The sequence below is a fragment of the Tasmannia lanceolata genome, unplaced genomic scaffold (genome assembly GCF_043159265.1).
Source record: "Tasmannia lanceolata isolate RefF3 unplaced genomic scaffold, GAP_Taslan_0.1 ptg000013l, whole genome shotgun sequence".
Classification (NCBI taxonomy): domain Eukaryota; kingdom Viridiplantae; phylum Streptophyta; class Magnoliopsida; order Canellales; family Winteraceae; genus Tasmannia; species Tasmannia lanceolata.
Window position 1 is genome coordinate 15,583,226 of NW_027518690.1, and position 60,948 is coordinate 15,644,173.

The 60,948-nt window shown below is 37.6% G+C and overlaps 2 protein-coding genes across 5 annotated transcripts; both read left to right on the forward strand.

Moving 5' to 3' along the window:
* The first annotated feature begins 31,199 nt into the window (after window positions 1-31,199).
* LOC143890839 (U11/U12 small nuclear ribonucleoprotein 25 kDa protein-like) lies at window positions 31,200-38,232 on the forward strand. 4 transcript variants are annotated; one of them, XM_077395517.1, is made up of 6 exons: window positions 31,200-31,370; window positions 31,572-31,709; window positions 33,124-33,433; window positions 33,734-33,839; window positions 34,920-35,019; window positions 37,770-38,232. In XM_077395517.1, exons 3-6 carry the CDS (start codon window positions 33,199-33,201, stop codon window positions 37,863-37,865), a joined length of 537 nt encoding a protein of 178 aa, XP_077251632.1. In that variant the 5' UTR covers window positions 31,200-31,370; window positions 31,572-31,709; window positions 33,124-33,198; the 3' UTR covers window positions 37,866-38,232. The 4 variants fall into 4 exon arrangements, with proteins under 4 accessions (XP_077251632.1, XP_077251633.1, XP_077251631.1 ...); XM_077395518.1 differs by lacking the exon at window positions 31,572-31,709; XM_077395516.1 differs by lacking the exon at window positions 31,200-31,370 and having other exon boundaries at window positions 31,384-31,709.
* A 9,626-nt stretch (window positions 38,233-47,858) lies between these two features.
* LOC143890841 (protein transport protein Sec61 subunit gamma) lies at window positions 47,859-59,752 on the forward strand. Its single transcript, XM_077395520.1, has 3 exons — window positions 47,859-48,051; window positions 48,203-48,318; window positions 59,502-59,752. Exons 1-2 carry the CDS (start codon window positions 47,958-47,960, stop codon window positions 48,316-48,318), a joined length of 210 nt encoding a protein of 69 aa, XP_077251635.1. The 5' UTR covers window positions 47,859-47,957; the 3' UTR covers window positions 59,502-59,752.
* The last annotated feature ends 1,196 nt before the right edge of the window (window positions 59,753-60,948 follow it).

The following is a 60,948-nucleotide window of genomic DNA, read 5'->3' on the forward strand; positions in this document are numbered from 1 at the left end:
CGAGATTTGAAACCAGGGGATCTTGTCTTGAAGTCCTATAGGGCACCAGTATTTGATCCAAGAGGGAAGTTTCGTCCAAATTGGTCTGGTCCTTATATTATCGATGAAGTCCTGCCGGGAAAAGCCGTAAGACTCCTCAATGAAAATGGAGAAAAATTAACAGAACCTACAAACCTGGATCAGTTAAAGAAATATTACGCCTAAAACACTGGAAGGCCATCTTTGGACGACTTGAGCCTTTTAAGCCAATAGCCCCAGATTTCAAAAATGAAAACCCTTTTTGCTAAACTCCTTTGAGCCAAAAGTAAAACCTCTTTATCAAACTTAAACCAGGGCCATTTTTTATGACTTTCGTCATAAAAGATATTAAACTCGAACTACGCGGGACCTGATTCCCATTTTCTTTGGGGATACGTAGGCAGTCTGGAGGACCCAGATTCGGTCTAATTGCTCAAAACTTACCAAATGTCAACCTGTTTGAACCAAGCCTACCTAAAAGTCCTTCTGGTGTTATTGGCCCAGGTTTGTAGAGAAATAAAAAAAAAAAGAGAAAAGAAAAATGATGGAGTCTTGGACCCGCTAGACCGAAAACCCGCAAGGGCGGTCTAGGCAAAAGTTAGGGTCATTCACCCGCTAAGTTGAAAACCCGAAAGAGCGGCTTAGGCAAAAATCAGGGTGCTGAGCCTGCTGGATGGAAAAGCTGCAAGGGCAGACAGTCCAGGCAAAAATTAAGGCGTACGGTCCGCTGAATCGAAACCCTAAAAGGGGCAATTCAGTATGACAGTGATTTCACAAAGGACAAAGCTTTTGAAAGCCGATTGTGCTTCTGTTTTTGGCATTACTTCATAGTCTGAATAAGCGCCAGCATAATCTCTTTCGATACTTCTTCAAGTTAAAGTGGTTAAAACTAAGTAATCCAAAGGAGGTAATAACCATGACTGAAATACCGAAAAGAGGAATGAAACACTTTTAGATACGGTATTCAAAAGATCCTAAGAGCGGTAGACTGTTACCACCTTAAACATTTATCAAATTAAGAAGCAGATTCAGTCTCTTTTATAGTCTATGTTGTGCATTTGTCAAAGTTTTCGTCTGTCATTTGTCAAAGTCCCGTTTATCGTATGTCAAAATCTTTCATTGTCAGGTCAAAGTCAGGTCTTTAAGGTCAAGTTTAGTCTTTACTTCTCTTGAGGCTGGGGCGATAAACTTTAAAAGCAAGAAGTTGCATCTCCTGCGGACAGAGCCGAACAGAGCAGAGTTCAGAAGGGGCAGCTTTTCAAGTTTATTTAGAATGTTATCGCGAAGTGCAGAAGGAAGAATGCTTTGAGCAGAACCCATTTTCTTGTATTTGCAAAAGCTTTGTAACCTCAAGCATTCCTTTGAAATGAAAGCCTTTAGTTGAGCCCTTGCGTTTGGCTCTCTTTTGAATCTTGTAATGGAAATAAAATCATACTAGGGGCATCTTTTATGACTTGGTTTCCCAAGTCATAAAAGACGTCGAACAAAACTTTAAGGTTGAGATGATTATTCTTGTCAAATAAAGATAAGAGAAGCTCGAACATCCCCTTTTGAGCTAGGCTCCTTGATCAGTTTTTTTTAGAAAAATCCAATCCTCGTGGAATTTAAAATTGAGTTTTGCATTTTTCAAAATATAGTCAGAGTTTTGGTTTATTTGTTTAAGGGGGCCAATGCCCGCAAGATTTCATCAAGTACCTTTGAGTTATACCTGTGGTAAAGGTTATGATTTCCAGATCTATTCCGGTTGTGCTATGTTTTAACTATCTTTCCTCCTCTCTGACCTCTAGGAGGTTGTGTTAGGAGCGACCTGGCCGTCATTTTCAGAATAAAAAGCTTGAGATATCATCATCCTCTCCGGTATTGAAAGTTTGAGTCTTCTCAAACATTCTTTACCCGTTTTGAAATCCGGTATTGAAAATTTGGGTCTTCTCAAATATTCTCTACCCGTCTTGTATTCCGGTATTGAAAGTTTGAGTCTTCTCAAACATTCTTTACCCGTTTTGAAATCCGGTATTGAAAATTTGGGTCTTCTCAAATATTCTCTACCCGTCTTATATTCCGATATTGAAAGTTTGAGTCTTCTCAAACATTCTTTACCCGTTTTGAAATCCGGTATTGAAAATTTGGGTCTTCTCAAATATTCTCTACCCGTCTTGTATTCCGGTATTGAAAGTTTGAGTCTTCTCAAACATTCCTTACCCGTTTTGAAATCCGGTATTGAAAATTTGAGTCTTCTCAAATAATCTTTACCCGTTTTGAATGATCTGGCTCTCGATTCCAGGATAAAAACTCGATGTATCATCATCCTTTCCGGTATTGAAAGTTTGAGTCTTCTCAAACATTCTTTACCCGTTTTGAAATCCGGTATTGAAAATTTGGGTCTTCTCAAATATTCTCTACCCGTCTTGTATTCCGGTATTGAAAGTTTGAGTCTTCTCAAATATTCCTTACTCGTTTTGAAATCCGGTATTGAAAATTTGAGTCTTCTCAAATAATCTTTACCCGTTTTGAATGATCTGGCTCTCGATTCCAGGATAAAAACTCGATGTATCATCATCCTGTCCAGTATTGAAAGTTTGAGTCTTCTCAAATATTTCCTACCCGTCTTGTATTCCGGTATTGAAAGTTTGAGTCTTCTCAAATATTCCTTACCCGTTTTGAAATCCGGTATTGAAATTTTGAGTCTTCTCAAATAATCTTTACCCGTTTTGAATGATCTGGCTCTCGATTCCAGGATAAAAACTCGATGTATCATCATCCTCTCCGGTATTGAAAGTTTGAGTCTTCTCAAACATTCCTTACCTGTCTTGTATTCCGGTATTGAAAGTTTGAATCTTCTCAAACATTCCTTACCCGTCTTGTATTCCGGTATTGAAAGTTTGAGTCTTCTCAAACGTTCTCTACCCGTCTTGTAGTCCGGTATTGATAGTTTGAGTTTTCACAAATATTTCTTTACCCGTTTTGCTAATTTCATAATCCAGTTTTGAGTCTTCTCAAGTATTCTTTACTCGTTTTAGCCCCCGATAATTAGCCAAGTGATTCTTGGTTTAAATTGTCAATCCAAATCTTCGTTCTTCAATGCAAGCACCGAGTTAAGAGTCGGTGAGGGACTATCTCACAAGTACATTTGCAGAGTTAGAGTCCGGTGAGAAGCTGTTTCGCCAATTTGCTTTTGTGTAAACTTTTTTCAAAACCAAAAATCCAAAATTTAATCTTTTAAAGCCAGGTCGGCCAAAATGCGTTGTCTTATCGGCATTGCCATTCGTGTGACAAGCACACTCTGACAAAGAGGGGCATCTGTAGACACCCCATTTTGACCGAACCCTTTCATGTTTTGTTTTAAATAATTGTCCTAATAAACAAGTGTTCTAAGGTCCCAAATTGTGCCCTAGGTTAGCTTAGGGTCCCACCAAAGTCCCTGTAAAATTTCGTCGCGATCCGAGCCCGTTTGCCTAGCAAACGAGCTAAGACAGTGTCGTGGGGCAAGTTCAGAAGGGTGGTGATTTAGCCAGAGCAGAGTTGTGCTGGAATCTAAAAAAGCAGTTCAAATTAGCCTTTGCGGGCTGTCCAGGAGGATATGTGGGTGCGCAGATTAGTGTACAACTTAATTGAGGGGTGCATTATCCAGAAGCTAGGCATTTCTATAAATAAGAAAGATTCTTTTCTTCTTTTTCAAGTAATCATTAGACCCTAATCTAGCTTAAGGTTTTTAATGGTTAGGATTAGTTATGAGAGCATCTTAGGAAGCTTCCTTGAAAGCTTCCTAGGTGGTTACAAACCCTTAGATCCTCACCATTGAATGAAAAGGTGATTTTAACGGTTGAGATCATTTTTTCAAAGAAGATATTTTGCAAAGATTTATCCCCCCCTGTTTCCTACCTAGACCACTAGCCCTGTATAGAAGAAAACCAAAATACATAGATGGGGGCTGCCCATGAAACAGCAAGGCTCTGAGTAATATCATTTCTATTTTTCTCACCCAAGCCACCCCCTGCTGGTTGAAAGGTATGAAAAATACATTAGAGGGGCTGTCTCGGAGGAAAAGGGGGGTTCGAATATATCTTTTCCCTTGTATTTAAAAGCAAAACCCATTTTCGTAAAAAAAGAAAAAAAAATTTGGCAGAGAAGAACCTCGGCCGTTTTTTTTGTGTTTTTCCTTCTTCCCATCTTCTCCGGCAACTCCCTCTTCTCCGGCGAACCCCATACCCCACCACCTCCTTCTTCTTCTTCCTCATTTGCTTTTTCCATCCCCAAAACCCATTTTGCCCAACCCCCTTCTTACCACCATCAACCGACCAAACCCACACCCACCACCATCTTCTCCGGTGAAAAATCCCCAAATCCGACCAGATCTACCATCTTCAACCCCACCCAGATTTAACCCCATTCTCCTCCCCATAGCAGCAACCTCATTTTCACATCAAAACCCTTCTTCTCCACCAACCCATCTCGCCGGAATCCGGTACCCCCCATTAAATCTGATCAAAACCCATCTCATTTCTTCAACCTCTCCCAACTCCGGCCAGCCACCTCCACCATTAACCCATTCCTTAAACCATCTGCAACCTACCTCCACCTTGAAACCCATTTTCTGAAAAAGCAGAGAGGGAGGGAGAGAAAAACAGAGAGGGAGAGGAGAGGAGCCACCACCATTATCTTTTTCTTCTTCTTCTTCCATCCACAACGAGCCACCTCCTTCACCGGCACCACCATCTTCTCAGGCCGGATTGCCGGAATCCGGCTAAGGTACCTCACAGCCACCCCATCCTCGCCATTTTCTCCTTCTTCTACCACCATCTTCCACCCATCCTCTGTTTTATCCAAAACCCATTCCCATCTGAAACCCATTTCCACCGTCCTCTTCTTCTTCACAACCCACTAAAATCCATACCACCGGAATCCGGCAATAACCCACCGGAATCTGGTAACCCCATTAAAACCGATCAAACCCCATCACCTAAACCCATATTCTTCAAACCTTCTTCAACCCCACTTCATTTTCTCCACTACCTCCTCCACCATTTTCTTCTCCTACTGCCATTTCTCTTCCCAACAGCCATCAAAACCCACATATACCAAACCCATTTCCAAATCCCATTACCCCAACCCATATCCCATCTTCTCCGAGGAATTTTAGCGGAAAACTTGCTATAACAGATTCTGAATCTGTTCATTGTCTTATCTTTGGCAATTTCACCAACTTCAATTATTTCAGAGTCTAATTTTCATTTTTCTCGGCTGACATTTCAGGTAACATCTTAGATCTTGCTATCTCTTTTGGCTAAAATTGATTAGCTAGTGAATTTCTTTCATTCTGGTAAGAATTTTTATATTTCGGTCAAAATAATTATGCTATGAAATGTTGTTTCCCTTCATAAAAAGCATAATGAATTGTAATTATCACTTGAATTGTTTTCTGGAAATTGCATGCTTAGAGTAACAAATTATTTATCCTGATTGTTGTATGTGCTCATAATTTCTTTTCAAAGATCTTCAGGCCTGTTCAACAAAATAGCAAGATAGTTAAAATGATAGATATTTTGATCTCATCCGTAATACAAATCTTGTTAACCCATGGTCTGTAGGTTATTTGATTTTCTATGTTTAAAGAATGCCAACACAATCGTAACATAGACGTGTTTTATTGAGTGCACTGTGTTAGCTTGTTTCGTGTGGCTTGCCCCTTTCACAAAGGTGGATAGCCCGGAGGATGTTCGAATCATAGAGCTCGATGTTTGAGCCTATTATTCCCGGCACATTCTATTTATGCTAAGAAAGAGGATGTGCGGGCGATGAAGGCGATAGCCCAACCCATCTTTAGGGGACTCGCTCAATCCAAGTAGCGCTCCCCTCTTTTGTTTAGTAGGCCTACCCAACCTTTTGGATTTCTTTAACCATTTTTTTTTTTAAAATAGAACCCTTCTCTGGGCAATGATAAGGTTACTTGGAGCCCGTCTTTGTGTTTTGTGGCTCACCGCTTCGCACTTGGATCTGCACAAGTTGATGTCCCCTGTATGTACTGAAATTTTTACTAATTGGAATTATCATAATCTTTTGATATTTCTAATACTCTTCTTATCTTAAGCATTGAGTTAGGTTCTGAAGACAATAATGAATGGATTGTTCAGGTGAGATTATTTTGAAGCTTATCATATTTGTTTAAATTTTATTTAAATAAATTGTTTTAGGAAAGAAGGAGATCAGATGACTACTCTATTCGATATTATCGACATGAGTACTGTCTGATTTCAAGGCGGGATTAGAAATATTATCATGTGTATTATGATATCAGATGATTACTTTAGCATCATCTGATTTCATCCCCATATTGGGGTGGTGTTTGTGGTTGGGCATAGAAGTGTTTGATATTGTTTTCTTTTACTTTATTAGGCTATCCAGCGGCTGGTCTGGACTAATTAATGTTGTTTATCATTTTATGATTGTTATAGATTGTGTATTTTTTTATTGAAAATTCTTCTTTGCTTAGCACTTGTTTTATTTTTATAAGAATAGAATGGGTTTGCGATTATCTGGTAGCCTTTTCTTCTCTCTTTGATAGACTAACACAGTCTTATAGATTTCTGTTAAATTTATTTAGATACTAAAATCCCCTCTCATTGCGAGGGCGATGAAGGCGCTAGCCCAAGCCCATCCTTAGGGGACTTGCTCAGTCCGAGTAGCATACCCCTCCTTTGTATATAGGAGGCTTGCCCAGTCTCATTCTCTTGCTAAACCTCCTCTTTGTGCGTCGTTTGGTTTTGGGAGAACATCCTACTCGGCTTGGCAGCATACCCCTACCCTTATGGGTATTGGGTTGCACATTTGTTGCACCCTAGGGCTAGGCAGCTGTCCGGCCCGGCTGGGTGTTTTACCTTTGCCAAATATGCACAGGGTCTCTTATTCCTTTTTACGTCATTTGTGTCTCGGAGACAAGCCTTGTCTCATGTAGAGAGTTTCCCCTTTAGGAGGCTTACCTAGCCTCATGTTAGAGTGGCCTCCTCTTTTAGAGTGAGTCTTTGACTCGGTAGTGTTATTAGAGAGTCTCTGACTCATTTGTTCCCCCCTTTAGTGTTGTTAGTTCGGAGTTTCTCCTTTAGAGTTGTTGATTACTTCGCTTTGATTAGAGGCTAACTCAGTCTTATTAGAGCTTCGCTTGCTTGGGATCTTGGATCGTTTTCTCTCTTCTTGGGACGCTATCTTTCTTGTTGTGGTTCGTCTCTTTAAGGCGTTAGTTGCTTGTTCGGGGTTTCCCCTTTTGGATTTAGGGCTTTGCCCTAGTTTGTGGTTGTTCTTGCGTGTTCCCTTTAAGATTGAAAACATTTAAAGGTCCTGAGCATTGGAAAAGCTTTAAAACAGCAAAAACATTAGAAATTTAAAACTCAAAAATATTTGAAAACTTTAAAAATATCAAAAACATTTGAAAATATAAAAAACCTTAAAAAATCTGAAGTGTGAGTGTTTCTTTTAGAAGCGTAGTTTGAGAGTTCGTTTCGAACTACGTTGGCTTGATCCTCTTCCACGAGGTACGTAGTGCAGCTTGAGATTCTTATCTCAAGTCCAGCCAAACTTTGTAAATAAACCATTCAAACTCTTTAAAAAGGTACAAAAATATTTCATAAACCTGTTTTTCGAAAAATCTTCCTCTAGAGTTAGGACTTTGTCCTAGATAGAGAGTTTTAGAGTTAGGTTTTTGTATTTGATTTGTTGTGTGCTTGTTTGTGATTGCTTTAGAGTTAGGGGTTTATCCTAGAGTTATAGGAGTGCCTCCGTCCGGTCAGTTGGCGATTCACATCACCGATTGATGACTAGGTCTAAGATGCATTAGTGATCCCATTGTTTTCCTTATGACGCACAGCCTAGTTACACATAGGTTGTAGGAACCACCCGCATTAGCTTTAGGGCTAACCTGCATTTAGTTAGGGCATATAGGGTGTCCTAAAATCCACAATTCAATGGAATTTAAATAATCGTACAAGAAGCTTTAATAACTAGTCCGGTCTTTTAGATCGAGTCGAGGATAGAGGATCTAGGTGTCTTAGGCATCATAGTTTAGAATAGGTGCGAAGAACTACGTTGCCTTGATTCTCGTGGAGGCGGGGATACGTAGGCTTCTTTGGATGAATACCAGGCCATCCGAGGACTCGGGCTAAATCGTTTAGAGTCTTAGGATTTGTTGTTTTGTTATTGTGTGTTTTGTTATGTTTTCTTACTTTCTTGTGCAGATCTATACCTTTAGTTGTAGCATGCATGTGTTCGTCCACCAGAACTTAGACACCTATTAGGCATGTCACTCATAACCTAGTTATCATTATGTGGCATTTATTTTGGTTCTTTTGTGTGTGTTTATTTTCATCTCCGAGACATGCATGATTAGATAGACGTTTTCTCGGAGATGCGTGTTCCCATTGGGGGCGCTCTTCGGACCTTCTCCATTCGTCATCAGGCACGGACCTTTTGTATCTCTGGTTATCCATTGCAAACAGAGCATTTGTTTTGGTTCCATGGCGTGTCCATGGATGGCAACTCTGAGTTATTTTTAGATATATCTTGGTTTCGAGCCCTGGCTCCGGATCAGGATGTATCTTTCTTTTTATATCGCCACTCATGCTATGCTGTGAGGGTGGCATCCGTTTCGAGAGTTCCTTGGCAGAGCTCTCCTTCACGTTGTGGAGATCTAGAGGAGGATGTTAGGGACACGCTCCCTCGCCATCCTCGGATCGGGGTCCACAAGACCATTCCTGATACAAACAGCCAGAGATTTAAAAATCTAATCACAGGACTCATAAAGCACCAAACAATCCCAAAAAACAAATCTAGGGAAGAAATTACGAGATTACCATTCAAAAAAAAAAAACTACGAAATTAAGAGAGAAATAATTCTATAAACAACAATTAATAAGCATTAATCAAGATAAGAGCGAATAAGAATAAGAAATTACTACTTGAAATCCAGCGTTAAGAGAGACCCAAGTCTACATCTTAATGGTTGAAGCCAAAGGAGAGACGATTCTCTCTTCAAAAGCCAGAATAAACCTAATAACCTCAACTTCAAAAGGTTTGAGACTACCCTCTTAAAACTTTCATAATGAAAAATGAAAAGACCAATTCACCCAACTTGAATCCCTACTCTAACAACAAACTCACATCCTTTAATGTAAACCACAATATAATTACTTTATAAACAAAACAAGAGTACAAACTAAAGGTTTAAATCAAAGACCTGCACAAGTTCTCTAGGGGTCAAGTGGACGCTTTGGTGAGCCACGATCACTACAAAAATGAATCGTTGGTGGCCATGGGTCACGCATACATCAATATCCCAATAAATAAATATTATTTAATCAAATAATGATCCACGAACAAAAATAATAATGAAATTAAAATCAGAAGAATTTCAATATCATGAAAGATACCAACACACATAGCCAAAAGCAGATAACCTGAATTAAACTCAATAATAATGGACAAGACTAATTGTAGGGTGTAGACATCTACCACCAAAATGGAAGATGTCACCAAATACAGTCGCAATCCTTATTTTGCATCACTTCAATCACTACACTGTAAACACTTTTTCAAGAATTCCATGCATATAAATAAGTGCTATTCTGTTTCGGTGCAAACAGTAGCAAGGCATGTAATTTGCAAGGCTTAAAAGCATAAACCATTTTCCATAATCTTGAAATTTCCCTTAGAAAACTAATTAGACATAATTCACAATGGCAGAATTACAGATTTGTTTTGTGGCAATAGAAAAATACTTGCATCAGATGTGTGACCTCCTCCAAAATGATCTAGGATTCTTGAAAGAACAAAAGCGAAAAGTTGTTATGCCCATTAGTGCCATGTCTTTTAATCTGAAACTGCATAATTGACCACTTCTCTAGAGAATGACTTCTCCATGGCAAACTCAATTTCTGTACCGAGGTAAGGAGAATCCTGAACTAATCGTGGCCCCCAATTTGATTACATAGCTTCTTTAAATAACAAAGAGTAGGAATTAAAAGGAGTCCACCAAAAGCTTGTTTACATCACCAACAATAGGAATGCAAAGCCATACATCAATAGGTTTTGCAGCAGTTGTTGTCGCTTGGACATAATATAATGATCGACTATGCTAACCATATCACCTCAAACGTTGTCCCAAATGGCTTCTTCTTCGAAAATCACCTACAAGATCACATCTTACCACCACTCTAAGATCGCGCTCAACATGAATAATTAGAGACAATCCCCATGAGCAACTACAACTGCCATATCACTCCTAGATTGCTGCCTCACCAAACACCACCTTGGTCCATCTCAATAATGCTGATTTCAGGTTTCAAAAAACACCTCGACGCAATGGTACCCAAAAACTTGTAGCTATACTACCTTCGGTAAACAAAATTTGCAAGTGAAGCAGAATGTGACAAGTAAATGTTTCCAAAAATATAGCAAGTGTCCTAATTGATGCAACCTAAAACCTTACTCAAGATAACAAGGATATATAGGGGACCATTAAAAAAAACAAGGATATATAGGGGACTATTTTATCTGAATTTTTAGGGTTTGATTATTTTTCTTTACAGGGAATTTATGATAAATTTTAATTTATCTTTAGGAATAGTGTAGATAGGTTCTAAGTTAGGGCGCATTTGAAAACCGTGAATAGTTTTATAGAGGTATATCTTTCAACTTTTTATTCGAGAATCCCAATAGATTTAGGAAAGTTAATTAAGGGATTGCTAGCGGACAATCTTTGAATAAGATGAAGATATAAGAGAAGATCTTACTTGCATTCATGAATGAGTTAGCAAATTGAATAAAAGATTAAGAAGTATATAACTGGACGAAAGATACAATCAGTACCTCGATGATGAGTGTGAAATTCGGTGAATGGCGCAAGAAGAAAAGTTCTCTAGACAAGTTCTTGTGATCATGCTGAAAGATCATTCTCAAGAAAATGACCGAGGATATACCTGTTACGGGAAAAGAACTTGTAATGTTCCTGATATCCGGGATGTAAGATTTTCACACACAAAAAAAAGAACCTGTAATGTTCCGGAACTACAGGATGTAAATTTTTTTGGAGTCCGTCATCGATGAAGGTGAACTTTCAACATAGGTTTTCTCATTTTCTACAAGTTCACATAAAGTAGGTGACATAGTTGAAAGATTTCAGGACAGAAGAATTTTAAAGAGGAAGACCAAACCTTGAATGTTTTGTGCATCCCTATATTTGAAGTATCTAATTCCTTGAAGAGTTTTCCTAATGTCTTTGGAAAAGTTGAAATTCCTATATCGGTATTGCTTGATGCACATATTTAAAAGAACTCGAGGAAGAGTCTCTCCCATAGTTGCCGGAAACTCCTCGGTGGGTGGGAAACCCGTTTCCCATAAAACGCATTTCTTGCGGTTGGGAAACTTGTTTCCCCTAAAATGAGGGAAACATGTTTCGGAAACGTTTCCAAAATATGATACAAAATTGGAGATATGTTTCAAAAACAGATGGGAACACATGGAAAAACTTATGTAAATAATGTATAAACGCGTGATAAACGTATGCAACACTCGTAGAAAGTGCATATGAAATGTGTAGGAAAAATGTGTGGAACTTATGAAAATCATTTTGGAAAAAACACATCATTTCCTAAGACATTTCTCGTACGATTGTCTATTATTTCTCGTTTCTCGTTTCCCCTGTATTTTTTTTTCATGCATTTCCCATTTCCGTTTCACGTTTCGTTTCCTGAATTCGTTTCCCACCCTGGTAACTATGACTCTCTCCTATTGGGGGATTACTAATGCAGGTAGAAAAAGTCTCTTCAAACAGACATAAAACTTCCAAGAGACATAACTTCTCGCCACCCAAGTATCTGTTTTAACTTTTAAGTGGTCTATGGCTCATTTGGAAGATCTCTTCAAGATCTTCAATGGGTATTTCAACATATTTTTAATGATTTCATTGTTTCAAGCCTCGAAAGATTTTTTTTTTTTAAATAGGCAAGCTGGGATCGAACCTCCGACCTCAAGGCTAAAGCATTTACCGTTAGCCTCGAAAGATATTTCATTGGTAAAAGCTATGACAATTTGATTTCATTTTTATCAACTTTTCGTGTTATTCTCTTTTATTTGGCGCTCGTAGATTTAGTCCCCAAATTTCACTGAATCAAATGCAAGTTCTTAGAGGCGGGGTAAAAGCCTACTTTAAAGCATCAAAACAAAACAACTTTTGTGTCAGAAACAACATAAAATTCAAAATGCAAAGACAACACCTTTTTTATTTGAATGACAATCAAATATCATTAAAAAGCAAAAGAAACAAGACCAAGGTCTCAAGAATAAAAAAAAAGCAAAATACACCACACACCAAAGGCATCACCTTATTTAGAAGAATACCAGCTGCTTTGCAAAGAACCTCATATTTCCTATCAAGTTTTCTACAACTGACACCAGAGAAACTACACACTCACTACAAGAAACACATAATGCAGGCACAGAGTTAACAACGCAGCAATCATAGAAGAATTTAGTAAAAAGCGCAAGTCGGAAACTAGAATCATGAGGGAAGCTGGATATATGGATATAAAATCATATGCATATTCGTATAAAATGAAAACACAGAGCAATAACAAAACTAATTACATTTTCAAAAGAAAATAAAAGCTACATAAGGAAAATGGGGGGAGATTTAGACATCAATGATTCAAAATGAAAAACTAGTTAAAGCATGCATTTTATACACCACAATGACAAAAATTAACCAAAAGATACACATTTATATTTGTAAATAGTATTTCAGAGAACGAAAGCAAATGTTTCTTGCTTGTATTTGTCCGCGAGACAGATTCAAAGGGAAAAAGGGTATCGCTGACTTGTCCTTACAAAAACAATTAAAAAGAAAAATAAACGCATAACTAAGAAGAAATTAAAATATGCAAAAAAAATTCCAAACTGATGGATTGAATTATTTTTCAAAACCAACATTTTGTTTATGAAGATTTCCTTTTTGTAATCAGTTGAAAAAGATAAGAGGTGAGGAATCTTGTTATTAATTAATGATATACATTTATAAAGATTTTCACTTTATTCATTTTGATTGAATTTGTATTTTATCATTTGTATATAAAGACATAAATTCAATGATACAGGGTTTTCACTTAATTGTCTCAAGTAATACACAAAACTTTAATATAATATTCCAGAAAGCGAACACTAAATTAATGTGATTATAACTCTTCCAATTTTCTTATAAATTCAATAGAGATTTGCTGCTTTATTTGATGAGATTCAGGATAGAATTGGATCCTCCTCGATTTCCTTCAATCACATTAGGTGGTCAGCGAATGGGGAAGCTGACAAGCTTGCTGGAGAGGAGGTCCATAGGGAGAGAGTCGAGCTCTTCGACTTCCTTCCTCAGTTTGTTTTCGACTTTCAACCTTTTCGGGCGTATATTCCCTTGTTGTCTTTGTATATCTTTGTATTTCTTGGGACCTCCTCGGTCGCCTTTGTTTAAATGAATTCTCTCTTACCATTCAAAAAAAAATTTTAATGTGATTATAATGGCTATAAAATTCTAATAACAATATAATATGATTTTTTTTTTGAAATGGCTATAAAATTCTAATAACAATATAATATGATATTGAATGATACATTTCTTATATAAATAAATGGCATTCATAGAGAAAAATAAATGCGTCGATACACAATAGATGGATTGCAGCTATGCCTCCAGTTCTGCTTCTTCCATATGAAACCACCATTTGATTGTCACGACATGGTGGTTTCCATTGACAAGCCCACCATGCAAAACCAGAGGTGTGCTACAATTGCTAGTACTCCTCTAGGTAAAAAAATATTTATATAGCATGCAATAACAGATATGAAAAAAATAACAGAAATGAAAAATCTCCATTAAAAAAATAACGGATATGAAAAATCTACATTAAGACTCACCCATATAGCATAAACGTTTTCTTTTTCATCGTGCATTTAATCAGTGACTGACTCACCCATTTCATATATAAAGAATCTTGCACTTTGAAATACAGACAAAACCGAAATTGCCTAAAGCCAATGGCACGACGGGACTAACATCACCAACTCATCAGCTGCGATGAAATTCTCATCTGTCTAGATAATTAATGTGCTACAAGGGAATAAAGGTACATATGGTCTTTTGTTCATTTGCTCTTCCTCAACATCTTCACAACAGAGAACATAAGGTCGAGAAGAAGACCCTACAAAGTCACCATCAGCTAGGGAAAGGACATAAGGCTTTTCCCTCGTCAATTCTTCGATCTCCTCATCATCCAACCTCAGTACATAGGGTTTATCGGATGTTATAGCACAAATGAGAGTTGAAGGGTCAAGAAGAGGTTCATTGACAAAAATAGCATTGGTAATGGGTGGAGGAATAGCACGATAATTTAGGAGGGGGTTTTGAGTAGTACTTGGTAGCTCCACTTCCAAATCTTTATTATCTATCATTTTCTGAATAGCATACTTCAGAGCTAGGCATGTTTCTGTCAGATGACCCGAATTCCGATGATATTCGCAGTATTGGTCTAATCTCCAATACTTAGGCAATGGATCTGGTACTGGCCTAATATCAGGAAGCTTTATCTTCTTATCCCTAATCAATTTCTTCAAAATAACAGGGTAGGGATAAGGAAGCGGATCAAATTGCTTAGGTGCCTACCTCTCTACCGGTTTTGACACCTCAGTTACTGCTCTTGCCACTGGTCCGACATAGTTCACACTATTCACCTCCTTTTGTATAACCATCGGCCGCTTGCCTTCTCTGACATCGGATGATGATGGTCTAGCCCTCAAACCTTTGCCTATGGCATCCTCAGTTTGTGTTCCCGTTTGAATCAAATGATCGAAATTAGGATAATGTTGTGGCGCCATGAAATGAAAATATTGAGTAGACAGACTCTTGACCACCAACTTTATCTGATCCTTTTCTGATAACCTCTGATTTAACTGGGCAGATTTGCGCCTCCAGCGCCTGATAAATGAGGTAAAGGTCTCTTGATGACCTTGCTTCAACTGCTTGAGGTCTCTCTTTGTAACCTCTATCCCTTCCTCCATTGAAAATTGTTCTATAAGCTGATCAGAGATGTCTTCCATGGTCCTGACCTCATCTGGTTTCAGTCTTAGGAACATTTCTTTGCTATTCCTACGAGAGAAATAGGAAATAGCTGAGCCTTCTCCTCACGATTCAGGCCATATTGCTGTGAGAGGATGATAAACCACCTCATGTGATTCCGAGGACACCCGGTCCCGTCATACTTATCATAATCTGGGACTTTGAAGTTATGCGGTAAAACCAGTGCAGAGGACATCATCAATTCGGAGACGTCAAATTTCTTCGGGCCCTGGACTTTCATGTGTTCCATCTCTTGAGCCAACTTCCCGAACTTCTTAGACATTTCTCTCTCAAATTTTTCATACATTTCCTTCTCTCTATTGATCCTAGGGATACAATACTCTTCGGCATATTGTTCATCATCCATGTCAACTTCTAACGGCGAAATAGTAGGTCTATTCAATTCTGGAGATGCAACACGAGGAGGTTGATGAAATGTTGGTCCTCTTCTAGAAGCATAAGCCTTATCGCTAATTTGGGTCTTCATGTGAGTTATTTCTTCCTTCATACTCGCCATGTCACGAGTAAGGCCTTTTAGCATCTCTTGTATGGCTATCATAGGATCAGTGGGATCTGCCATTGAGACTGGGGTGGGTTGGATGGGTGAGAGTATTTCTCGAAAATGAGACATAGGTAACGCTGGAGAAGTAAATGAAACAGGCGACAAAGATTGTCTACTCAGCCTAGAATCAGAAGACTGACGGGACCAGGTTGGTTTTAAAATTGTAATTTTCCTTGGAGCAATGGTTGCTCAGTCAAGAATCCTGTGAATGGAAGTATAAACACTAGATTAAAACGAATGATAAATGAGATAAAATATTCTGATCAAATAGTGACAAGAGAAATAGAAACCCACTTTCATTTAATGAAATTCAAATTGCGATTACAATTGACGAAAATACTAATCTCTGATTACAACTGGATAAGCGAACTGACAGTAAAAGGAAATGCAGGAATCAAGATAACAAAAATGATATAGATCCTCAAGGTCCCTCAATCCGAGCTCTCCTGCTTGCGGGCTCTTCCGAAATTTCTCCACGTCGGATTTTAGATACCAAGGAAAATCTCCTCCCTATATTTTTGTTTCCCCAAGCAGCTACAATAGATCTAATGAGATCAGGAGTAAGGTCTTCGCAAATAGGAGGGACTATGGTTCCGGGAGGACATAAAATTCCCGTAATCTGATGGAGAAATCGTATGGGTGCATAAAAAGAAGATTTCTCGATACCCATGAGGTAAACAAATGGATGCGGGTAGGTGCTAGTGAAAACTTGGAAGCATGAATGACTCACCCAACGAAACTGGCTCTCCTCTACATGTCGCAGCCAATTGCGTCATTCATCAATGGACTGAGGTTGATTAGCCATTGGTTGCCATGCACGAGAATTCTTCAGGGTATACGGATTTTGGTTTTGTCGCTGAAGAACCTGAAGTTTTTCACCAAGCCAGACATATAACAATTTAACACATCCACAGAAATTGTTTTTGACCTCTTGGGAAGCAATAAGGTCTAGTCCCAAAAAGGTCTCTGCTAACATGGTGGGGATTGGATTCCTCCCTTCATTGATCTGATCTACTACTCCTAGTAAGGTCAAAGATGCACCATGGGAGTTTCTGCGAAGAACGTGACATGCGAAGACCATAAAGATTAAAGAACTACGTCAACAATCCTGAAAACGGGAATTGATAGGATCGACGTTTTTAGAAAAAAGCTTAATCAGGTCTTGAAGAGTACACCAGTCCTCAAATATGTGACAGAGTTCAAAAGGGCCAAATCGGAAGACATGAAGAACAGGATCCCAAAGTCCTGCAATTGCTTGAAGAAACTTCCAATTTATATCACGACTGTTCAAATGAGTGAATGAATTGATGAAATGATCAGCCATATTTCTCTTTGAATGCTCAGACGGAAGAACTCTAATGGTATCGGCTATCCAGTTGTCCAACAAAATGTTCGCCATAATCAGACCTGACACAAAGATAGGACAGGATAATGAGGGAATGAAGATAACCTGGAATAAACAAATAATAGGGATAAACTTAACGATCAATAATAAGAAGGATACAATTGACGACATTGAATGTTCCTCTGATGATCAAAGATAATCAGAAACTCAGATAAGAGATCATTGTCACAAAATGACAAAAGTAGATCATAGACCGGGTCTAAATCTGGAAGATGGATATCAAAACTGTATGATCAAGGAGATCAACAATGATAGACTATGGCCATAAAGACAGTAGACAAACTGTCGACCATGTCTAAAGACAAAACAAACAATAATTTGAATAATACATACGCAATATGAATCTACGACACAACAAAAGAATGGATAAATGAGGTTTGAATCTGAAGGATAAAACAGGCAAAATTTATTATCACTGGGTCAAGAAATAAATCATAGCTATGAGTGTGACAAGTATAAGCCACTAGCCAGGTTTTTCAAACCAGGAATCTCTACTAGAAAGTAAGTCCTAATCTTATAATCAAGAGATATACGGACAAAAATCTCAATAAATAGAGCAAAAGATAGGCCATGACCATGAGAGGGGCAAGTAAAAGCCACTGGTCGGGTCTAGATCTGGAAAAAAACAGACTGATATAATTGATTAGATTAGACAAGGAAACCTCACTAAAGAGTAGGCTCCAATCTGATAACCAATATATAGATATATACATATATATCCTAACCAGGGGCACCAGCCCTATATATAATCCCGCAGAGTCAAGACACTTGACTCAAGACAGACATGTGAGTACACTAGGACTGCGTTGTAGCCACATAAGGTGAGCTACAATAATCTATGGATAGGACATGGTTCCTAAATCTAGGCTTCAACATGTATAAGCAACACATGTTCATTTTTATATGAATGCAATATATATAAGCACATGCAGATCCTAATTGGGTTTCACTAAATCAGCAAATATATTCACATACATAATATATGTAAAATAAAAGTAGGGCTCCGAACTCAATATATCGGGTACTATGCTTATGATCCATACTTTAGATGTATAACACAAGTACGCCTAGTGTTATACATAGTATATGCTTCATTGCTCATCGGCTGCTGTAAATACAAGTACGCCTAGTGTTTACGGCTGCAGCACCAGCGCATAGCTTGGAAATAGATACAACAATCCCATCAGGATAATGACATCCCATCTGGTATGTGCTATATCTATCCCATGGAGCCAATAAAATCAATGAAAGAAAAATTAAAAAAGGAATATGATAATGCATGCAGTGCAGTGTGTGAATCCCTTGTTTTAAACACCTATTTGGTGCCCCTGGATTCTAAGCGAAAGAATTCCCATTTATAATGATTTTCACCCAAATTTCTTCAAAATAATAAAAAATGGCATTTTTATTAGAGTTAGGCAATGTTCTAAGAACTCCCCAGCAGAGTCACCAGCCTATGGACCCCGATCCGAGGACGATGAGGAAACGAGTCCCTCCATCATCTAGATCTCCACATGAAAGAGAGCTCTGCCAAGGAACTCTCGAAACAGATGCCACTCTCATAGCATAGCACGAGTGGCGATATAAAAAGAAAGAGATACCTCTTGATTCAAGGATAAATCCCCAAACCATGGCGTACCTAAAATAACTCAGAGTCGCCATCCATGGTATACGGCCATGGATCCTTAAACAAAATATGCTCTGTATACCATGGATAACCAGAAATGAATGAGTTCGTGCCTGATTACGAATGGAGAAGGTCCGAAGAGCACCTCCGATTAGTCCGAGTGCAAGCACTTAGTCTCTTATGCCATTTATTATTAGGTCCAAAGAATTTTGGGTAAAATCATATGAAATGGGAACAAATATTCCCGAGTGAACGTCTACCTAATCATGCATGACTCGGGGATGAAATAATAAGCATACATAAAGTAAGATAAAAGATGTGTCACCTAATGACAACTAGGTTGTGAGTGACATGCCTAACTGGTGTCTAAGTTCTAGTGGACATACACATGCAAGCTACAGCTAAAGGTATATGATCAGTACAAGAAAGTAAGAAAACACATCAAAACATACAATAACAACACAACAAATCCTAAGACTCTAAACGATTTGACCCGAGTCTTCGGATGATCTGATGTTCATCCAAAGAAGCCTACGTATCCCCGCCTCCACAAGAATCAGAGTCACTTAGTTCTTCGCGCCTATTCTAAACTATGATGCCTAAGAAGCCTAGACCTCTATCCTAGACTCGATCTAAAAGACCAGACTAGTTATTAAAGCTTCTTGAGCGATTATTTAAATTCCAGTGAATTGTAGATTTTATGACGCCCTATATGCCCTAATTAAATGCAGATTAGCCCTAAGCTAATACAGGTGGTTCCTACAACCTATGTGTAACTAGGCTGTGTTTCCTAAGGAAAACAAAGGGTGGACTAGCGTATCATATTCTAGTCATCAGTCGGCGATATGGATCGCCAGCTGACCGGACGGAGGCGTTCCTATAACTCTAGGACAGACCCCTAACTCTAAAACTAGCACACAACAAACAAACAATCAAATACCCTATCAAAAAGAAACTCCTAACTCTAGAGGAAGATCTTTTGAAAATAAGGTTTTAAAGGTTTTTGAAGAAGGTTTAAAACATTATTTACAAAAAGTTTGGCTGGACTTGGGATATGGATCCCAAGCTGCACTATATACCTCGTGGAAGAGGATCAAGCCAACGTAGTTCGAAACATATTCTGAGATAAAGATACTAAACAAGTAAACAGATGTGATTCACAAACAAGTAAACTAGCGTGCTCACAAACAGGTATACCAGTGTGGTCACAAACAAGTAAACTAGCGTGCTCACAAACAGGTATACCAATGTGGTCACAAACAAGTAAAGTAGCGTGCTCACAAACAAATGAAACATCAATCTGATAAAACATGTCTAAAGGAAATATTCGAAAGACTTGGAAAGTTTTCTAAAATGAAGAAAAAGGGATGCTACAGGACTCAAACAATTTCTCCTAAAAAAAAGGGCTTGGGATAACTCCTTCATCGCCAATGCAATAAGAGAATAAATTCCTGAATACAGGAATAATTTCTTAAAAGAAAAGATCTTAGAAACATTAAACAATTGCAAACAACAGACATTCTATAAGAATCCTAAATATTAGAGTGAAGCCCTGTAGATAATGGGAGAATGAAAAGCATCAATGTACACCATACAAAATGTATCCTAACAAAATATCTCCTTTCCATTCATTTTTGCAAAAAAACTATAGGTATATAGTATAAAATTTTTAAGATTTCTCAAAACAAAAGGTCAATTCCAACAGGCTATCTAACTAATCTTTGCAGATAAAAAGGTGGTTGATCTCTTTAGAGATATAATTGTGCAAAGAACATGAACAGATTTGTGACGTTTTAAATTGAATATATTTTTGGCGAGTAGATGGTTATAGTTTGGCTGCCAAAAGTACTATTGATAAATGATTTTACAAAGAAACAAAGATAGTCTACCATATACCTACCTTTAAGGGAACCCACTTTTAGCAAAAACATACCACCAACCCATTTGACCCTTTTAAAGAGATTCAAAGTTTTAAACAATTCTAGAACTAATCACTTCAACTTGTATCATCAGGTAGCCTAGAGCAAAAACAACTAGGACTCAATTTGGAAATGGGACAGTACATATCAAAATGAAGTGCAGGAAAGATTTATCTACTATCTAGACATAATAGAGAGAGTATCAACGGTCTATTCATATGAAGACAAGTAATATGCTAACAAAAACCTGATATGTTTATCATGTCAACCTTCAAATGATGTTAGTTCAAACATTGAGAAACAACTTAAATATAAAAATCATTTATACAAGCCACTAGTTCAAAATTTTATCTTATACTTTCAGACCTTTAAATATGGAATTCTTAGAAGCACTATTTTCATTTCAGGTACATGCACTAGGTACTACAAAACTTTAAATGAAACTCCTTTTTCCTTAATCACTCAAATGCACATTAGTAAGCTAAAAGAGATTCAAATGAAATTAAAGCAAAAATTTTGACTTTCTTTTAATACAAACATCAACTTTTAAGAGCAATATCATCTTTTCATACAGGGTAAGCAAATATAAGATTAAGAAATTTTTATTCTAAATATATTAGCATGGGGCTAAAGCAAATATATCTTTAATGTCTTATCCTAGTGCCCAACTGTATGTTCTCACTGGCATTAAATATAACCTGACCAAGACCTCAAGTTTAAATATACCATGAATGACAAAAATCACCATAAATGTAACTACTGTCCCCCAAACTGACATGATTTTCCAGCATGATCAAATTATCAAAAGAATAACACATAGATCTAAAGGAAATACTTTTCTAATAATACCCTCATTCTTTATAAAGGAAAATAAAAAATAAAAAATAGCCTAGCAGGTCCTATAATTAATAGACCAAATTAATATCCCAGTAATTGACATCTGTGAGTGCTAACATCCATTCCAAGAACAACAATACTGTGCATTTCCATTAACTAACCAAACAATGATGGGAAAAATGAGTTTATGTATCTAAACAGTCAACAAATAATAAACCAATACTTTGGATAAGTTCTGACACATTATAAACATTTCCTCTAAGATAAAACCAAACATGAGAAATGTACTTGAGTCAAATCAATTAAGTATACCCTCAATTACAAGACCATTTGAAGCATACAATTATACGTAGGAATAACCAAAATGAGACAAATAGTTTAGAGGAAAAGTGAATTTTTTACAACCCGTAGTGCCAACAATTTGAAAGAAACCTGAACTGTATAACTGGTGGTACATACATTTTGAAAGAAAACTGAACTACTCAGCTAATAGTGCAAACATTTTAGAAGAAACCTGGGCTGTGCAACTGAAATTTAACAATATCGAGGTCAAAAGAATGTTACCACTTCTAACACTACTAGGTTAAGATAATTATTCCAAATCCCCTTCAGTTTACATCATTTAACAGACCTCAAAACCATCATAATGTAACTCTAATACATAAATGTGGGATTCAACTCAAAAGAGACCAACAGCCATATACTATCATAAAAAATGGAATAATAGTGGTCCCTCTAAGAAATTGAAATAGAAGACCAACTAAAACAAACAAAACATAATGAACTTGACAATACAATTTTTAAACAAGATCGAAGAAATATCGATTTTCATGTCAACAACATCACTCTACAGATAAAGGCAACACATTTCACCAGTCACACCAGCTCAGCTTATCTTTCTTGCTACAACAAACAAGTGTGTTCATCATTGTTTTAACTGATAAGATTGATGACAGATTTCAAAATGACAGACAGCTGAAGAATCCATGAGCTTGTTAAATCCATGAATCAAATGAAAGGTTTAGCATGTTATCTATGAACAAGTGTAATTTATAGGCCAAGGTATTTAAAGCTAAGGTAAATTATTATATTAGCAAAATTTTAAAGAAATTAAAGTAATAAAATTAATAAAGACAAAACCAAAATGACTTAATCAACAGGACTTCATACATCTGACCTTCAATCAGTTAAAAGAAGTAACCTAAACATCCATAAAAAAAAATCTCTAATCTGACAGAAAATTAACATTACAACTAAAGCATCCTATCTCATACACATATTTATCATCATAAAAAAAATTCACGCCAAGAAATAGTTACCGGAACCTGCTAGTGTAATTAATTCAGCTTGAGAGTAGTTAAATTTCAAATCATTTTCTCTAAAAAAAATCAGATTATGCATATGATGATATCGAGGCTATACATATACAGTTCAACCACTTTTCATAGGAGCATGAAACTAAGCTAGGAACTCAAAATTATGATCACTAACATATCATGAAGAAGTCACCAGTGCATCTAGTGGATTTCCCAAACAAAAAATTTAAATTGATCACTCATCCAAAATTTTCAAATCAAGCAAAATTAGATTAGGCGAAAGAAAACAGAGTTGTTTTCATCACTACTGTACACATATATTTATATATATATATATATATATATATATATATATATATATATATATATATATTTTTAACAAAAGAAATAGCTAGATAAAGTATATGCTCACAAGAATTTTTCTAAAACGACACATCTGATCTATCAAATCTCTAAACTAAAAATGATTCAAAAACAGAGACAAAACTACTAAGATGAGTATGATCAACACAGGTAACAAAACAAATTACACGATTTATGAAAATAATACTTGGAAATAGCAAATCCAATACTTCTTCCTTGTTCGATCTCCTTCTTTTTCTTTGCTCTCTTTTAATTATTTTTTTTAAAACACTCTGAAACGATCAAACCTCACTCAAAGTGAACAGATTTCTCCTGTTAGGGTTCTTAATCAGAAAAAATGAGAGAATCTCTGGAATTAACGAAGGCAAGGAACAACTAGGTCTGGATCCTTAGAAAGGATGAGATTCAACAAAAGAAATGAGGAATTTAAGAAGTATATAAATGGATTTAGATGAAGAAATATCAGATCTAGTGTTTAGAAGCACTGATCTAGGGTTTCGAATGAGTTAGGGTTTGAGATCGGAGAAGAATGATCAGAGAGAATAGCAAATGAAGTTAGGGTTTCTAAAGATTTGAAGCTAGAGCAGGAGATGATCTAGGATTTGTAGCTTTACTTATAGGGTTTGAGAAGCAATAGATTCGAAAATTGATGAAAAACAAAGGAATCAATGAAACTAATAACTACCAAAGGAGAAATCAAAGTTTAGAAGAGATTACTAACCGGAGTTCACTGGAGCTTACCGGAGAATACGAATTTAATCGGAGAAGAAAAGAACTTAGGGTTTCAACTTCGAGGATTTGGGGATTTCGCTCTGCTAGGGTTTTCTTAAAAAAATGAGATCTGAAAAAAAAAATGAGCTCCTCCTTCTTTTGCAAGCTAATGTCTATTTATAGATATTCGGGCAAAGTTTTTGGGCCCCTTAAGTTTCCTTCAAACAACCTCTTTTAATAAATGTTCACATGGTTTCGGTTGAAAAGGTGGTACATAAGAAAGAGCTTTAGTGAAAATTAAAAGATAATTTTGTATTCTTTTAAGCTACTTGGGACAGCCACCCTACTGCAAAAATACATTAACTGGGCTACCCCCGGACTGGATAAACCACCCCCTTTCTGCTACATTAGACTACACCACATTACCTACTACGCTCGTTGACGAAGCAAAAAACCGTCGGATTTCGACGAAATTTTAAAGGGATTTAATTGGGATCTTAACCTACACTAGGGTATGATTTGGGACATTAGATCATCTATTTGAAAGATTTTCTAATCAAACTACGCTCTTAGGGTTCGGTCAAAATGGGGTGTCTACACTTTCTTCAACAAAGCCTTCGGGTTGAGTCATATAAATCTCTTTATTAAGATTTCCATGCAAAAAAAATTTGTTTTAACATCTAACTGCTCTAATTCCAAATCGAGCACTACCTCCATACTCAAAACAATACGAATAGTAGTGAAATGAACAACTAGAGAAAATATTGCGTTGAAGTCAATACCTGATTTTTGAGCATACCCTTTTGCCACTAACCTGGCTTTGTATCTCTCGATGCTCCAATCAGCATCTTTCTTTAACTTATACACCCATCTGCAAGCTATAGCCTTCCTCCCCTTTGGAAGTTTAACTGACTCCCAAGTCTAGTTTTTATGTAGAGCCTCAATTTCCTCTTCCATAGATGCTCTCCACTAATCTGCATTTACAGACTCACAAGCTTCTTTAAAAGAAGAAGGTTCTGTAATGCAAGCATAAGCGGTAACGTAATCATGTAGGCATGTAGGAGCTTTGCGGTCTCTTGCAGGACGACCTTGGTCACCTTGAGTTTCAACTTCTGGTACATTAACATCAACATGCTCATTATCACCATCCTCCTCATCTTCTTCAATGTCTGGTACATTTGGAAGATTGAGTAGATTTTCTGAAGACTCCTTATCAAACATCTCTGTTGTACCCGAGTCTGGTTGCAACTTCTCTTTCTGCAATGAATCTTCTCTGAAGACAACATCTCGGCTAACAAAAATCTTGTGGGCAGTAGGATCCCACAACCTGTACTCCTTTGTTCCTGATGCATAGCCAAGAAAAATACACTTTCTGGACCTTACGTCCAGTTTAGTTCTCTGCTCTTTAAGAATCCACACATAAGCATCACAACCAAAAGTACGTAGGAAAGAATAATCAACATGTGTTTCCGACCATACCTCTTCAAGAATTTTGCTATCACGTGCAGTGGTTGGAGAACGATTCACCAAATAACAAGCTGTGCAAACAGCCTCTGCCCCAAAACACTACTATAGCTCAGCTGAACTCAACATACTCCTAGCACGATTCATGAGTGTACGGTTCATTCGTTCCGCCACCCCATTTTGCTGTGGAGTACCTGGAACTGTAATCTATCTGTCTATGCCGTGCTCGCCACAAAAGTCCTTCAGACCGGTATACTCAATCCCATTATCAGTTCTCAAACACTTAATTTTCTTCCCCTTTTGGTTCTCAACCAAAGCCTTGAACTTTTTGAAACAAGAGGAAGTATCGCTCTTCCTTTTGAGCATATACACTCACACCTTTCTAGAGAAATCGTTAATAAACGAAACAAAATAATCTGCACCTCCAATGGATGCCACAGGAGACTCTCACGTATCAGAATGAATCAAATCTAACACACTTTAGATTTATAGGTAAAAGTGGGAAAACTAGCTCGGTGGTGCTTGCCAAATAAACAATCCTCACAAAAATCTAAACTTGTAGATTTTAAATCAGGAAGTAAATTACGATCAAGAAGTGCTTTTAGTCCACACTCGCTCATGTGACCCAAACGCCGGTGCCATGTCATAACAGACTCAGTCACGGCATTTACAACAATAGCATTACTAACTATGGTATCCCCAATCAAATGGTACAAGCTTCCCTGTAGCTCTCCCTTTGCAACAATGAGTGCTCCCTTCACAATCTTCAATCGACCATTTTCTCCAAAAAATTTGTAACCGTCTTTGTCAAATTTTTCCAATGAAAGTAAATTTTTCCGCAGCCCTGGTACGTGCCTCACATCAGAAAAAGTACGTATTGTACCATCAAACATAGTAATCCTGACATCTCCAACTCCCACTATTTTACATGTGTTATTATCACCCATGTAAACAGCTCCTCCATCACACGACCCGTAGGTATAAAACCACTCTCTGCATGGTGTCATATGGAATGAAGCGCCAGAATCCAAAATCCACTCAGAATAACTAATATCTGGCGGAAGAACAAGCAACACCTCACGATCTTCTAAAGCACTTTCCCCGGCTAAATTTCCATGGGAATTCTTTGAAGTAGACTCATGTTCATGCGAATAAGATTTGGGCTTATCTAGATTTCCTTTGCGAGACTATAATCCTTTTGCAGATGGCCCTTCTTTTGACAATTCCAACACCATAAATTTTTCTGTCGTTTTGATTTGCATCTTGAATTATATTTTGTTTCACCACCTCGCTCCATGGATCTTCTTCTTACCATCATTGCATCACCCGAAGAGTCTGCTCCAGATTTTCTGCGACTCTCTTTGGATAGCAATGCAGAAACTACAATCTCCATCGTGAGGTCTTTCGTATTACCGAAATTCATAATCAAGCTATCCCACGAACTTGGCAAAGTACATAACAAGAGACTAGCTTTCTCTTCCTCATCAATTTTAACATCAACAGCAGTCAATCTACTAATGAGGGTATTAAATTCATTAAGGTGTTCTTGCAATGAAGACCCATCTTTCATCCTTAGGTTGTACAATTGTCTATGAATGAAAATCCTATTTGACATAGATTTCCCTTCGTACAGATTCTTCAATTTGTCCCATAAACCTTTTGCAGTGGTTTCATCGGACACATTGAACAATACCGAATCATCAAGTGCAAGAAGTAAATCTGCCATTGCTAATTTATTTTTCTTTTGAAAAATAGCATCAGTCATATCAGTAGGCTTCTTTTCCATACCTTCAATTGCGACCGCACAATCCTCTTTAACCAAAACAGCGTTCATCTTTAATTTCCATAACGCATAATTCGATCCGTTGAATTTCGGCACTTCAAATCTCGTCGAACTTGAACTAGCCATCTCAACCTGAGTAATCACCATCAACAATCATTCTTGTGTGAAGATCTGACAACCGGTATAGCTCTGATACCAATTGTTAGAGTACGCAACAACCACAAGACCAATAATGCAAACATATATAAAGTAAAAGAAGAAATAAAGCCACAGACAAGAACTCGGAGATTTTAAGTGGTTTGGCAATGTGCCTACCCCACGGGGCAGCAACGGAGACATTCTCTACATAGATTTATCTCTTGTCTAACCAAGATTGGATGGTTGGGCTTGCACCATTACGAGGAATAGCCTCTACTTAATCCCAAGGTGAAGGCTCTTCCTTTCCAAAATTGAAGAATAATATGGCACCATGGAGATGACATTACCCAAAACTCACATTTATTGGACAATTCGAAGTGTCCGATCCATGGTCTACAAATGGTTGATTAGCTAATAATGGATAAGAAACTTCAATGGGGTAAATTTTTGAGGCATGCATATTGAACACCTTATATTTCGGGGGAGATTTTTGGGGCATGGACATCCATATTGTACACCTCATGTTTTCAGGTAGAAGCTCATGTTTTCAGGTAGAAGTTCGCCTCGATAGGGTGGTCCACATTGTACACCTCATGTTTTGATGCTAGAAGAGCCCCTTCTTGAGGCAAGGGTACTATTGGCTGACCATGCAGAAGGGCAACTTTGCCTTGGTGTGGTAGTGCGAGTGATGCTAGAAGTTTGCCTTAATAGCACACCTTCCAGACACACCACTGTCGCCAATCGCGAGCCCGCTACCCTTTTGCTATGTTTGTTTGAGATTAAGACAACCGATTGATTGGGGGGTGACAATCGGTTATCACAATCTCAAATGAACAAATCCTTTGCAATGTGGGGAATGGATATCCTCGGGCTCTTCCTGCCAGCAATCAGGCAGATGAAGTTATTTATCATCGCCATCGATTACTTCACCAAGTGGGTAAAGGCAAAGCCCCTAGCCACAATCTCTGAGTAGAATACAAGAAGTTTCTTCTGGAAGTCAATTGTGTGCAGATTTGGAATCTCTCAGGCCCTCATCACAAATAATGGTAAATAGTTCAATAACATACACATTTCAAGGAGTTTTGCAAACATATAAGCTAATATTTGGTAAGCTATTATTCCATGAACAAAATTTTATTTTTTTGCAAAACAAGTCTTCCACTTTTCTTTATTTGCAAATGTAGCATTCCAGTTTGACAATGTACAAATAGTTATCACATTTGGATTTAATCCAATCTATTGGATGAGATAAAGATCTTTGTGCGTATGGTTCTATCTCTTTTTCTCTTGTACCTAGAAGTACCAACGATTTGGCCATTCGTCTTGCCAAATTAGGAGCTTCTAGCGAATCTTAGTTTATGGGGCAATCTTTACCCCCCGACGTGCACTTGTAATCCATCCTTACTGTTTTAATAAACCATTACCGTTATAAAAAAAAAGAAGGGAAAACCACTAAAAACCCCCTAGGTTAAAACATATCTACCAAAATCCCCTCAAATTTTTCATAATCACCGGTGATACAATTTTGAGCCTAAAATAGCTTTTTATTTTTTATTTTACCCATTATACCCTTCATTAGATTACGCTAAAATCTCTCCATCACTACAGACCATTATTATTCAAAAAAAAAAAGTGTGTACCACTACCGTTGGATGATCCAAACCGACCATTTGATGGGCACACCATAGTATGATCTAACCGTGCATTTGATGGCCACACCGTTGTATGATCCAAATCATCTATTTGATGAGCCACAACGTAAATAGATTGTGTCCCAAAAATCACTTCCATAGGATGATCCCAACTGTCAGATCTATAGCAGTTTCCATAATATTCAGTTCCTCAATAGATCAGAGGGTTGGGATTATCTTATGGAGATGATTTTTGGGCCACATCCTATTTACATTGTGGCCCATCAAATGGATGGTTGGATCATAGAACGGTGTGCCCATCAAATGAATGGTTGGATCATACTATGGTGGGCCCATCAAATGGACGGTTCGCATCATCCCACAGTGTGACATGTACAGTACTTTTTGAAAAATAATGGACTGTACAGGCTTACACCATATAAAATCTTACAAGAGATGTTGCCTTTGCAAGAGAGATTTTGAGGCTGTGAAATGAGAGATTTTAGGGATTTCTAAGTATCTAGAGTAAAATGGATAAAAGGAAAAAAATTTAAAAGGCATCAGGTGCTATTGGTAATTAAGAAAACATTTAGGGGATTCTGGTAAATACGTTTTTATCTTGGGATTTTTAGTAGTTTTCCCTAAAAAAAATCACATATGAGTTTAATTTTGCAAATCCGGTCGTGTCATCAATTTGTGACCAAAATACTCACGGTAGATTTTTTTTTACTCATAAAAATACCAAAAGGCCCTTATATGGGAAAAGATGAAAATCACCTTGTAAAAAGACCAATATATGTTTCGATAAGGTGGGTCCCACCATTTTACCTCATGTTTTGACTCCAAAGAAATTTCATGGTTACCAAACATGGCCTAAAGAAGCTTCAGTTTTAAGAGTTCAACTAGATCATAATTCTGGATCTCCTAAAGAAGTGCTCATTTCTAAGGCCTGTTTGATTTCGATGAAGGGAAAACCGATTGTCTGTCCAAAACCTATTATCGGGCTCGAAATTATGTTTAATTTCGAGCCTAATAATACCCATGCATCGGGTGGGGCCAACAATTTTACACCTCATGATGCGGTGAAACCCATTATTTTACACCCATACATAGCATGTACCAAAAATGCTATTATATGTAGAAATGATATTCCCACACCCTAGTCTTTTTACAAGGAGGATTTCATCTTTTCACATGCAAGGATGAGTTAGAAAAATCAATGGGTATTTTGGTTGCAAATTGATGGAATGACGGGATTTTGCAAAATTCACTCAAATGTGATGAGTCTATTTGTAAATTATCAAATTAGAAGACTGTTTTTGCAAATAAAACAAAGTAGAAAACTTCTTTTGCAAAAACTCTAAAGAAATTTCATAGTTGCCAAATATGGCCTAAAGAAGTGCTCATTTCTAAAAGTTCATCGAGATCATAATTGAAACAACTGATTGTCTATCCAAAACCTATTATTGAGCAATGATAGGTTTTGGACAGACAATCGGTTGTCTTAATCTCAAACGAACTGGGCCTAAGAATATACATAGGCCCAGTGAAAGTATAAAGTTATGACATTCTTTTACATAGATTTATCTCTCGTCTGACCAAGATTAGATGGTTGGGTAATAGGTTTTCACGAGTTCAAGGATTATAAGGAATAGCCTCTATTTGATCGCACCGCAAAGGCACTTCCTATACAAAATTGAAGAATGATATGGCACCATGGAGATGACATAACCCAAAACTTATTTGACAATTGGAAGCATGTGATCCATGGCCTACAAATTAATGTATGATTCGCTAAGAACGATTAAGATACAAATTATTGGGGGAGATTTTTGGGTCTGAGTAACTAAATTAGTGATCCGTTGAAATATGACCTGGCCCGGCCCAACCAATCAAAATTGGGCCGGGCTGGGTTAACCTGCGGGTGCCCGTAAAAACCCAAATGATCAAGATTTTATATGGTGTAAGCCCTTATAATCTCGTATTTTTCAGAAAGTACTGTACGGACCACCTCCTAGGATGATCTAAACCGTCCATGTGATGGAACACAACGTAAATAGGTTGTGCCCCCAAAATCATTTCCATAGGATGAACCTAGACATCCGATCCGTAGAGGTCTCTATAAATAATAATATTCAATTCCTCCTTAGATCAGAGGGCTAGGATCATCCTATGGAAATGATATTTTGAGCACAACCTATTTACGTTATGGCCCATCACACATGGGCGATTTGGATCATCCTTATAGTGTGGGAAAAAAAAAAAAAAACTGGTTGACCCCCTAGGTCCACCCGGCCCATACGGGTGGAGTCTTGGTTCACAAAATAGTGACCCGTAAGATTCTGGGTCAATTGTGACCCGGCCCGTACAACGTCTCTCTCTATCTCTCTGGTTTGATTCATCTACCTACTTAGAACTGGAGAATCCAAGTCGAAAAAAAAATATATATATCCTCCGGTAAGTTCATCATTTTCCATTTTTCCTTTTTGGGTTTGTAAACCTTTATCTACTCTACCCATAGGTTTGATTCAATGACTTCCCAACCAACAAAATCCCTAATTTCAGGGATTGGTATTTTTTATATTGGACCTCAGTTTTGCATCAAAAAATAGAGATTATATAATCTGTCTTTGGTTGGTTGTGAATTTTCGTTTTCAGGGTTTAGAGTTGGGATTAAAATTTCAGCTTCATAGTCTTTAGGTTTAAACTTCTAAATGTCAGAATTTTGGAGCAAAACTTTGTTCTTCACTTACCATCCATTTCCAATTGCCTACTGGGTTGATTCTGGCTCATCAGGTAAACTTTATTTCTTTTTTCATTTGAATTTGGTGCACATTTTGGAGTTATTTTTTTTTAGAGAAAAATTGGTTTTGGGTTTAACTCTGGTTTCCTGCTGTTAAGAGCTTACAGTTTAGTCTGATTTGATTTAAAGGCTATTCCACTTGAATCAAACATATGAGTAATTGGGAGTTTCTTAGAAGAATGAATATATTTGTCTCTGTTTCAAGCTTGCACTTGGTACATGGCTAATGTACATATTTGTCTATGTGAATCGACTTTTGTACACATTAAAATATCTTTCAATAAGACATGTTTAAGCATTTCTTCTTGAAAGGGCTCACTGATTCCATGCTTTCCAACATTAGATCTTACCCCCTCTTCCAATAGTATCCATAATCATTGTATATTGTCCCATAGTTATTAGCAGTTTTCATGGACTTTTAGGGTCCAAAGTGTCTAGCAGTCACTACCCACTAATTTGAAAGTGAGAAAGACACTTCAGCAGGTTTGGCAAATATAAGTTCTCCAATTTTCAGGTCCAAAGTCGGAATATCACATGATGACCAAACTTGGCTTTAGCAAAACTCAGCTTCAAAGGTTAAAATGACATCTAAATGTGAGAGGTCTTGCAAATAAAGCCATTTATCATTTATAATTTAGCCTCGATGAGGTAGTGTAAGTATCAATTGGGACTTGTAAATTCAAGATAAAACATTGTCTAAAAGTCAGGCCTGAAAGGGAATTAAACAGAATTGGAACTTCTTGCCTAAAACCAAAATTGTGGTCTCCTTTGTAACTATTTCAGTAGCAAATTATTCTCAAGGCTCAATGTCCTTTGAATCTGAAACATTGCAGTTTTAGCTTCATGGAGATATTGGCTTTCTTCCAGGTTCATCATTTAAGAAAGGAACAGCCACATGTACAATCGAATTCCAAACTATGTTCTCTATTCCAGAATCGTATGGGCAGTCCCTTCATGCTAGTTTATATCCAGGCCTAAATAATTGAGCCAAATTCTTCTCTTTCAGGAGTTGTTGTTTGGAGCATATCCACCCACCGTTTCTAAATTTAATTTTTGCAGGAAGAACTATCTGGGTGTTCCAAAATCTGCTCTAAAGAGCTTCACCAAACATTAGATTTTTCATTTTCTAAGGAATGTTATTTCCATGAAAATAAAAACCCTAGAACCAAATATGCCCATAACAGGCAGGGGACTTGAACCAATTATTGAAATAATTAATACCCTTATCAATGGCATGTGCCATGTTGTGAAGCTTGAAATGCTGAGTAAACCATTTGCTGAGAATATCAATAGCCTCAATCTATAATGATATCCCTAAAATCCAAGTAAGTTTTTCCTCAATAAATGTTATTCCTGCAATCCAAACTGGGGCCAAGCTTCTGAGGTTTTTTACTCTCTCTCTCTCAGATTCAGGTTGAGGTGCAGGCAAGCTGAAGGCAAGGATCCCTTTACCAGGAAATCGAATCAAAGGCAGAGAAATTAATGGAAGAAATCTCGTCCTCCAACTCCAAGACTGAGGATCCAATAGGGGGTGGTTACAGTAGCAATAGTGTGAAGAAGGCTCGGTTACAGTCCATGCTTTCTGCCCTTCTCGATGACCCCGTCCTCGCCGACGTCCCCAAGAAACCAACTCTCGCCGATGTCGATACTTTAATCAGCTTTGAAATGGGTAGCGCCATGAAATTATCTGTCCTTAAGATGGACAACACTTCCTTTGGTACCACATTTCTCTCCTTTTGTGGATTTTCCATGAGATAATGTTTTTGGGTTTTGTCTCTTTAATCGTACTCATCTTGTTCGATTGTAACCGACTCTATTTTCATCTCTATTTTAAGAGAGATATTGTTTCTGGGCTTTATCTCTTTCATCGTATTTCTTTAAATTTCAGTCTAATATAATTTCCCCTCTTTTTGAATCTGGTTTTTTTTTCTTTCTCTAATTGTATCTTCTCATGTTAAATTTTAATCTAGCCATGAAGCAGCAGCAGAAACTGATGCAATTTCATTTATTTTTTAAGAAGTCACAGTGTTGAACTCTGCTACGGTGAAGGATTTGAAGCTAGCAATTAAGAAGAAAACGAACGAGATGGAGCAAGCTCAGCTGGGTCATCGCCACATCTCTTGGTATACATAAAATAGAAATCTGTTTTGTATTGTCACCCATTTCATTCTAGAACAATACAAAGAAATCTGTACATAAATGAATAGACGCTGCTCGAGTCCTCCCTATATCAGTATTTTTTTTCTCTTCTGGAGCTTCTCTGTTGCGGAAGCTTTCCTGTTTGTATACTTTGGATTTTGGGTTCATAAAATTGATCTGAACTCTGAACAAATGATGTATAACTCCTGAAAATTTTAAGGTATATTATAACCCTGGCGCAACGGTGAAGTTGATTCATTGTAACCTGGTGGTCACGGGTTTGAGTCACGGAAACAGCCTCTCTGTAAAGCAGGGTTAACGCTGCGTACATCTAGCCCTCCCCAGACCCCGCAATGGCGGGAGCCTCATGCACTGGGCCGCCGTTAATCATAACCCTGGATGTTAACTTACCACGTCGGTCTTGATGTAGTTGTGTTTACATGTTTAAAAATAGCCCACTTTCTTACTTTTATTCTAACAAATATGGTGATTATTATAGATACTTCTGTATTAACTATTAAGCAAAGAGTGATGTAATTATTATTCTTTTTTCTTGTTTAGTTCGGAGTTGTTCACTGATAGTCATTGGATCGGAAGTGATTGTGTAGGAATTGTGGTTATTAACACATGGCATTACCAATGTCTACTTCTGTTGGCATTTCCACAGTTAAAACCAGTTGAGCACTATAGGATAATTTTGGGAACAAATATCCACATATATGTGTACTTGCCTTTATATTAAACAGTAATGATGTGTAAGTTACTTCTCAATCACACCTATTAAGAAATGTGAATCATTGTACTTGTTAAACGAAGCCTAAGAAGTTTCAAGTTTGAATTCTTACAAGTATATCACTGCATGAGGAATGGTGTTGAAGCTTATGAAAGTAGTTATAACAATTTCTATTGAAGATTTCTTCAAATTGAAATTTATCTCTTCTGAAATTATTGGTTATGATTGAAATATTATTTCCTTCTACAGTTGTTAGTATCTTTTGTTCCATACAATGATGAGGTTATAGAGGTATGTGATTAGAAGTAACAGTGGACCTCGTGCTTTGCAGGAGGCATGTCTGGGCAAATTTTTGTCTTGCTCACCATAATGAGAAGCTCATTGACGACAACCATGTGCTTCAGGATTTTGGCATACGTAACAACTCTCAGGTATTTCAATTATTTTGGTGCACATAGATACTATATGTTTTCAATAGTATATACTCTGCTAATAAACATTAAGGGCCCATTTGGATATCTCATATTTTGTATTTGGATTTGGAATTGAGTTTTGAATACAGAATGAATAGATTTGCCCGCTCATGTTGAGGGAGACAGAGAGGGAATGGGGTACTTCCTACTGGAGGGGAGAGGTTGAGGAGCTAAGAGGGTGAAGGAAATTGCCAGATCTATGGATTTCCAATTACTTATTTCCACAGCATATTTGGAACTCTGATTTTTTTCACTGTCAGTCGCTGATTTGGAAATCCAAGGATTTGATCCGGATCCAAATCACAACGCAAAAAGGGCTGCAAATGTGAGAAATCCAAATCATAATCTTCTCGGCATTCAAACGGGCCCTAAGGGGCCGTTTGGATACACGGATTTTAGAATCTTGGATTTCCTCAAAATTGTAGATGGGAGATGAGAGAAGAAAGAGACCAACCGTCGTTTTCTGATTTCTCGGCCTTCTTCCTGACAGCGCAGCAGATCGGTCCATGTTTTCAGGTTTTAAAAATCTTAGGATGGGGGAGAGATTTCTAAAACCTGAATTTCTTACTTAAAATCCAAGAAACGCTGTCAGGACAGCATACAGCAGCTTGATCATGAACCCTCTTTTACATTGTTCTCAAACTAAAACCTGGATTCTAAAATCCGAGTATCCAAACGGCCCCTTAAAAAAGACTATTAGTAGTCAACTAAAAATTGCCAAAAGACTATTAGTAGTCAACTAAAAACTGCCATTTGAGTGTCACGTAGAAAGAGATTCTTCTGGTAGAAAATTCGTCTTGGTAGTGAACTTTTGGTGGTTAGCTTTTCTGCTGTTTGTGTAAACTGGTATCCCTGACTAATGCGTGAAGCATTTCATTATACCTTTTTCTTTGTAATTTAACACATTCAGTATGAGCTACGAGTCAAGCCAGTCCAACAAAAAATTGGCAGACGCCCAAGGCACCACAAAACAATCTCATGGGATTTTTTTAGGTATTTTACTGTTTCAAAATATAAAGAGATGATACTGTCTGTCTTCAAGATGCTTCGCCACCTTTGACCTTGATCCAGCAGTTCTCTAGAAGAAGTTTAATGAAGAGGACCAAGTACATTACGTAGAGATATCCTTTTTGAAGACTAAAACTTGAGGCTTTGTAACAAGTGTTTTGACCTTAACAAATCAATATTGATCATAAGTTCATAACCATGACTCTATGGCTAAGGATGCTTTCTCTTGAAACATTATAAAATGAAGCCAATCGTAAATGAATTTGTTGAGCTTTGAACCCCTTGTGAATCTGTCATCCTTGTCCTTATATATTCCAACTGGTGGACAGAGAGTGTGCCGGAAGATGGATAAATCCAGCACATCTTGTCTCACTTTTACTGATAGAAGAAATATCCTGTCTCATTGGTCATTACAAGATTTTATTTTTTATTTTTTGAAAATTAGGAAGAGAGAATTGACAGATCATAAGAAGAATTTGACTTGCTAATAGAATGTGCGTCATGAGTAACCGAATCCAAAGATCTTTGAAACAAGTCAATATGAGTCCTGTCATTCATGAACAGGTTGCAACCATGATTAAAGGTCCTCAGAAGTGCCCTAAATATTCTTCCAGATGTAACAGTTATTGACTCTATTCAGAAGACCAAAGAGAACCATATTACTTAAACATGAAATTCGCCCAAAGGGAGGTGGATGTGGATTCTCTAGTATAGTGTCTTTGTGTTCGAAGATTAACATCATAGAGCTTGTGTGAAGCCAATTATCTCTCCTCAATCGAGGAGATCTCTCTCCATATTATAGGAGATATGAGGAAATGGTGATGCATGCCTTGAGCAATAGGAGAGATATATCCGAGAATCACTCAATGGTGTGTGGTGGAATTACTTGATGAATGGTAGGAGGAATCGCTCAACTCCTTGGGAGGAACTACTCGACCCCAAACCCAAAGTACAACATGATGTTTGTACAACAAGAGCTCTATAGGTTTTACTGTTGATGTTATCCATGAGTTTTCAATCTTTGGATAGCCTTTGGGCCTATTTTTGGAACTTGGTCGGCAATCTTCTCTAGAATTATCTTTTTCTGGATTATGGGCTTGTTCATGAATGCTTCAAGTCCGATTTGTTGTGGAGCTGGACAAATTGTTTTGGCACCCTGCAATATTCCCCTGAACAGGTGAAAATTTCATGAATTATTAAAGGTTATGATATGAGTGGGAGGCAAATTTAGACGCATTAAAAACATCAATATCTATTACATTAGAAGGATTCAATGAGGTCAGAAGGTCCAAAGTTGTGTCAAATGCATGATTTTCATCATCATATTATGCTTAAGTACTTGTAAGAAGTAGTGAAGGTGTCCTTTTTTGATTTAGTTATATGTTATCTCTTTTCCTTTTGTAATTTCTTTTTTTCTTATTAAGTGTTTCTATTATCTTATGAAGTTTCCATTAAACAGTGGCAGTTTTCTACTGCTTTATACTTTATAAAGCAGTTTTCCCTCCAGAGGGAGGCAGTATCTTGTTTTTTTGTACTTGGATCCAGAGAAGAGTGCTTCTGTCTCTCTAGTCACATGGAAAAAAAGCTCCAGCTTCAAAAATTGAGCTTTTCCCAGGATTTTCTTTCTTTTTTGGGGAGGGGGGATTATTATTATTATTATTTTATATGCATTGCTGGTTTGGTTACAATGATTTATGCAGGTGAGGTTTCTTCCATGTGTCGTGTCAAGAGTAACTAAGAGGCACTCACGGAGGAAGAAACACCGCTTCTTTCATGGTCTGAGCAAGCGGTTGTGACAAACCAATCTTCGATGTTTGCGGTGATCAGATTGAAATGTGTTGATATTACCCAAGAACTTTGTGTCATTCACTTGCAATGGATTTTCAACCCTTACAAGATATGATTTTTGCAGTCTTCGTTATGCTTAGCAACATATTCATATGCCATTCCTTGCAGAAAAATCTCCAGGTTATTATATTGGAACAGCAGCTCCTTCTGTATGTTCACGCATTGCTTGGCATATTTGATGGATGCAGAAAAATCTCGAGGTTATTATCTTGGAACAGCAGCTCCTTCCCTGTATCTTTTTTATTTTTTGAATTGCTGTTCCTTTCCTGTATCTGGGTAAAACAATTTCCATATCTTCATGCATTGCTTGGTACATTTGATTGATGTCCATATCATCATTGCTATACTTTTGTACATAAAACCCAAAGTTTATCCCTGCTGTTTTGCACTGAAATCACTGCAAGAAGATACAATTTAAGTGAATAGAACCAATGCCCATTATACTTTCGTCCCTTTAATGACCGTCTCATGCTGCTTTAGTTGAGCACATCATCTCCAATTAATCAAGATATAGAACTTTGTTATTCCAGTCGAATCTCTTTCCCTGATATCTTTTATAAGCTTTAGAGTTCTAGAGGAGAGGTAGATTAGTTCAGTGATCCTAGTTTGGATGTTCGTTGAGATCGTATGACTTACCATCTGCCAATCATCTTTGATTTTTTTTTATTTTTTATTTTTTATTTTTGAAAATACAATTGTTAAAACTCCTAAAAATAGCTTGGCTCTTAACCATTTAGATCAAAGTGTCTCAGCCTTATTTAATTAGTTAACATGAATATGCAGAAAATCCATAAAGCTCTAAAAACTTCTCCGCAGATAGCCATGAAAGGTCCTCGAATAAAGCTTGAAGGGTCAAAGTTAAAGAACCCACATCAGACCTCTCAATTCATTTCTACATTGAGTAAGGCAGTCTAAGAGCTGCATTTAGGGAGTGTTCTCAAGCTATAGAATTTTAACATATATTAGAATGGAAACAGAAGTCAAAAGGTATTTCCTTAGGTCTTATTTACACCACAATATAAGATATAGGAGTAAACCTATAGGTTAGAGAGAGGAAGAACTGTATCCTCATACATATTCTGTAAACTGTAAATCTCATTTGTGGTGATGATTGTTCTATCCCTTATATTTTAGTGATATGGGCTTGAAAGATTATAATCCTCACTTGCAAGAAGTTTATTGCCAATTATAGAAGTTTATTACTTGGAACTTTAGTGCTGCTATGGAGACCGATTTGGGGACCTAGAGTGGAACCGAACAAATCTCTACATGCCACATGGCATGGGAGGGGTAGTTTTGCAGAGAAAAAAAAAGCCAAAAATCAAGGAACCGAGATTGCTAACTTGTGAAGAGGCTAATAGTTCGGTCCCACTTTAGGTCCCCAAATCTGTCTCCATATCATAATTCAAAGCTATATATACTCGAGGAGAGATCCTCCAAACTGTGCTGTTAATACCACCCTTTGTTTTTCAAGCCTAAATAACATATGGGTAAAGGTCTACGCCCCTTCCAAGGTTGCATGGCAGATCTTTCATGTAAAACCTGAAAGCAGTTGGAAGGGGAGCAGAGGATTCATGCCCATCACATAATGGCTCTATTAGTTGAAGTTAAGCTCACATAAATGAAAGAGAACACTGTTTAAAAACTCTCCCATTCAATCACTTACTCACCCCAGTCGAATCCCTTTCACATTCACGGATTTATCATATTCAAGTCCGAATTTTGTCCTGCTAAGCTATTTTTTTGCCAATCTTTGGTTGGAGATAACCTTTTAACTGTAAATGGCTTAGTGTGCATGTTATGGATGGATTGAACCAAACCACCAATGCATTGCACCATCTGTTAAAGCCCATATGTGTGCAAGCTATAAGATAGTTCGAACAGCCAACTTGGTTTCTCTCAGCGCGGTTTTTATTCGCTTGTTGCTTTATATGAGCTTGATGATGTTTTATGGTTTGACTAGTGAAAAATGGTGTTTTGAATGTCAGGTTAATGTGCACTAATCTAGTGATAATCAAAGTGTAAATCAAATTGTGAGAAAAATTGAACCCCATAGAGTTTTATAAACTTTTCAATCACAGGTATTGAAATTTTGTCTTTTAACAGTAGATTAGTTCAGAGCTCGGCAATCAATGCACATATGCCATAAGTTAATCAACTAGGGATTGGTTATCCTTCTTAGATAAGTTTATCATGAAATTATCTTGTATGCTATTCACCTATTTTGTTCTGGTAATATTTTATCCAGAAACAAAGATCAACATGAACGGAGGATAGCAAGTCTATGCAAGAATAAAATAAACCCAACTTGCTATCCCCATGGTGAACAGCCCATAAGGATCAGCCTTACTTGTTCATGGAAAATGACCTATAAAAAGTCTTGGCCTCAACATGGTTTGAAGACAAGTTTTACAATCCACTGTGCTTTTTGTGCATGAATCATGCAAAACGTATCAAGGTGCTCTTATTCTTACTTGGCAATCTTACACAATCTCATTTTCTATGATATTTTTTTGTTTTTGAGATGGATCAAATTTATTAATAAGAAAAAGTCATGGGAAGAAAGAATGAAATACAATGAAGGGGGATAGATGGAGAAGTAGAAAAAACTAAAGTGTCACTCTAGACACACCCTTCGCGAGCTGGGCGATCTACATATCAATTAGCCGACCTCCTGACGTGATGGAAGCGAATCATTTTCTATGATAAAGGTATTTTGGTTAATTTTTTTTAATGAAATATGGATTCCTAGGATTTTTTTTTCCGTTTTTATAGGATTTTTTTTGTGTGTGTGTCCCAGTTAGTGAAATTCCATCTCTCAGCTAGATTTTCAGTTGCCTTCATTTTCTAATTTGAAGTCATAAGCTATCATTAGTTGTGTTCAGGACAGGTGTACAACAAATGTTGAATAAACACTTATTCTGGACTAAATTCTGCCCTGGAAAAATTATCCTCCAATTAAACAGGCGCTAATGGTAAGGAACTAAGGATATGTTAATTCAAACCAAAAAGTAGAATTTCAATTATCCTCGTCTTTTGATGATAAAGTGTTCTTGAAGGATTGAAATTATATGGGATAGAATTTATCTAAACAACCTACCTAAGAATACAAGGCAACCATAAGGTGTATTCAATTCTGCAATCAAACAACCCCAAGCCTCAAGGAGATGCGGCAGGAATGAATTGGGGAGCAAACATTTAACCCATGTTGAGAATATCTTGTGATTGTAACAACCTCTAAAAGCTAACTATAAATGCATATGCGTGTGTTTTTGCCATTGCCTATGGAGAGTTTTTGACCTTTTCCATATTCAACTATAAAAAATACACATTATTGGAGATGTTAAGATCGGATCAGAGTGAATTTTGAACCAATAAGAGATCCAATGCAACAGCTGTGAAGTGAATGGCTGAGATCAACCAAAAATGGGGCCCACTAATACAGTAACTGAATTTTTCCTCATGCAATTTTTACATGTGTACAGTGATTCGGACCATATGTCTAGTGATTTGGTGCAAGAGGGCACCAAACTAGCAAATAGAAGTAAACCAAAGAAGCCCACCTGAAACAAACCGGGTTCATATAGAAGTTGTGAACTGTGAAACCGGATCAAGCGGAACCAATGAACCGGGACACAAAATACAAGAACATACAGTTGAAGAAAAAATTATTAATGACGAGTAATTTGAGTAAATAACACAAACTAATTCTAACTATAAAAAAAATATAATGTTGTTTTAATCACATGAAAGAACGCATGCGAGGCCTAACCAGAGATTGGGCACCATCGACAAAAATGGTCGTGCCTGTCATGTAGCAAGAGTCGTCGCTCACCAAGTACATAACGGTCAAACCAAGATCGTTTTTCACGTCGAGCCATCTCAGCAATGGCATCACCTCCTTTGTAGAGCTCTCTGCCTTCTCTTTACCCATTGTCAATGGAAACTCATCGTGCAGGTGCAAACCGCGGGCAATGGCATTAACTCTTATCTTGTATTTTCCAACATCCATAGCCGACATCTGGATATTGCCATATCAGGTATGAAATAAGTAATGGAGTGAGAAAACCAGAAACCAATATAGAACTGAAATAAAATAAGTTTCAGAATCCAGATATTGTTGGCTGCATAAAACTCTGTTGGCAAACATATCAACCAATTGAATGTAGCTGAAGTCCAATTGGTGAAAATCATGCCCTGAAGTCTAATGAGTGAAATTCATGATGTGAGATTTTACCAATACTAAAGGGAAAAGCATCTATCTTAAAACAACTGAATAGATTCTCTGCCTAAAATGTCTTCATCCTTTTGTCAATGAACATACAACAAGTGAAGAACACATTTCTTTTTGGATTGACAAGGATAGATATATATTTTTAAAGGTGTTAAATCCTCTCGATTAACATCAACATCTTTTGCTACTCATATTGGCAGCGATACAAATAAAATACAAGTACCAAACATTAAGACTAATAATAGAATACAGACTAAAAAAGATGTAGTTCATTAATTTGGAAGATGTAGCACTAAAGTTTCCCCCTTCTCAACATAACTAGCAATTCTAAACTTGTCTGCTTTTCAACAGGAATTTCATGGTCAAAGGCTAATTAGTTGGCTACTAGAAGGAAAAAGAGTTGATCAAGAATTTCAAAGAACCGTTTCTACTCAAACTAGAAATACATTGCTTGTTCTCTGCAAGTTGGCATCCAAACGGTTGATCCTTAGAAGAAATATAATCTGCAACTCATCAAACCAAAACCCTAAATCTGAGTTAATTCTCAAATGAACAAGACAGAAGGGAAAATAAAAGTTTCATTCAGCCTCTCTAGCCCCTACACAGGGCTTCTAAATGATGGAAGGGTAAAAATGTACAAGACAATTTTAAAAAAGAAAATCAAATCACAACAGTTTGTTGAGAGACATACACCCAAGGTGAGAGCCGTATGCCTCACGTACACCTCTAACAGAGAGAAATGCGACTTAGAGACACAATCTCAAGCCCAGAAGGATGCACCTCACCTTGAGGCGTGCCTTGATTCCAAGGTTTCAGGTTTCGATTATGGTATGCGTTTCAGTTGTGACATAAATAGAAACATGTTTCTCGTCCTAATCCATCATTTTCCTCGTCTTTTGTGCTATATATTCCAAAATTTTCTTTTAATTTGATGTCAATTAGTAAACTTACGAAGTCTTTGATCTGCCCTTTTACATTTTATCCTTAGGTGAAGAAGAAGAATGGTGGAGGGCATGAATCTAGAATGCTCCACTATATGGATGGTGCATGAAAGAATAGCATTTCAGGCTACCCTTTATCCACATCAATGACATTGTTAACTTGGTCAACCTTACGAGTTTGAAGTTTCTTGTTTCTTCCTTGAATCATTTCTCAGTTTTAGATTGCGAAAGTTGTTAGTTAAGAAAACATCATAAAGTTTATTTTCCCCCAAGAACTGATCATAGATTGACTGCCCCTTTTTCTTTAGTGCATTATGATGCATGGGGGCCTATTAAAGAAATTTCTTATTCGGGTTTTAAGTATTTTGTTCTATCAGGATGACTTGGATATATTTAATGAAATATAGATCCGAGCAGTTTTCAATCTTTCAATTATTTCATGCATAAATTAAATCAGTTTGGTCATGTTATGCGATCTGATAATGCAGAAAAGAGAACTTGTATACATTTCAGCTTTACCTTGGCTCCAATGACATTTAACATTAAACATTCTGTTGTCATACACCAACAAAATGGGGTGGCTGAGAGATAGAATCGCCACCTTTTGGAGGTTAAGTGCACTATTGATTCAGATGAAGGTTCCTAAAATTAGTTTGGAGTATGTTACATAATGAATCAAATACCTATGAAAATCTATTGGCATTCTACATTCATGAAAGAACAAGAACATTGAGGTCGAATTCCATTTCATTATAGACATGGTCATGTGTAAGAAGACCAGTACTCCATTGGTTAAGTCTAAAGAATTACATGGTGAGGAGTCCACTGAGGGTTTAGGTAGAATTCAGTTTCAAATGACTTGTAACAATCATGACAGGACGATATCTATGATCTAGCTTGAGGGGTTGTTAGAAATCATGTAATGCAAGCATATTTACCTACTAAGGCTGTTCTGGGTATTTTGATATTTATGACTTAATATAAAACTTGGGGGGTTAATCACATTATTAACCTCCTCGTTTTTCATCCCTCATTCTTTCCTATTCCTTCTCTTATGCAACTTGCAACTCGAAAGCAGAATAAGATCCTATTAAGTGATTTTGCAACCCAACTAACAATTTTGAAATGTGACAAAATAAATAGAGATTTAGTAGAGTTAACTAAATAAGAGCTAACATGAACTGTCCCGATATAGATATCATAATACACCAAATATTTTCTAATGTCAAACAAAATCCAAGGAGGGTGTGGGAACACTATCCGACTTGGAACCAAGGATTCTGAAGGCATTTAATCTTTGTCCATATTAGCACCTATTGACATATTTGCCCAATTTTTGTGCCAACTAGATGTCATTTTGTATTGTATAAAGTATATCAATAGACAACTCGAACCAGTTGTTAAAGACCCCAACTAATAGAATAGAACCATCCACATAAGGCATGAAATTGGACTGCCATTTTCGTGAATCCCAAAGGTAAAAAATCCTGTCTTATGTAGGCCCTTGCAGTGATGCAGGTGCAGTTGAGGCAGAAGTTAGAGCAATGTGGAATGGTGTTAAACTTATATTTAAGTATGAAATGGCTAAGATCTAGATCGAAGGTGATTATTCCCTTAACAACAGCAATGGCTTTAAGGAGTATCATGCTCAAATGAAGAAACGATGGCTATCCTCTCCTAGTTTGGGTGTTGCTTCGTACATATTCATCGCGAGGGAAACAAAAAGGTGGATTTTCTATCCACTTTTGAAGTATCTTGCTCAGACTTGGTCGTGTGGCACGAGATACCCAATCTGTAATTTTCAGTTTGTTGCATGTTTCTCTTTTATTAATAAGCTACTTGTTTGAAGAAGAAAAAATCTAATGGCCCATGATGTAGTCTAAAAGTTCTTAGATGGCATCCATAAAAGACCAATGATAAGACTTCAGCTGGATCCACCTAATCTACGTTGAGTGAGTCATCCTCCACTATTGTAGGCCCTGCAAAACTCACAATCAGAAGCATCATTCAACAACTTAGCCCCAACAACTCGGCTTATGAGGAACCTGTTAGACCTCCAGGGTGTTGGGGGTTCGATGCAAAAGCATATATCCCACATCGGAAAAATGAAATGGACGTGGATGCGTTATAAGGGAATGGGGACCCTCCCTTAACGGCTAGCTTTTAAGGGTAAGTTCTATCCAGGTCCCTACACATGGCCCGATAACACCACCACGGTTCCTAATTGTACCACCAACTACGGCAGGCCATCGATTGCAATTCTAGAGTCGTCGAAGATCAGCTTTAGCTAACCTAGGGAGCAGTGGATTCCACCTAAGATTCGGAGGATAGTTTAATAATGAAATGCCATGGAAGAATATGAAAGAAACTGTCTGTAGGAGCAAACTGCTAAATACCTTACTACTCAAGCTTGCTATGAACTTCACTCTTCCTTTGAAGGTATGGATTGTGGATGTGCATGCTTTATAAAAAGTCCACAATAGAGCATCAAAATAGGAATTCTATAGGGTCTTGCCTCAAGTAGACCAAGGAGAGAAGACCCATGAACCAATCAATTCATTGACCATCCTTGACATAACAAAGTAACCCCAAACAACATTTCATTATTAGTGATTATGATGTGATTCAGTCATCTTAGCCGTTAGATTTAGTTTTCCTTTCTATTGCCCCAAATTTAACTTGAGCACCCTAGGTTCACATCAGATTTTCATCCATCAAATTAACTTCAACACAACTCCATTAAGGGCATGTGTTTTGAACTCCACAGATTGAAATTATAATGAGTCATACATTATTAAAAATATGAAATAGTCAAACAGATCTTGGCGTTGGGTTTTCTTATGTGAGATCAATTTGATCGACATCATGGATCAAATCGCAACATATTCTCTCTTAATGCTCGTAAGTCTTGCTCTCATCATTCACAACATTTGGATGACTTTACTCATCAATACCAGAGCTTCCTGATGCTCATTGACCTATTATCTCATAAGTGTATATATACCATAAGAATTATACCCTACAATAATTAATATAAAAAGTATGTTCAGCAATGGCATTAAGAACTATGAAAACACGGGTTAAAATAAATTGATCTTGTTAAAGTATAAAACATAAATAACGCCTTTCTCCAATAGCTTAAGCTTTTGGAGAAGTTGGTTAGTTAACATGGTATCAGAGCCAAAGGTCTCGAGTTCAAACCTCCCGGATAGCAAAAAAAATCCACATGCAATGGTCGGCCCAAAGTGGGACCACATGTGCCACGTGTTTGCCAAGTGGGACAATAAAACTAATCAAAATTACATACACAAATATAATGTATAACTATTATCAAGAAATATGATTCATAACAATAACATTCAGTAATAAAAACTGATGAACTAATAATATATTCATGACGGCATATATGTTCAATAGACCAGCATAATGAAAGTAAAAACTGAGAAAATGAATCAAGAAAAAAAAAGACTCACCATGATAATCCTTTTCATTACTAGGGAAAAACTGAAAATATGAAAATAAAGGAAAGGGAGCTGATATATTCGCCCATTTTCATTACTAGGGACACCCGATTCAAAACCTCCTGACCGGCTAATGAGAGTATCCGGTTAGATATATTTAGTCCTTTTAGGAAATGACCAAAATGCCCAAGCAACACTCGTCCCGCATCTTTGCCCATTACTCTCGCCCAAATCCATAGGAGCCCAAGTTCAGAGATGCCCCAGGAAGTGCAGAAACGCCCTAGGTCTCTCTCTAGAAATCAACAAATCTGAAAATTTTGTTCTTTTAGAACATTTTAATTTGTAACCCACCAACAAAACGAGGAAGATAGAGACCATTGCTGCTTAGGAGAAGAAGCTTTTCTATTTTGACACCCTTCTCACTGCCACCCAAGATTTTTTAACATAAACATAAACTTGGAGGCAGATTTGGGCAATTTATGGGAGCTGATGGTTTTCTCTTTCGAAACCCTTTGATCTATAGAGAATTGTGAATGATTCACAATATATGATTCACAAGTTTTCTGCACAAATTGAAATTTTACTTACCCTTTTACCATCAGGGTCATCAAGCCTGAGGCAGCTAAGGAACTTTGTACAGAGAAAACTTCTCTGATTTTCTAGATACAGAATTTCGATATGATGGCCCCATGCCATAAGAATACCATTTTTATGCTTAGTTTCTATATCACATTTGGTTCCAACACCCATTTTCTAGATACTGAAGTTGGGCTTTGCATTTGGGCGAGAGGTAGGTGAGAGAGACAGAAACGAGATGGGATATTGGATGCCTGCATGGGTGTTTTGGTCATTTTCCAAAATAATCCCTAGGTGTAATTGGCCACTTGCTTTAGCCGGGACAAATGTTTCAGAAAAGGTGTCCGCAGAATTGAAAGGGGCATATATATCAACTCCCTAAAGGAAATCCTGCTGCCTTATCCTATTCATTAGTGATAAGAGATGTTTTGACCAAAATACCCTTCATAGAAATAATAGCATTTACAAAATTTGAAGGGTATTTTTTATCAAACATTTCGGATCGTGACTATCCAATGGGCATCTCTGCCGTGCCCATACCCAATCCGAAATTTTTCGGATCCCAGATTTTAGGGTCCGAAATAAGCCCATGGATCCTATTCGTATGTTTAGATCCCGTTCATTAATGTTCGGATTCGGACGATCCATTGGACCGTCTGGATCCATTGACACCCCTACATACAATGAGAAAAATCAAAGGGGAGTTTGTGGTAAATACTACTATAAAACCCGTCAACGCAAGGCTTCGTTCTTTACACAGTCGTACGATTATCAAATTTCTTCTTCTCCTCTCAGATCTAGGGTTTCTTCTTCTTCCTTTTTCTGAAAATGGATGCCATAGATTCAGTGGTCGATCCTTTGAGAGAATTCGCCAAGGACAGCTACCGCCTCGTCAAGAGATGCCACAAACCAGATCGGAAAGGTAAAATTACAGTCCGATCTCTCTTTCTATCGATTAATCTATTTTCTTATGATTTTTTTTATCAAATCTTCGAAATATCATGCGGATCTCTCGTTAATCTTTTCATTTTTTCCTCCTCGATTTGGTTTTGAAATTGCTCAATACGGTGTAGAATTCACGAAAGTTGCGTTTCGTACTGCGATTGGGTTCGTTGTGATGGGATTCGTAGGGTTTTTCGTGAAGCTGATCTTTATTCCAATTAACAATATCATCGTAGGTTCTGTCTAGGTAAGGATCCCAAATAACCCTAACTTTTCTTTTCTTTTCTTTTCTTTTTTGAATGGACGAATACTTTTCTCATTCATTTATTTTTAACTGTTTTTTAACTGTTGTTGAAATTAGCATGCATGTGAGGAATTCTGTCATTATTTCATTTTTTTTTTTTTAGTTCAAGGATGAGGAATGTAGAAATATTGCCACTATTGTAGCTGATTGGAAGATTTGGGTTGTCACATGATTAGCAATTTTAATTGATAATCAAATTTTGAAGCTGTTTGGAATTTTATTTTATGAAATTGTTGAAATTAGCTGAATGCCTGTGCGGGATGCATGTGTTAAGATAGTATTTTTAGAATTAGTCTATAGAGTTCAATTATGGACGCATTAAAGCAAGGTTATTAGATACTGAAGGGAAACCCACATACAAGTTTCCCTGCACGTGGGTCATCCGTGATAATTTCTTTGGATTTGCGTGAATTAGTGGACTAATCGCTAATTGTGGTTGCTCCCTTTGGCATGAGCGAACCTTTTTTGGAATGGGTTAGGAATGAGGGGTAATATCCATTTATTGTAGCCAAGGAGGGACTCATGGCTAAATAATGGATGCAAAACTGAAATATTCTCCATTACGAATAGACAAAAACCATCGGCACAGTCTTGCAGAATTATAAGATAGTTAGAGGAGACATTATGCCTAGTTTTTAAAAGAAAAATAATGGTGGCAGAAGTATATGTTTGAACCACTTGTTTAATGATCTAAACCATCTGGATGTTTGCGGCGATATGTAGGTATTTGAGGTGATATGTTATGGGATTTGAGAGGATGTTTATAATCAAACAAAGAAGTGAAGTAGACAACCAACAATCCTAAGATTTTGTGAGCATTTCCCAAGTTGACTTGTCCTAATCGACTACTGGAAAGATCTCAAGACAAGGACTTGTCAAACTGCAACTTGCACATGACTCAAGCTTCAGTATCTACATAACAACATCAATCTTAGAGATGATAGAAGACACAAACCCCACAACAAAATAATATAACTCAAGGTTGTTAAACATAAGAACCTCACACTGGATAAGTGTTATCATCAAGTAAACATATAAGGGTGTGGGAAACTGGACAGAATCTAACACATGAGTTTTATTTGCTTTTTATATCATGATTTAGAACAGAACATCCAAGACATGGATGTTTGTTTTTCCTTAGGCGACCTCAAATTGTAAGGAGTCCTAAAATTGTGTGCTCGCCAAAAAAACATGTAGGGGAGTCCTGAAGCAATCAAAATGGCTTTCCTGATTTAGTATACCATAGTCTGTTATCTAGATGGCATTAACATCACTAGTGATAGAATCAATGGTGAATGAGACTCCCCCCTCCCGGTTACATATATAAAAAGTGCCTTTTTTTTTTTTTTTTGAGACTCCCCCAGTCACCACAGTGCCTTTGTTATATATATATATGAGAAAGTGTTCCTGAGCTATAGCTCAAAAACACATGTGACCCCACATTTTTGGGGGGGATCCAAAGCATTCATTTGGAAGGCCCTTCCACGGATAGGGTGTGTACCAAAAATCATCCCTATAGCTCAGATAAGCTTATCTAAGCTATAGCTCAGGACCACTTTCCTTATATATATATATAAGGAAAAGGATTGTACGCTCGAGTGCCCAATCACATGTGGGCCCACTTTGTTAGGATGATCCAAAGCATTCATATGAAAGGCCCTTACATAGATGGGATGTGTTCCTAAAATCAGCTCCATAGGATCATCCTAACCCATCCATTTGTGGAGGTCAAAATGGACAGACACTGTTTGTCCACAAATCTGCCCATTTTTGCCCTCCACTTTTGGAGGGGTTAGGATGATTCAATAGAGTTGATTTTTGGTACACACCCTATCTATGATACGGCCTTGCAAATGAATGCTTTGGATCATCACAAAAAATGTGGGACCCATGTGATTGGGGCACTCGAGCGCACCATAAGCTTGGTGCGCTTGAGCGTACAATCCTTTTCCTCATATATATATATATATATATATATATATATAGTGCCTTTTTAATTGCCTCTTTTTGTTGGCGATTCTGTCTTACAGACAGAGAGCTGTTCTTATTCCCACAACAAAAACTGTGGCAGATTCTACACATACAATGGATAATTGTTAGAGTTGCAAGGAGTCATAAAATTTTCAACATGCCATTCAGCACAAATATAGAATTATGTACGTCTGGGAGTTTTAGGCTAGGTGTTTCATTTTTTTTTGATAAAATGGTTCAACATTCTACTTTGATTGTGGCTCAAGGTATTATTCAGGTAGAGAGAGAGAGAGAGAGAGAGAGAGAGAGAGAGAGAGAGAGAGAGAGAGAGATCATCATGCAAAGAAAAAGAGGTATATGCATCTGAAAATTTATGTTATCTTTTCATGAATTCGCTAGTCTTGTTATGGAACCACAAATAACGTCATTATGAATGCATGCGTGTATATATATGTATGTATGTATGTATGTATGTGTTGCTTTGAGCCAACCATTGGGAATACTTCAAATCCGTTTATTGGATAAAGTTTTAAGTTCAACATTCTTTCATATTTACATCCCCGAGCCTGGTTTTAATGAAGGGCATGCATCTGTACAGGAATATAGTGAAGAAATCTGGCTGGGTGAAGTCCAATACATTAACAATTAGATAAAGCATTTTAAAATTATAACTGCTTAAGCACACTCCTAGGTGCCCTTTAAATCCTAACTGTAGTTCATACTGAACTCATTCAAACCAGTCAGCCTGCAGGGCCATGTATGCAGCTCATCTAACTGAACACGACACTGCAAGATCATGTACATTACATATGTGTGTGTGTGTGTATTTATGTACATATGTATATGTGTGATGCTCGGTCCTATTCATGTATTCCCGACCAAGAGGTTCCGGATATTCTTTTGGATAGGCCCTGAAAAGAGAAGGATAGGCCCTGAAAGGGGAAGTAAGTCTGGAATGCCAAGATATGTCTAGTATCTAATTCATCCGACCTGATAATACTATTTTGGGAACGCCCAATGCCAAAGTCACTGAATGGGGAAGCCGTCAATCCCTAAAACGAACTATGTAATTTACTTCATCTATTGGGTGTAGGGGTGCAACTCAGGTCGGGTTGAACCCGAATTTGGGTTGGGTTGGGTTGGGTTGGGAAAAATCAACCCATATTGGAAATCGGGTCGGGTCGGGTTGGGGTGTCGGGCAACCCGACCCGAAACCCGATTTCCAATTCCGATATGTGCTTAAATGTGCTTAAAACCCGATTTCAACTGAACACATTTCCCATTGAAGCTAGAAATGTGCTTAAATTTCAACATAAATTTATCCTTCAGTTCAGTTATAAAGAGTTTTTATATGGTGGATGCCTGTGTAGGAATGTGAGCAAAAAAAAACAGTGGGGCCCACAAAAAACATGTGCATGAATTGGAAATCGAGTTGGGTTGGAAAAATAGGTTCCTCGGGTTGGGTCGGGTTGGACCCAACCCGACCCGAGTTGCACCCCTAGTTGCGTGATAGGCAAACATTTTACTAGAGGTTTCTATGTATCAATCAACCATCATGTGATTTCTATTGAAGTATAGACAGGGGGGGGGGGGGGGTGCTGTGTTGCAGGACAATTTCAAAACGAACTCCTCAATCCTTATGTGGATAAAATCGCCAGGATTTCGTGATATATATATATATATATATATATATATATATATATATATATATATAAATATATATTAATGTATATATGTATCTATCTACACATATATCAATAAATTGAAGAAAAAGACAGTAAAAAAGTTCTTGAATTAATCCTCATGTTCCCAAAGCTTCTGCTTGAGTACATATAGTATTATCTTCCTCTTCTGTAAGGCCTCCATGTTTAATAGTATAAGGCATCTGAAGCGGCAGTTCTTGCCATAGTGCCTAAGGCAAAACTTGGAAATTACATGGGGTGAAATTGTAGAGGAAAAATAAAAGGCAAAGGGAAATAGGAACTTCAAAATTGGGAAAAAACATAGAAAATAATTCTCTTCGATTGAGAATCCCAAAAATGGAAATTAGGTAATCTAGAATTGTGTAAATGACAAAAAGATCTGCTTATACATCAATTAAGGGTTTGGTTACTAACGCAGAATAGGCTTGCTTTTTTCGATCTTTGAGTGGAAAATATGCAAATAATTGATTTTATACCTGAGAAATTGGTGCAAACCTAGGGTTTGCGGGTTATTTCGGGGAACCTTTTGGAGCTTAATGAGTTTATCTTCACATAAAATAGCACAGCCAAATCTCATCACAACCTCCCAGTTCACTCATCAATGTGTTGGAAAGCTGGCCTATGATCCCATGGTGGAAAAAGGGAAGATTCTATGGCATGTCACATTACTAGCTACAATATGGGTTCTTTGGAAAGAGCGTAATGCAAGGGTGTTTAAAGGTTACTCCAAGAGTGCTCCATTCATTTTCAACAAGGTGATAGCTAAATATGTAGTAACTGCCAATCTAGGGAAAATAGCCTCAAGGATAAGGTATATGCAAATATAACCATCCTCAGCGTATCGGTATCGGTGGCTCAAAATAGGGTTAACTATGCTAAATATGTAGTAGGAATGATCTTTCCCAGAAAAGTCAGCACATTGACCTCAAATTTCATATACTGGAGGTCCAAGAGGGGGGTGGAGAAGCTGGGAAGCATGAATAGTCCATGAAGCCGCAACCACCACTAATTTTATAGACCAAAGATAGAAAAATATGATGGAGATAGGCTCGGGCAAACCCCTGAACAGTAAGGTGAAGTTTAAGTGAAATAGATGTACGAAACGCATGGGAAAAGAGGTAAAAGAGAGGTTGTGACGGTAACTAGCGAGGGTAGTCACTAGAAGGAAAATAGATAAAGGGGAAATCAAAGGGAGGCAAAAGATGCAAGAAAAATAGAGTAGGGGACTGTAATGACAGACAATCCCCAAAACAATCTTATGGATTATGGGATTAGTATGGGAAGGAGAGGTCAGTGGAAGGGATAGGAAGGTGGGGAACAGCGAGGGGAAAATGGGGTGTTGCTGTCATAGTTAAAAAAACAGTCAAGTGACTGATTTGGAAGGGAAAACTGTGAAGGTGGTGGGAGAAAAGAAAGGAGGAGGAAGAAAGAAAGAAGGAAAAATGAAGAGGGGAAGGAGAAGAATAGAGGTGTAAAGCGGAGAAAGGGAGGGGGAAAAAGGAAAGGAGAAGACAGCCAAAAAAGAGGTAGACGAAGGCGTTTTTTAGGAGAGATATCTGAGAATAATGTAATTGATGACATGAAGTATTTTGATTAGATAGGAGGCTAGATGGAGACGGAAGCGTTGTGCCGTTGCAGAAAAACGTGCCCCTACAACCCGTAGATAGACTAGTAAAATGGAGCGAAAACGTGAAAGAAATGGGAGACATTATCATCTCCCTTTGCATTTATTTGAAGCATATGTATATATAGTAGTATACATTTTTAGTTTGGAATAGACCTTACTATTCCAGACATGTGAGATGTTTGGTCTTATTAAAATATTATGGATGGTTGTCTTATTTATCTACTGGTTTTTTTGTAGAGGAATGCTAGCATCAAGCGGCTATTTAGCTGCCCGAGTGCACTTGGGATCCTATTGGTTATAAATTTGGCATGCTGGCATTCTTTAAGAAATAAAATCTTTCTACAATTAAAGAAGAATCTCTAAATACTCAGTTTTGATATTTAATGAGATAGCTTTAAACGCTATTTAAAGTAGTTTTTCGTTGTTTTCTCTTTGGATAGAGAGAGAGAGAGAGAGAGAGAGAGAGAGAGAGAGAGAGAGAGAGAGAGAGAGAGAGGCCTTTGATTGGATCAATTGCATCTGTTGGATCTGTGAGTTTTATAAAACTTCCCATCGATGGTAGGCCCCATGAAATAGATGGCCTCGATTGTGTTTACCATTGTGAAGGCATGTAATGGATGGTGTACATACAATGGGCCTATCTCAAATCATTGTAGTCTAATATAGACTAGATTTGTGTAGGATATTTTATATGATGCATAGGGCGACCAAGAAAGTAGAGTGGGACCCAACTATTTGGATGATCTAGACCATTCATTTATTGATCCCCACCGTATGCAGGCCACGTCCTAAAAATCATCTCCATTGATGAATAAATGGATGGATCTCATAATAAAAAATGATGGATGGAAACCTCCATAAATTGAAGGGTCAAGATCATCCTATAGAAAAAAAAATTGGGCAGGGCCCAACAAAGGAATGGTCTAGATCATCTAAAACGGTGGGTCTGCTGTAATATTTTGGTTGCATGTATTATTTCCATCGAATCTTAGATTGTTACAAAAATGAAGAGCTGATGATTTTTGATGAATAATAGTCGGGAGAGATGACACTAAATGAGCCTAAGGTTCCACTTGGACGGTTTTAATCATCCAATGAGTACACCTTTTAGGCTTTTGCATCTCTTGTGAGTGCACTGGGATGAACGGTCCAGGTCATGCAGGCAACATGTGGTGGGGCCAATCATAAGGAGTTAAATGAGTGCCACATGTAGATGCATTACCATTACATAGTGCCCCTTCATTGGAAATGACCAAAAGGCCCTCGTCTCTCTCTCTCTCTCTCTCTCTCTCTCTCTCTACAAAGAGAAAACGCAATCAACGAAAAAACTGCTTTAAATAGCGTTTAAAGCTATCTCATTAAATATCAAAACCGAGTATTTAGGGATTCTCCTTCAACCTAGACGGATTTTATTTCTTAAAGAATGCCTGCATGGTAGATTTATAACCAATAGGATCTCGAGTGCATTCAAGCGGCTAAATAGCCGCTTGATGCTAGCGTTCCTCTTTTTTGTATGATGGCCATATTATTAATTAAAAAAGAGAAAGCGACCTGACTAAGAAAGTCAAAACTACAACGAGAAAGATTACAAGAAGAAAACTAGGGTACAAAAAAGTACAACACAGTAAAAAATCCAAGGCGGAAGCAAACCGAAGATCTCCAAACTGACTGATTAATCCCTGCTCGGGCAAGTCGATCCACCTCACTACTCACAGATCTCCATACATGCTCGAATCTAACTTGAAATCCTGCTAGCCGATCTTGGAACTCGTCGGAAAAAAACTCCGTTAACCTCTACGGAGGGGTTTGCAATCCATCCATCGACCCAATAATGTTGAGGGAGTCTCCCTCCATCATGAGGTGAGCCAAGTTAGACCTGTCGATGATCCGGATTCCTTGCAGTAAAGCCATGATTTCCCCCTCATTAGAGTCCTTGAAACCAATAGACTTTAAAAGCCCATCTCATCTGGCGCCCTTGCCTCATCTTTGAGAAGACCTCCAATACCAGTCGGGCTGGGATTTCCAATGCTGGAACCATCAAAGTTGAGCTTAAGCTAGCCTGGATCGGGGAGGGGCAATGGGCTCCGCCCTTTCGGAGCTGGAACAAATGTCCTTCCAGCATTGTCTCATGTACGAATTAGAATAAAGCTGCAACAATGGATAATCCTCATCCATACAATCTTCATGTAAACAAAGTAGGAGCTTTTGGCCACACTCTTGGAAAGCTGTGCGTTCCTCTCCTTCTACAGAACCCATATAGAGTCTAACAGCACTACTATTCGTAGGATTCTCCATTTCATGGGCCAATGCACAACATATCACAAGCAACCAAAAGGTCACGCAGCCGACGGAAGACCCTTGACATGCCAAATCTGTTGTGGGTCCCGCACCACACCTCTCTGTCAAACCTGCAATGCATAAACAAATAATCACACTCTCTTGCCTCCACATAGACCACAATGATCAATATAATATGCATTGTATGTGTTTGTTCTTATTCTAGCATTTCGTGAAATTCCGTCTTAAATTCCATCATTTGCATGTATATAACACAAGGGAAATGTTATCAGCACAACCCTGCTTCTATAATTGCAGAAATGCAGCATATCTTTTCTTTTTTAATTGGCCTGTCAGAGCTTTTTGAGAATGGTAATGACCTTTGACAGCTCTTTAAATAATTTTAGATAAGATTTTTTTTTTTTTTTTGCAAATATCAAAACATGGTTGTGCTGATAACATTTCCCTTCCATAAATGTATGTGATTTATAGTTTTTCCACGGAAATCTATCATCGAAACCAACATTTTTCCATTTCCGTGGCGCCTGGCAGACATCGAAACTGATATTAGACACCTTGGTAACGAGAGAAAAGAGAGGTATAAGGACAATTTTTAGATAAAATGAGATTTTTTAGGTGTGAGGGATGTGGGGAGGGAAAGAGATACATGAAAAGATTTTTTATAGGTGAGAGATGAGATAGAGCAGCAGGAGAGAGACGTGAGAGAGATGTGGGGAGAATTCTTAGGGGAGGAAAAGAGGGAGAGAAAGGCATGTACAGAAACAAAAGGAAGGAGGAAATTATAAATAGATGGCCTACCGTTGTCCCTTTCAAAAGTTGGCGGGAGTTTGCTCTTTATCTATCTATCTATTATAATATAGCTGGGGGGGGGGGGGGGGGGGGGGGGTTCACTGTTCACGCTGACGTGGACGGCCTCCCCATCTAGCTTATTATCTATGAGGCATCTCATTCAAAAAATGAATAAAAACTAAAATTTGGGATTGTTTCCTATTCTCCCTCTCTCTCTAAAGCGGGCAACTAAAATTTCGGGATTCTCTATTACGTTTTTTTATCCGCAGCTCTATTACGGTTTTAGCATATAAAACGAATAAGCAACTAAATTTTCATGATTCTCTATTACGTATTTTTATGGGCAATTCTATTATGCTTTTAGAATATAATAAAATGCATAAAATCTAGAATCCTGGATTGTTTCCTATTCTCTCTCAAGTGTGCGCCTAAAATTTCGGCATTCGAGAGCAATCAGTTCCTAATCTGTCTCTTCTCTCTCTCTAACCCGCCCTCACATAAGCTAATCAGAGTCCAACCTATAAAAAACAAGAGTGATCAGTTCGAAGAATCTCTCTCTCTCTCTCTCTCTCTCTCTCTCTCTCTCTCTCTCTCTCTCTCTCTCTCTCTCTCTCTCTCTTTCTTCCATATTCTTTCTCCTCCTAAATTCCTTCCCCCTCTATTTAAATTCCAAGGTTACCTATTAATCAATTCTTTCATCATTCCCATGCAACATTTCCAATCAAACGAGAACCAACTATTCCCATTAATAGTCTGTTGATATATACTTGTGGTGAAATTAATTTTTGGAGTTATAAAAGATATAATCATGCAAAGAGTCACTGTGCAAAATGGGGCCCAAATCGATTGGGTCTGTAAGCTATGGCCCAGATCAGATCAAAGGCGCGATTATGTTTGCACACAAATCCATGATCAAGTTTTATTTGTAACAGCCCGGATTTCTGGGTCGGCCCGTTAACTCAAAATATAATAATCTTACGGAAATAGAAACCTACATTAAAGCGAAGTCCATCATAAAACAAAATAATTTGTCTAAACATCTTCGCATGAAAATATGAAACAGGATAATCAATAAATCTTACATGACATGGAACAAAAAATTTAAAACAAATGCATGAAAGAAAAGTAAACCTAAAATCACTAAAACGACGCTCCTTCTCTAGTTCCCATCCTCGGCGTGTTCCTCTTACTAGAAAGTTGTAGATCCTTGATGTGGAAGGCACATGCTAGTTTGAAACATCAAATATAACTTTCTAGTTTACCATTTTTCCACATTCTGTCGTGTAGAAGTTCAAAAACTGAGTTAAAAAACGAGCTGCTGCATTGTGGCGGGAATGCACTTTCACATCGGATTTAAAGGAGACCTTAAGCACCACCAATATCTAAATGATAACTGTCCATTATTGATTCCCTCCTCTAGCCTCAATTAACTAGAAACCTTGAAAGAGCATCTTAGATTTGAAGCTTTTTGTGAATGAAGAGTGGATTGGCTGGATATATGAGCCATAAATTTTGATCTCCTTTTCTGTTCATGAACATTACAATGTTACATATAGTTATTCCGATTGGTCTTCACCCCATTTTTATTAATATTTAACTGCACTACTTGTATCATGTCCATGTTTCTAGCAAATCCAATATAAGTAAAGGACATATTTGAATTATAAATTCTCCTTGAATCTATTCCCATGAACTTTATCATGTTATTCTCTGCTCGAGTTTGTAGTTAATTAATTTAACCCCTCACTTTTGATCCCTTTATTTGAATGCTGAAACTTGTGATTAAATTAATGATAATACGTGTGCATAATGTGGAGTTATCCATCATGAGTTGCCAAGAGCATCCATGCATATTTTTGCCAAGAAAGTACAGGTTTTAAGGACTCATGCATTGCATGGCACTATGGAATGCCGTATACCTGTGAAAAGGTGTGTTTATTCTGCGTCCTTATGGTGGCACATTAGAACCAAGGATTAGGGCCTGCGCATGGCATGGTTGGTCCCACTAGTATACAATATAGATGTATGTGATGGTTTGCAATTTTGCATGGATGATGAAAAATGATATTTCAAAGTTCGATGGTGTGGATGAGGTTGTTGAGAGAGAAAATCTCATATTGGTAGCCTTGAACTTGTTTCGATGGTAGCTTGTCTGGTAAACTGGATTTGATGAGTACGATAGTGAGGCTCGATCAATGGTGGCTGGGAAGATATGAAATTGGTCTTTCAGCTCCTAATGGAATCAAGAGCCCCAATTATGAAAAGATCTGGCACTTCATATGCGTGTGAATCCTATGTTTATTTATTTATTTTTGATGGCAGCACATATATGAACTGAGCGCCCTTTGGTTTAGTGGTTTCTTCACTGTTATATTTCTTGCTTTACGCCTTGTTTCTTAGTCAATTACCATTATCCAAATTTTAAAAATAAGTTACTGTTTGCTCTATAGAAACATATTTAGCAAGAGTATGTAATTTTTTAAATGACACAAACATGAGTATTTAGTATTTACAGGGCTGTTTATTGGAGAATTTCGGGGGCACATGGGTTTAATATCATGTACTAGTTTTTCTCCCATGCTGCACTGTTCTACATTCTTAAAAGTTCATGCCACTTTCTAGGGGCTTAAATCAAGCACAAATTTGTTATTTTTAATGAAAAACTGCTGGAAATGCTTCTAAAGTAGTTTAGTGGTTTCGAGGATTACTTGAACTGACTATCGTCATCTAAACTGCAGATGGTTTGATGATTCTAATGGAGTTTATAGATCACAGAATTGGTGGGAGGCAGCCCATTATGGTTCCCAAGTGTGAGAGACATTGCCAAACACTTCTTTTTTAACTGTTTGTTGGTTTTGGGTTGGACTTTTGCTTTCCTAGGCTCTTCTGATTGTCTTGAAAATGATCTCAGATTGCAGTTTTAGATATATACTCTTCTTTCTAGCGTAAGTTTTCGGTGAACCTTTTGGAAGGAAACCTTTGTACTACAGTCCTTTTTCAGCAGCAGGTCTTGGTCATCGTTTAAAATACGGCAGTGATATTCTCTCCCCCCCCCCCAAAAAAAAAAAAAAAAAAAAAAAACAGAAATCGTTAACTTTTAAGCCTTTCGGACTTAACTGGCTCCTCCACGCCTTTGTATATCCTAACGATATCTGTTAAGAGAGGGGTGATATCCTCTGGGGGCCTGATAACAAGGTGGGCCCACATTGTTGGGGGGATCCAAAGCATTCATTTGGAAGGCCCTTTCATGGATAGGGTGTCCACAAAAAAATCAGCTCCATTGGATCATCTAAGGGGTTCCATTTGTGGGGTGAAAAAATGGGCAGATTAGTGGAATAACAGTATCTGTCCATTTTCGCCCCTACAAATGGACATCCTATGATGATACAATGAAGCTGAATTTTGTTACACACTCCATCCATCATGGGGCCTTTCAAATGAATGCTTAGGATCAACCCAACAATGTGGCCCACCCTTGTTGTACGCTAACGTTAGCAGCTAAGCTAGGTTTAAATATTGTGATATATAGATAAAAATCTGTATTTGTTGGGGTCCAATTTGGATTATTCCCCATGAGAGATCAGGTACCGATAGTTGGATATGATAAAAAAATCATCTGTAAAGGATGATCCTAACATTTGTGGATATTTTTGGAAGTTCCTGAGCCATCCATTTTACACCAATCATATCAGAGGGTTACGATCATCCTATGGAGAATATTTTTGACACACGGCTGATCAAATATATCCGAGGACTTTTAACACATGGCCTATCTACGTACGCCTCGTGTCAGCAAATGAATGGTTTTTACTGTCCAAATATGTGGGCCCACCCGGTGCTTTTGTTGGACCTCACAATTTCTCATGTTTCTTATCCTTGTGGACTTTTGATATGGAAGAAATGGGCAATGCATATTATCTTGAAGGGATAGGGACCGTTGTAAGAGGCTTTTGGCAGACCGGCTGAGAGCAGCAGCCTCAGATGAATAAAGCCAAAATGTGTTGATAAGCGAGCCTATATGTGGCATTGTCCCTAGCAAAACCATTATCTTAAGTATCAATTAATCTTTATTCCATCAAGTTAATGAGAAGAAAAATGCAAATCTTTGGTACGGGTTATGGCCGTTCAAATTAATTCGAGCTCTTCTTCTTCTTCTTATTTGGGAAGAGATTTAGGGTCTTCTCA

Excerpts from the sequence above, each read along its gene's own strand:
- LOC143890839 (XM_077395517.1), top strand. The coding sequence starts at position 33,199 with ATGGAAGAAATCTCGTCCTCCAACTCCAAGACTGAGGATCCAATAGGG. Across the intron at positions 33,840-34,919 it reads GGTCATCGCCACATCTCTTG|GAGGCATGTCTGGGCAAATT; the intron begins GTATACATAAAA and ends CGTGCTTTGCAG. Across the intron at positions 35,020-37,769 it reads GCATACGTAACAACTCTCAG|GTGAGGTTTCTTCCATGTGT; the intron begins GTATTTCAATTA and ends TGATTTATGCAG.
- LOC143890841 (XM_077395520.1), top strand. The coding sequence starts at position 47,958 with ATGGATGCCATAGATTCAGTGGTCGATCCTTTGAGAGAATTCGCCAAG. Across the intron at positions 48,052-48,202 it reads CCACAAACCAGATCGGAAAG|AATTCACGAAAGTTGCGTTT; the intron begins GTAAAATTACAG and ends AATACGGTGTAG.